Genomic DNA, 72,089 nt, shown 5'->3' with positions numbered 1-72,089 from the left:
GGGGGGGCGGGGTGCAGTGGGGAGGTCGGGCGTACAAAGACAGGCAGACGGGCAGACAAAAACACAGTGGCAGTGCAGATGCTGTATAAAGTGAACTCGATAGCACCAGGTAGGCTACAAGAAGAATTCGTCCATGGCATCATCAGACATATCAAGCTGATACAGTTACTATCTCTGAGAGAGAGAGAGAGAGAGAGAGAGAGAGAGAGAGAGAGAGAGAGAGAGAGAGAGAGAGAGAGAGAGAGAGACAGAGAGAGACAGAGAGAGACAGAGAGACAGAGAGAGACAGAGAGAGAGACAGAGACAGAGGGGGGGAGAGAGAAAGACAGAGACAGAGAGTCAGAGAGAGAGAACATCAAAGCATAACAGGTTTCCAATATCACCACATAACCCAGGTCGCTTATCATAAGCGTACAACTCTCAGGTGTTGCCTAGTACACCCCGAAAGACCACCCCACCCGTAAAAACGGTCAACCTCTTCCACCCGTCAAAGCCCCCCCCCCCCCCCCCCCCCCCACCTTAAACTTTATCACGAAACTGATAACACGGGTAGCAGGGGCCTACCCGAATTCGCGTTTCAGAAGTGACAGAATGGGACTGTTAGGTCTGAGGTCAGGCTAATATATTGCCCTATTCACACCCCCTATCTACCCGGCCACCCCGCCAAGCCTTCTGACGCCACCCTGTGTACTGATAGAGCATGCTCCTAGAATCCTGGGTACCCCCCCCCCCCCCCGCCCCCCGGTAACCGTTAGAAGGTAAACGATGTGGGATTAACGTGTGCAAATCTGACAGACAACGTGTTGGAACTATTTGTCTCCTAAACACCCCTTCTTGTTCTCTCTGATAGATAAAAGAGTTTTGTTTGCTTGCCGAAAATTTGAATCCTGGAAACTTGGCCTTGAAAGTGTCGAGACAAAACTTTCTTGAGAAATAGATGTATGTGGAGTTTGAAATAGGACTCAGGACAAAACATAATTATCTTGCTGATATTGTTTTGTTTTTTTGTATTTCAACCAGGACCTGGTTAAAAAGTAGAATTATGATGAGATGTCAATTAACTAATCAGGTGACGTCAATGAACTGATCATGTTTTTTTTTCAACCTGAAGCAAACAACCCTTGTGAGCATTTAAAGAGTTCCAATTAACTTGGAACATTTCTGTTTCCCTTCTGAGCTTGCAGTTTGAGACGTTTCCAATGCATGTAGTCTAAAACATTATCAGATATATGTTTAATGTGCTATGTTGTGTAGAAAGTAAGACTAAAGTCTCAAGACGTTACTCTTGCTCAATTAGAAATTAGTGTACCGTCTTTTGTTTCAGCCAATGTTTAACATTAGCCTCATAGCTTAAAATTTGACACCTTTTCTTCAGTTGATAGTGCATAATTTCTGATTTGGGTCCTACGATATTATATTTATGGTGGGCATTTTTAATTCCCAATTATATGATCCATATGTGCCTCAAATGATGAATACAATTTTGAATTCTGAGTTGACGCATCAGCACAGTACCCATAAACCGCAATATCTTTAGTTTTGGATTCTCCAGTCTGGGGTTGAACTCGCGAAGGTGTGAAAATCCTGGTGGATTAGCGAGACGTGCTTGTTGAAGGGTGCATGATAATCTCGTCTTCTCACCTGTGTGACGTATCGATACGAACAAGCTCACCTGTCCCTTGCGCCAAACAGATAGACTCGACTGTCACCTGTATTGCGGTAGTCGTTTTTAACTTTTTGATTTTTTGTTGTTGGTTGGCTCAGTGTTCTAATGAACCTGTTCTTCTCTAGATACCAGTGTCAATGATCCATTTCTTGCTTTACTTTCGACATAGCCGCCCATTTCCCCCCTCTCCCCATCTCTCCCCCTCCTTCCCTCCCCCTCTCTTACTCTCTCCCTCTTCCCCCCCCCCCCCCCCCTCTCTCTCTCTCTCCCTGCCCGGCCCCGCTCTCCGGCTGTCTCTGTCTCTCTCTTTGAGGCTCTCAGGCTCCGAGATTGCACCTTTGGGCAAAAAAAAAAAAAATAGTCTGTTTACGGTAACCCGACCGACCCTATTTTTTTTGCGCGACCCTAGACTTTTTTTTTGGCATTTGGGAGAAGAAAAAAATAAGAAAAAAAAACCCGTAAAAATATGGTTTTTTGGAGAAAAAAAAATAAAAATCCCGACCTACCGACCCCATTTTTTGGGCCTATGTTACCGTAAACAGACCTTTTTTTGTGGCTTTATCACTTTATCAGGAGGCAATGCGGCTTACACTGTGTTTCTTCTTTGTCTCTTTCCTTATTATGGGGGCGTCCTTTATGGGGGCGAGGACGCCCCCATTCTATACGGATAGTTTCGAGGTTGACCATGGGCAGCGCCATTTTGTTGTGAAATACGTCATCAGTTTGTGTACACAGGAAGTTGTGACATCCGTCACCCTATGGGAGGGGTGACGTCAAAATTGTTCATCTGTAGAAAGTTGTGAAATCCGTCACCCTATGGGAGGGGTGACGTCAAAATTGGTCATCACAGAGTTTGTGTAACACAGGAAGTTGTGAAATACGTCACCCTATGGGAGGGGTGACGTCAAAATTGTTCAACAAAAACATGATATGACGCTTTGTGCAGGGTCAACTGCAACAAACTCAAACCGAGCCATTCATACCTAGCTGTATTTGAGTGACTTATATACCCGACATTTTTATTTCTTATTTTTAGCACAGGTGTAGGAAAAATCATGAACCAAAATGTTATTTATTTTCTAATTTAACATTTTTTTTACAAATATGACCATGGTCTTTTAAACATACAGTGACATTAAACATTGTTATGTTAAAAAAAAGAAAAAAGAAAAAAAGCTTTTGTGCACAAATCAGAAAATACATTGTACATTTTACCTACAGGCCAAACCGTGAGTGTCTGTGGCAAAGCCCGACCCAGGAAATTGCACTGATCTAAATTGTCAAGAACAGGCGCTTGCATTTGGATGTGTCCAATGATAGTAGGTTTGGTTGTGATCAATCAGAATAATGTAGGAATAAAAATGTATGACAGTTTAGTATGATGACATGTAATTCACATATGCTGAAATATGATATTATACATCATGTAATATTATTATGGCTGTTGCCATGACCATGAAACCCAACAAAGGTTTAATGTAATGTAATTCAAAATACCAAAACCGAGCACCTATTAATCTCGTCTTTGCGCGTGAAGATTGAGGCCGTCTGCCAGTAGCGGTTAGGTCATACAGTGGAACCCCTCTCTAGCGACCTTTAAAATGTTGACAAAAATCGGTCCTTGTGGAGGGGGGTCCTTACAGAGGGAGGGGGGCGGAGTCAGGGGGCCACAAAGAAAGTCAGATTTAAAAAAAAAAGAAAACAGAGAAGTTTGAGTTGCTGACGACCGTTCCCTCTGAAAGCAAACTGCTTCGATTTCATGTTTGTCCTTGGTGTCCACCAGTTCTGGTGCATGTACTACCCTGGCCAAGTTTCCTCTCAAGACATCAAAGAGACCGCCCCAGTATACTCTACAGCCTCTGGGCGAACCACCTCTCATAGCTAAAACTGGGTCAATGACCCCTGGGAAGAAGGTCAGTGTCTATAAAATTTTACTCCTAGGCCTGCGGCCAGGGGGGTGGGGGGGAGTATACCGGTACCATTTGAGAATCAGACCAAATGAGAATTGAACCATTTGAGAACATCCTTTTTTTTCAATCACTACATCGAAGGCCTGCGGCCCGGGGTTCACATGGGTTGGTTTGTTTGTTTGTTTCAAACCCACACCCATATACACACATTTCCCATTTAAACCATTTGTCGGCCCCCTGTCGATATTTATCGACTAAGTTCCTTGTACACATACTGAATGCGTAAGTGCGCGCACGCGTGTACATGTATGTCTGTGTACGTGTGCGGCGTGCGTGCGCGTGTGCCAACTGTACGTGTTTGATCTTGTGAGTTTGTGTGTTTGAGTTATGAAATCCTTTTTTTTTTCTTCATCGGAATGAGCTTATATACGTATAATTATGTTGAAACATATTGCATTTCTTTCTTTTCCTTGTATTTTTGTTTCGATTTTTTCATAGACCCCCATGGGGTTTCTTGAATAAATCCTTTGCCTTGCCTTGCCTCTTTGTAACGTGCCCCTTCTCAATTGACGGCTTCTGCAAACTTGGTGGACCTAACAAATAATGGTAAAAGGGACACAACTGCGAAAACGATCAATGGTTCACATTTATCTTGTGAAGCCGATACTCTCCCTTGTTCACCTCAAGTGCTCTCTCTCTCTCTCTCTCTCTCTCTCTCTCTCTCTCTCTCTCTCTCTTATGTGTCATGTGTGTGTGTGTGTCAGTGTGTGTGTTTCATGTGTGTATGTGCGTTCGTGGTGTGTGTGTGTGTGTGTGTGTAGGGGGGGGTGCGTACATCAGTGCATGCGTGCGTGCGTGTGCCGCATATGGTTTTGTGTGTGTGTGTGTGTGTGTGTGTGTGTGTGTGTGTGTGTGTGTGGTGTGTGTGTGTGTGTGTGTGTGTGTCTGTAGTGGGTGTGTGTATGTGTGTGTGTGTGTCTGTGGGTGGGTGTGCGTACGTCAGTGCCGTGCGTGCGTGCGTGTGTTTGTGCGTGTGTGTGTGTCAGTGTGCGTGCGTGTGTGTGTGTGTGTGTGGGTGTGTGTGTGTGTGTGCAGTCTGTGTCACGTGTGCATCTGTGTCAGTGTGTCAGTGCACAGCCGACCCAATATCAACCACAATGATGTTTTTACGTAGTTAGTTTCATTACCCAATATTGACGGACTGTGTGATGATATCTTCTACTGTAAAGAAAAATTTACAAAAGTATTTGTCTCAGTTTTGGCTGTTCCATATCCCTCCCTCTGATTATTATTTCTTTTTGTTCACTCTTTTCTTGTACTTTTCAGTATTTCAAAATGTCTTTTCTTTCAAATAGTCTTTAGTCACTTGCTCAACTAAATTCTGGGATAATTACATTTTCATATATATTTGTTTGTTTTTAAATGTAGGTGTTTTTGATTTTGAAGAGGTCGTCGATATCAAAACTGATATCGACGGAAATGTCGTCGATATCACTTTTGCACTGAGCTCAGTTTTGCCCAATTGACCAATGGAAATCCACGTAACATATGAAATAGCATATATATACATATAGGTTACAACACAAGTGGTTTTTTGGCTCACGTAAGTGTAGCCTATACGATGCTAACTTTTGTCTGTCTGTGCGTGCGTGCGTGCGTATGTATGTAAGTATGTATGTCAACAAGGGTTACCATGCTGCATAGGTAAAGTGGCTTGTATAACCTGACTATTCTGTTTCAAAACACTGTTTATATTTGTGTAGGTTGTAGTCATCATAACTAATCGCATTTTGCCTTTTGTTTCAGAAAGGAGGTTAACCTACTGTACAACAAGATCGACGCTATGTCAGATATGCCTCAGCCACATGAAGACTTCTGAATTTAGATCAACTCGGCATGGTGACAAGTCTTGATGAAAAGTATAGGACTGAGGAGTGGAAAAGCAGTGGAAAAAGTGGCCACATGGCAGGTACCTATTGCTTAGTGTCTGCAGTGCAAAAGACAGATAAGCAAAATTTGGTAGATTTGCAAATGAACACAGTACCCTCAGATCTACTGCTGATTTACGACGGGCAAGCAACAATTATGCTGATGCAGTTTAAATGTGTGTCTGTGTGTACGTGCGTGCTTGTGCGGTTTTGTCACGGTATGTGTGTGTGTGTGTGTGTGTGTGTGTATGTGTGTGTGTGTGTGTGTGTGAGGATTGCACAAGATCTTCAAGGACAACTGCACCAACAACAAATACACAGTCATTTTATCTCTTTGCCTTCTTTTGAAAATTATACATGGAGTTGATAATTATGATGCGTTAGTTTTAACTCTGTGTGTGTGTGACAGAGTGAGTGAGTTTGTGTTACTGTTTGTTGATTTCTTACAGGAGCCTTGAAGGCTTCGCCTCTTGTTTTATATGGCTTGTATTTCAGTCAAGACCCAGCGGATGAATATCAAGGGACACACGAGCCTCGGGCAAGTTAAGTAATGATGGAACTTACCAGAGAATCGGACTAGGAGGTAGAGTCTTTCGACACAAAGCTGAACGCTGTGAAAAAGCTGACTAAATATGTTTCCAGTCCAAATTTGATGTTATAAGTCACATGCTAGATGTGTATTTCCATAGCTGAACAGTTTTTGTCAACATTGTCCCTGGCATTGTCGGTATCCACATCCTTGTTTTCGTGACCCCAATCAAAATGAATATATGATGTAATAATTGTGAATGTGAGCCTAGTAAATTTGTAAAAGTACTGATACTGTTTGTTGGAGTCATTGTGTGTATGCATTTGTTTGTGTGTGTGTGGGGTGGTGGTGGCGGTGGTTCATGCATGTGTTTATGCAAAATTGTGTGTGTGTGTGTGTGTGTGTGTGTGTGTGTGTGTGTGTGTGTGTTATTCAGCAGGCCTAATCTGTCACCTTGTCTTCAATAACATTTTTACTCAATGGTAAAATGTAATTTGTTTTCATACAACATGCAAATACACACACCTTTTTCTCCCTCTCTATGCCTCTATATTGTCTTATTCTGTCTCTCTATTTTTCCCCTTTGTTTTTTTTCACATCAGTCTCTCTCTCTCTCTCTTTCTATCTGTCTCCCCCCCTCTCCCTCTCTCACTGGTTATGCAATCAAACCATCCATTCATCTCTCTTTCTCTTTCTCTATCTCAGTTTCTTTACCTGTCTGTCTCTCGTACTCTCTCTCACAGTCTAATATGATCAACAATACAAGACAGACATTGAAAGCTGAGCTTTATCAAATACCAGGTAAAAACATACACGTCCTTATCAAAAAAGAGAAGTAAAACGACACATTTACAAACATACATACATTGCATAAATTAGTATTGATGCTACGGACTTGAAATATCAAATACAAAACTTTGTAAACTTGTGACGAAAGAAATCGTACGTACATACATATAATTCAATAGCACCATCGCGGCTTATACGCTGGTATGAAGACACACATATTGAATTGTTGCAAAACAAATACAAAACTAAACCTAAAGCAACCTTACTGCATGTTTCTGTTTGTTTCCTGCAGTAGAGTTCGTGTGTGTTTGATTAAATAAAACATTATGCAACCTCACTTAAGCAGATCATAATTCAAAACCTCGGACAAAGGAACCAAGAAACACTTAAATGTGACCTTAAGAAGAAGAACAATGGAGAGAAGAACAAAGACATCTCTTCATTACCTTTGTGTTAAAAGGTTTTTGCAGGTAAAATGTTAAGTACAGCTTTGCATTCAAAGTAAAAGATCACGGTAAAAAATAAAAAAATTTAATTTTAAATGCAAGGGTAAAAGACACAAATGTCAGCAGTTTCAAGGTAAATTGAAAATATATAAACTGTACAAATACAAACACTATTTTTCTTGCTCACTTTTCCAAATGTAAAATGCTACACACACACATGTAGGTGTAAATGTTACACCTGTCAGAACATATTCCAAACTTTCTGCTTTGCTTTGGTATATGATCAAATAAACAAGGAAACTGTTCCAAAAAGGAGTCCAGTTCATCTTGAACTACAATTGATGTGATGTGTACCTTTTCAAAAAAGTTTTTGAAAATAAAAAGATAAATCCCAGACCTCCCATCATATTTTTGGAATCAATTATTTAGTTTTGCCCCCTTTTATGCAATTGAAACGGTGAACCAGACCCTAAACGTTCATACTGCAATTTTTGTCTCCATTTTGTTATCCATGTACTTGTATTTTTTCAGTAAAAGTACACTCAAAAACTTAAAAGTTAAATACATGTACACTCCAAGTACAAATCTACAAGAATGTACCGATCTCATAGAGATCGTGTGCCAAAGAAATATTCTACAGGAATATATTCGCACCTCACTGAAAAAAAACCCCATAATTACAATTGTTCTTTCATAAATTGAGATTCGCAAAATGACAAGACTAAATAGGGTGAACACAGCTGATCAGATTATCTTCCATCACTCACACTTACACTTAAGACACACTGGTTCCTGTGTAGACTGTTTTGAACATCACCATAGATCTGTCTATCGATGTACTTTCACATGGGATTAGACAATCCTTTCAACTTGAACACATACCAAAAATCACCAGCGTGGCTGCTTCCTGTGCAGTACGTCTGACAATATCTTGTCCCAAACTAATTTCATAACTGACATCTTTATCCAGCAGGAACATTAATTCAGCAAAAAATTGAACTATGCACAGAACGCAGTCTGACTGTTGATTCTTGGTTAGCAAATTATGTCCAAGAGTAAGGCCCCCGTCACACAGCTCTACATCCTTACGAAGACCATGCTGATCACACCGACCTGAAAAAGTTATCAAATCGGGGAATATTGCCGTCAAAATCCAGCACATTGCAAATGTAAAAATAACTACATTACGTCTGTACTGCACCACGACCCGGCTACGCTTGTTTTGTGCAGTTCAAAATAAGCGTAGGGAGAGCGTGCAGCTTCCCCACCTAGCAGATCCCACCCCGACCACACCACGCTCATGGAGATCCTCCCACGTTTGGCCCACGCTCTCGGACACTTTTCCATCGTAGAAGAAGCGGCGTCTATGTGTGACTGAGGTTTAAGGATGCTATTATCCCACGTAAAAGCCCTGTACACTTCTGTGATGGTCTTTCTTTCTTTATTTGGTGTTTAACGTCGTTTTCAACCGTTCAAGGTTATATCGCGACCGGGAAAGGGGGGAGATGGGATAGAGCCACTTGTTAATTGTTTCTTGTTCACTAAAGCACTAATCAAAAAATTGCTCCAGGGGCTTGCAACGTAGTACAATATATGACCTTACTGGGAGAATGCAAGTTTCCAGTACAAAGGACTTGACATTTCTCACATACTGCTTGACTAAAATCTTTACAAACATTGACTATATTCTATACAAAAAACACTTAACAAGGGTAAAAGGAGAAACAGAATCCGTTAGTCGCCTCTTACGACATGCTGGGGAGCATCGGGTAAATTCTTCCCCCTAACCCGCGGGGGGATTCTGTGATGGTGTATGCTATCAGGAAGGAAGAAAGGTAGTCGAATCTGCCCTCGCGAACACATCTCAATAACGACCATCTACCTACAACGACCACCCCAAAGGATCCCAGACAAATGTTTTTTGTTACTTCACCTTTCCATAGCAACCACCTGCCTGTAAGGGATTGTAGGTTCCTTGCGTGGTCGTTGTAGACAGGCTTGACTGTTTGTTTAAACACAGACACACCAACATTTTATTTATTTCATCCGAGAGAAGAAGCTGCAAGCACTCAACTGATATTCAAAAGAACAACAGTCATGGTTACACGTTTCATATTATTCAATACATATACAGTTGTGCAAAGCAGTTATGTTAGAGACGACGTCCAGAAATAACTTTTTCTGGATTTTTAGAGGCTGTGGAAGAGTTGTCTTCCTTGAATGTGAGGTAAGGGGAGCTATATATATAAATATAGCTCATGGGGAATAACCACTTGAGGCAAGCAGTTGGTGTCACAGTGAATATACTGGCTTCCATCTGCCTGTATTAATGAGAAAAGACACCACCTAAAGAAACCAAAACGTTTCTTCTTGATCATCTCTTTCAAAGTGAAATCACTTACGTCAAAAGCAAACTAAAGTACGAGAATACGTCATGTGCACATAATGGTTAGAAGTTTGTTTGTTTGCTTAACGCCCAGCCGACCATGAAGGGCCATATCAGGGCGGTGCTGCTTTGACATATAACGTGCGCCACACACAAGACAGAAGTCGCAGCACAGGCTTCATGTCTCACCCAGTCACATTATTCTGACACCGGACCAACCAGTCCTAGCACTAACCCCATAATGCCAGATGCCAGGCGGAGCAGCCACTAGATTGCCAATTTTAAAGTCTTAGGTATGACCCGGCCGGGGTTCAAACCCACGACCTCCCGATCACGGGGCGGACGCCTTACCACTAAGCCAACCGTGCCGGTTTATGGTTAGAAGTAACAATTCGGTCACTACTTCAGAATGTCTCCCAAGGAACTAAAAAGACATTTCGGGAACAAATATTGTCTCAGTGACTGCGCCATAGCAGCTGTAGAAAATCACTTGTAAGGTCACCGCCATGTGTATATATTTCTGTGTCGTATATAATTAAGTGAGAGAAAAAGGCATAATATCGAGCCGACATTTCATGAACGGCTTTTTCCTTGGACTCGATCATTATTTTCACTGTGACTGGTGCCAACAGTGTGTCTCCACTGGTTGTTACAACTAAACTATATACAGCTCAGCTTGCCTCAGCCTCAAAAAGGAATACAACTCTTCTACAGTCTATAAAAATCCAAACACAGTTATCTTCAGAGTTTGTCTATGGTGCGACAGCAAAATAATATGTACACAGCAGCGAAGGATATACACAGAACAGCTGGACAAGCATACCGTGCATAGCACACAAACATCTTTTCAAGCACAAATAAATATAGTGTCAAATAGTTTTCTGTTTGTACAACCACTCACAAAGAGCAGTCTCACAAAGCTGTACAAGAACATCAACTGTTTCGGTTTGTGGTGGCAGCACAAAGAACTAATTAACAATCTTTGGAGGGATTATAATTGAACATCAACTCATACAATAGTATCAACCCCAATGACAGTCATTGCAAATGTATCAACCACAATGACAGTCATTGCAAATGTATCAACCACAATGACAGTCATTGCAAATGTATCAACCACAATGACAGTCATTGCAAATGTATCAACCACAATGACAGTCATTGCAAATGTATCAACCACAATGACAGTCATTGCAAATGTATCAACCACAATGACAGTCATTGCAAATGTATCAACCACAATGACAGTCATTGCAAATGTATCAACCACAATGACAGTCATTGCAAATGTATCAACCACAATGACAGTCATTGCAAATGTATCAACCACAATGACAGTCATTGCAAATGTATCAACCACAATGACAGTCATTGCAAATGTATCAACCACAATGACAGTCATTGCAAATGTATCAACCACAATGACAGTCATTGCAAATGTATCAACCACAATGACAGTCATTGCAAATGCGTAAACCAAAGAGTCACACCATGAACAAAGGAATCATAAACAAATTGATCAATTATCAACATGTTTTATAAAAAAAATAGCTTCATTAAGTAGTCATGGTTTCAAAAAATAAAAACATTTTGTGCTTTCATTTAAAATCCAAAACTGAAGCTCCAGTTGTGTTTTATTTTCTCAAACTCAGGATAAAATTTCACTAAAAACCAAAGCTCACAGGCTAGATCAAGCTTCTATGAAACAAGTTATGAATTTCTTAAAAACAGGCACCTGTAACCAGTGTATCAAAACGTATCCATTTCCTATGCCTTAGAATCTAGGAGACTAGACTGCAGTTTCTTCCTCCGCTGTTAGATATTTTATAATCTACACATCAAAAATAAGTTGAATCATGAAAGATAAACTTCAACCACATGTTGTATAATGCAATCTACTTTGGCAGCAACTTTGGACTTGGAAAATCTTTGTAAAAAAAAGCCACTGGTTTTTAAAATGCACTCCCGGGCTGTGGCAAAGACTAGCTAAATGTCCACAAATACATACATTGTATCTCTGTTTTGTGACAAATGGTGTACATGTAGTTCTAATGATAATACTGAATCAGCTGGCATAAGAGATCTGGCAGTTTAAAACGTCTCATTAGAAATTTAAAAAAAGTGAAAAGGACACAATATGACTCTTCCCAAAAATGTAGGGTAAAAATGCAACATGAAATGTTACTACCATGTACTGACATTTTTTTTATCCAAAGCAAGCAAGCCTTTCAAACACTTCTCCCAATATATTCCAGTTAAAAATAAACCAAAGTGTTCCTTCTGAATCGCTCATTATTTCTCAAGTTCACTGCATGCTCAATTTCCATACAACACACCAAGCAAATGAATAAAGCTGCAGCATACAATTCAAAAACAAACAGATTAATAATATTCTCAGCAGAATACCATAAGGCCAACCAAAAAAATAGTCTGTTTACGGTAACCCGACCGACCCTATTTTTTTCGCGCGACCCTAGACTTTTTTTTGGCATTTGGGGAAGAAGAAAAAAAAATCTTTTTTTTTTGTGTGCAAAATAACGTAAAAATATGGTTTTTTGGAGAAAAAAAAATAAAAAAAAAAAATCCCGACCTACCGACCCTATTTTTTTGGCCTATGTTACCGTAAACAGACCTATTTTTTTTTGGCCTAAATGAATATATACCTTTCATTACAATCGTAAGATTCTGCTCCAGACCTTGCAAATTAACACAACTGAATAAGATCCTGTTTGTCTTTTCTTTGAATCTTTCATTGGAGTCATCATATCTCTGCACCCAGTATCATTTTCTTGCAAAGACTGAAAAATCTATTAAGCAGGACATTCAAACTGCACTCATCTTAAAGATTATGAACGCATCAAGGCTTCCAAAATCATTTCATTTCCATAACATAGGCTTCCTTTCATGTTATAAAATAAGATTCCCTCCACTTCATTTGAATATGAGGAAATTGCTTTTATTTCAAATTCATTATGCATGATGTGGGTTTTCTTTTTATTTGATTTTCACAATATGTGACCCTCCACCACGAAATTAGTCGCATGTCACCTCGCGCAGTTCTGCGCTAGGCTTAATATAAGTCCGGGGAGTGTCTGGTAACAGTGTGAAGGTCACCTTAGCCACAGGCTTATAACTCAAACAGTTTTTGCTCTTTTATAAAACGGTTTTCACCACTGGATAGAGCATCAAAAACTCTTTAGGAAAATGTAAAAATATGAAAATCATGCAAAGGTGACATGCGACTCATTCCGTGGTGGAGGGTCACATATAGGCTTACCTCCCCGTTTATTTGGATTCTGCAGGCTTCCTTTCATTTCATTTGTATTTTACGATTTATAGACTTTCTTTGACTCTATCTGTACGATATAGGCTTCCTTTTATTTCATTTGTATCCTTTCATTTAATGCGCATGATATAGGCTTCCCCTTATTTCATTTGCATGATTTAGGCTTCTTTTCGTTTCATTCTCAACTAAATCTCACAGGGTGACTAGGTATTGATGCAGTCTGGTGCACCGCACACACCAAATCAGTGTCACTTTAACAAAAATCTCAAAATGGATTAGGTGGATGCAATCTACACTGATGAGACTGTTAATGAGAAGAATTGCACATGAAGTCACAGCACGAAGGATGATTTGAGAGTGTAAATTGTGTAGTCTCCATTTCCACAAAGGGTGCTTTGAGACTGTAAATTGCGTAGTCTCCGTTTCCACGAATGGTGATTTGAGAGTGTAAATTGTGTAGTCTCCGTTTCCAAGAAGGGTGATTTGAGACTGTAAATTGTGTAGTCTCCGTTTCCACGAAGGGTGATTTGAGACTGTAAATTGTGTAGTCTCCGTTTCCAAGAAGGGTGATTTGAGACTGTAAATTGTGTAGTCTCCGTTTCCACGAAGGGTGATTTGAGACTGTAAATTGTGTAGTCTCTGTTTCCAAGAAGGGTGATTTGAGACTGTAAATTGTGTAGTCTCCGTTTCAAGTGCTGCACAGGATCAGAGACTGTAATTGTCCGTCTCAATTTGGAGCACTGGGCAGGTTTGGCAGGATTTGAAGCACACTGTGTGTAGTTCTCTTTCACATTTCATATCAGTCTTCAACACACAATACACTCCCGGTTCCGATACACACATCAACATTCCAGGTTGAGATACACAGGCGTCCTCGACACATTCCCAAATTAACCCCATAGAAGTGACATCAAGTACTGAAAGAAGAGCAACCGTTTGAGATTCACGCAGTTGGGCCACAGGGCTTAATCAGGTAATTACCGCGTCCTCTCCTTTGGTGCAGTTTGCACATATTCAGTGCAACGAATAATGTAGATTTCAGACACGCAGCTTATATATGAAGAGTCGACTTTCAAGGCATTAATCTCATGGAGAAGTCTTTCTGTGCCAGTACTTCCATCTTTCAGTTCTTCTTCTTCTTCTTGTCGATCACTTTCAGTTCAATCAGACACTAAACTCAAAACTCAGACTACACAAAAATCATAATAGCAATGGTCTGTATTTCACCAAGGACCAGAAAATGACAGCTTTATCCAGTTCAGACCAGAACTGTTACTTTGCCGTTGTGAAGTTGTCCAAAGAAACACACCATGTGCATGTCACCATTGCTGACACTGTCAGACATCTTACCGCACGCACACACACACACACACACACACACACACACACACATACACACACACACACAGAAACACTATTTCAGTGGCAGTGTCTTGACAAACTATCGTTACCAGCACACAAAACACTGCTCATTGCACCATGATTCGTTATTTGAAAGCTTCTTACAATGGGACTGTTCATGACACCATTATTCATCAACTGGAAACTTTTCAAACAGAGACCTTCCATTACACGTCACATGAAAAATCTCTTGAAAAATGACTGTTTGTTACACCAACATTCCTCAGTTGAAAGCTTCATGTAATGGGACTGTCAAATAGCTTGGAGTCTTTTACTCTGTCTCAACCGATGACTTCCAAGTATTCTGCAGAGCCGCCGACTTCTACAGGATTGTTGAGAAGAGCTGTAGAATCACTGGCGCCATTGTCGGTGACGGTGAAACTTTTGAGTTGGTCGTTGAGCTGAGCAAAGTCTGGACGCTGGGCTGGCGCCTCGTTCCAGCAGCTCATCATTATGTTGTATCTGCAGAGAAGAAATTAAAGAGATATGACATCAATTAAAAATTAAAATAATAAAAACTGGACCCTCTCTTTCGAAGTGAAATCTTTGACGTCAAAAGCGAAACAAAGTTTGAACAGATATCATAGCGTGTGTAATGGTGTCACTTAACAATCTCACACTTCCTTTGCATTTCTCCTGAGGAAGTGACAAAGAACGTTAAGATTTAAGTCGTCTCAGTGACCTTAACATATGAGCAGTAGAAAAATTAATCGTAAGGTCACCGCCAGGCTGTGCCTATATCGGCATCGTTTATCATTAACTGCTGTGAAAACAATCAGTTATGGACCATTTGCAGGATTCAACACAGCTGCATGAGACAGTTGCTTTCCTCAGAAAATTGCGGATCCAAGGAGAGTTCTCCAGCCTGGTTCAAACAACAGCGGTAATGTTCTTGTTCATGCCCTGGGGATTTTGAAGAATGAGCGCTTCTGGGGTAATAACGCGAGACAACTCCTGTGATCTTGCCGCGAGGTTCCGCCTGTTACCATTGTCTTTTTACCGTATAAAATGCACGACTTACACACGAACTGTTACCAAAGCGACATGCTATTTGGGACCAATGCGTGTTTTTTTCCTTTCTCGTGTGATCTTGCCGCGAGGTTCCGCCTGTTACCAGCCGAAAAAGAAAGAAGGGGCATAACCTCACCAGAACCCCCATTAGACTGACATATTTTCCGGCGAATTACACAACATAGAAATCTTCATGAGGAAAAACATGAACACACATGCATTATAAGACGGTTTTTCAATTTTGAGGCAAAAACGTGTCTTTGAACTTCAAAAAAATTCAGAGCTTCACACAGTGCTCCGATTGTACTGAAATTCGGGTTAATGTCTTCTTCAAAATGTCCTTCGCCAACTGGTCAAGAGTTTTGCGTTATTTGTGTGTTTACCTTATACCTTTTAAGGTCAAATAGTAAGCGAGGGTGTAAAAAAATGGGTGTCTTTTGGTTAGAAGGCAAAATTTCAAATGTCTGTAGATCGTCAGAAAAAAATCGTACATGAATGAAAAAATATTCAAAAAAGTGGTTTTTAGAACACTAACCGATCTGTGAGCAGCTTTTTTAATGTCCTTTTATACTTTATTTATGAAACGAAAATAAAAGAGCAAAACATGCTGTCTTCACTTTTTATGTCCGTCGTGTCACGTTTACTGAACGCGACTGAAAAACAATGACGGGTCCCTTTTTTCGTAATTTTAAATGTAACCAAGATCGCGTCCCTTTTGTCGCCTCCTTTCAGGAAAAACCTATCGCCGCGTGGCCTTTACGTCTTATTTTATTGGTGTCCTGAAGTTGTCAAAGTGAGTATTAAAAATATTTTATGTCCATCGTGTCACGGGGTGTGTGATAGTGATTAAAACTTGAAATGTGCTCAAATCACATTCAATACATGGGACTTTGGGACACTTAACTATCTAGATTTGAAATTGCAATCAAATTTGGAACAGGGAGCATTCATAATTTTTGTTGTTGAAATTTGTCCATCGTGTCACGGTCCATCGTGTCACGATCACAGTCGTGACACGATGGACACAATTGTGACACAACGGACATATTCGTGTGTCTTGTTCGATGTAATTCAGTTATTTATGTATGGGCGATGAAATGGGCTAGCTATACACCTGACAATGTAAGCATGTAGATCTAGTGATACATACACTCTTCAAAAAAAGTTAAGGATCGGTTGAAAAAACGGATTTAATTATAAACAATTGCCAAAAAATTAAACATCGACATAATAATTAAAATATTAATGTGTTTGAATTAACAAATGAACAATGAGTCTTGACCTAGAATTTTGTTTGGCAGGCAGAGTTATTTCCCTTTGTGTGACTTCTCAAAAGTTTCTGCATTTTGGTAGAAAAAGGGTGGTTTTTTATAGCCCCATGAAGTTTGCGGAACGCATGCCAGGGCAAAAGGTTGTGATGCACGTGCTACAACAGGGTCCTGGCTATTAACATCGCTCACCACCTTGTATTTAAAGGTTGACACGCTGACACAATTATGCACAGTAGCAACATGCCCCCACGAAGAAAACTGAGCAATTTGGATAGAGCAAGGGCAATAGGATGGCTACAAGACACTGTTGCTGCCAGGCAAGTGGCCCCAAGGCTTGCAGTGGCTCCCTCTGTCATCATTAGACTAAAACAGAGATTCCACGCAGCTGGAAGAGTGCAGGAGCGACAACGTTCTCGTCGGCCCAGAGTCACCACACAAAGAGAGGATCGCTTCATTCAGAGGCAGGCCATGCAACAAAGATTGGCTACGGCAAACAACATTAGGCAACGCCTACAAGCTACCACGGCAACACTGTTGTTAGTGGTCAGACGATCCGAAACCGCTTACACAACTTTGGCTTGCGTGCAAGGCGTCCAGTCCGAGGAACAACCCTGACTGCTAATCACCGAGCAGCTCGCCGAGCCTGGTGCACTCAACATGTGAGGTGGCAACGTCAGCAGTGGGCTCAGGTGTTGTTTACAGATGAGTCCCGCTTTTGCTTGGAACCTGCTGATGATCGCATCCAAGTGTGAAGGCGTTGCGGAGAGCGCTTCGCAGAAGGCGCTGTTCTGGAACGACAGCGTTTTGGCGGAGGCTCTGTGATGGTCTGGGGAGGGATCAGCACACGTCAAAGGACACCTCTGTACCATGTAGTGGGCAACTTGACCGTTGTCCGCTACCAGAATGAGATCCTGCAACCCCTGGTCATTCCAGCCCTCCAAGCGATCGGCCCTCGTGCGATTCTTCAGGATGACAACGCACCTCCCCATCGCTCTGCAGCTGTAAACACCTTCATCCAGCAGGCCAGGGTCAACAGGATGATGTGGCCAGCCAACAGCTCGGACCTGAACCCCATAGAGCACATGTGGGACGAGCTTTGTTGTCGGGTACAGCAACATCACCCTCCTCCCAATCTGGGTCAACTGCTGCAATGGCTCCAGCAGGAGTGGAATGGAGTTCCCAGAGCATACATATGCAACCTGATCCACTCCATGCGCCAACGATGTGTTGAATGCCTGGCACACAACGGAGGGCACACGCGTTATTGACACTGATTCACATTGTTGTGAATTCCATTTTCGAGGGTTGTCACGTTTGACACACTCTAGCTAAATTGTCGCTGCCGCGTTCGATCTTTGCTTTGTTTGTCATTACGCCTTGGTTGTTCAATTATATAATTTAAAAAAAAAAGAAAAAATTCGGTCTTGTCTGTTATGTGTGGCGTGCTTGTAAAAAAGTTATCCTTAACTTTTTTTGAAGAGTGTAGAAGGAATTCGACCGGAAGATTATCTTGGGCGTTGGGTGTTTGTCGCTTACGACAAGATGGCATATCCCGGTCTAGTGGTAGACGTTGACAATGGAGAATACCTGGTGGACTGCTTGCACCAACTTGGAAAGGACAATTGTTTCTTTTCACCAAGAATGAAGGACACACTATGGTACCCCCATGAAGATATTCTGGCTGTCATCTCTGAGCCAGTTAAAAAAGATGGCTTCTCTGATCATTACACTGTAGATCTATTTGTATGGAATCATGTGCAAGAGAAGCTTTTCCGGAGACACACCCCGTTGCAGTCTAATGTGTTCACTCAACCTAGAGCTCGCTATCATAACAGACATTAAGTTCAAAGACGGTTACCTTTACACTTTTTCAGTCGTTCCTCTTGACTCGTTCAGTTTTATAAAAATGCCATGTGGAAAGGCATTCCAATTCTGCTTTTTGTTTGCTTAGTTTAATACCCAATTTTAAAAAAATGTAATTTTCAAACTTGCTTCCTTTTGTATGTGCAAATGTCTATCGTGTCACGAGCGTGTCCATCGTGTCACGAGCGTGTCCATCGTGTCACACTGCACACTAAGGCTTAATTTGCAAACCAAAGATGTTGTTTCATAATCAAGGGTTTTGGGTGCTTGTTGCCATCGTTTAGAGTTACTAGTAAAAAAAGGTTTCACATAAATGTGTGCATTTGTTTCAGTTTTATGTGTGTTGACGTGTGCTGTGATTTATTACTTTTTCTTTCTACTCTATTATTTTCTGTAATCAATGCACTTTCTTTAAAACAAAACCCACATATTTTGATTTATTCCATTGAAGGCTGATCTGTGTGTTGTGTAACTGAAAAGAAATGGACTGAGTGATTAAATTTATCATAAAAAAAATAAAAAACTTGTCCGTGACACGACGGACATTTTCACATGTGTACATTTTTTCACATTTTTATATTTCTTCACATAGTTTTGTAAAAGTGGCAAGAAGCGACCTATGGAATACCCAATGTGTATAGTTCAACATAAAATTATTGCTGATTCCTTTGGTGAAGATTATTCCCCCCCGATTTTTTTTTTCATTTTTGCCCCAAAATTGAAAACCCCTCATATGTGAAAGGGAACAAAAATAAACCAAAACTTACACAGGCTCAGGGCTTTGTCTTGGCTTCTTCATACGTCGGCCTTCCTTCAGGTAAGGGAGAAGACTGCTGATCTCCACATCAGGGTAAGGAGTTATGCCCCTTGTCAGCAGTTCCCACAAGACCACTCCAAACGCCCACTGCACAGACAAAACGAATATTTAAATCAAAACAGAAATGACCCCTAATTGCTTTGCTTTTGAGATGCACATGTTCTCTTTACCAAACTAGAAGATGACGAGAGTGAGTACAACAAATTCCAATGTTATTCAGACTGAACAGCCATGCCCTGAATAAATAACTCTCATCAAGACCAAAATCACAGACACCACAACTCTCTGTAGGACAATCCTCACAAAAAAATACGACTTTACATGTTACAAAGTGTGCTTCTAGTAGTTCTAGCATTGACATTGGTATTGCTTTGGTGTAAACGACTTGTGCGTATCGCAGGTAACAAAATCAAAGAAATGGTCACTCAGATTTTGAACCTGAAAACAAACTGACATTTGAAATACTCAACATTCAGCCAATCTTTGCCAAACTCTCACAACTTTTTTTGCTTCGTCCATTTTGGAAGGGATAACAATTCAAGGATGAGTCACAGTACTAGTCTAGCAGTGGAACCCCCCTTTTAAGACCCCCTAATTTAAGACTTCCTCCTATTTAAGAACCTCCTTTCTCAGATGGACTGGGTGGCCGAGTGGTAACGCACTTGCGCTCGGAAGCGAGAGGTTGCGAGTTCGACCCTGGGTCAGGGCGTTAGCAATTTTCTCCCCCCTTTCCTAACCTAGGTGGTGGGTTCAAGTGCTAGTCTTTCGGATGAGACGAAAAACTGAGGTCCCTTCGTGTACACTACATCCCACGATTGACAAAAGGGTCTTTCCTGGCAAAATTGTATAGGCATAGATAAAAATGTCCACCAAAATACCCGTGTGACTTGGAATAATAGGCCGTGAAAAGTAGGATATGCGCCGAAATGGCTGCGATCTGCTGGCCGATGTGAATGCGTGATGTATTGTGTAAAACAAAATTCCATCTCACACGGCATAAATAAATCCCTGCGCCTTGAATATGTGCACAATATAAATTGCATAAAATAAAAATAAAAAAAAATAAATCCCTGCGCTTAGACCTGTACCAACGGAATACGCGCGATATAAGCCTCATATTGATTGATTGATTGAGATGTTCTATTCATAGCCTTTGTAGATCTCCATTTTAAGATCAGATTTTTCAGACGTTTTAAGGTCGTAAAACAGGGGTTCCACTGACTACCACCAAATTTGTGTCAGTTTTGTAGTTTGTTTGTCCACTATAAAGGCCAACATTCTTGAGAATGATTTGTTTTGTCAATAGTTACACAATCAAAAAACAAGATTTGTAGATTATTGGAACATTTAATTATTGACAAAACAAAACGTTACATTTACAGTACGTCGACCCAGTGGTCGACCTAAAATTCTTGTTTTTTGATTGTGAGTTTTGGAACATTAGCAGTCTATCTGTTTTTTGGATTTTAATAATGAAACGTTCCATAAATTAAAGGCACAGTAAGCCTCCCGTAAACCATCACAGACACTGTCAGGCTTTTACACACAGTACAAACACCCTTTCATTTAAACACTCACCGCTTGAGAACATCCCAGGTGCCCTCCGTAAAGAGCGAGCAATTTTCAAAGAATCTATTTTTGCGTGGTTTATCTTACCCCTGAGCCATTGTGAACCCGTGTGATCCAGTTTCCCTTTTTCACAATGTAGTGGTCAGTTAGTAATTTGAATGCGACTCGATGTGAGCTTATCTGCAATAGCACGTTATTATGTACCTCTGACTATGCACAAAACAAATGGCTGTGGTTCACAAGAACTCTAGCGATGGCTTTTGACTGTTCCGAGGAACTGGCAATAGGCATAAACCGTCATCTGCTACGAGAACCACAACCTTGCGTGACCCTGCTTCCGGGCGTTTCTTTTTTCAATCTTTCAAAACTTCGAATTGTACTGATCTTGTCTTGATGAAAAAAGAATTCTTTTATGATTTAAGAATGTGTGTGTAACAAGCTGTCAATTTATTATTTAGATTTTAAAAGTTAGGTCTAGCGCCAAAACGCACCACGGTCCGATTGTCTCTGAGACAATCAGCAAAATTAATTCTTTAAAAATTGCTCACTCTTTACGTAGGGCACCTAGGATGTTCCCGTTTGGTGAGCGTTCAAATGGAAGGGTGTTTGTAAAAGCCTGACAGTATCTGTGATGGTTTACGGTAGGCTTACTGTGCCTTTAAGTTTGTATAGATGTGATGTTGGTGTTATAATGGCTGGATTGAATGTTTTTTAACCACAATGTCAAGACAAATTCCCAACCTTGGGCAATTAAAGGTTCAGTATTCTGTATTCTAAACCTTTGCCGTTTTGTGACTGTAACGATAAGCTGATGGTCTATGGGAGACAACTCCTTATCTTTGTTAATTACCATGTTTAATTGCTGCCCTTTTCGGAGCTCTTGTCGAATAGAGGATAATAAATACACTTGTACTTCCGCCCAGCATGGAACCGGTGTGGTCTCAATATTATTGTTGTACGAATCCATAGCTTGTTCTTCGCCCACATCCGCATCCAGACATTACGCACATGCAAAGGAACAGACTGACTAACCACATCAGACTTGGAGCTGAAGTCAAAGTTCTCAATGGTTTCTGGCGCCATCCACTTGACCAGGTCCTTGGCGGGACTGTCGTCTCCCTGGTAGTACGACTGAGGGAACAGCGATGACGTCATTCCGTAGTCCGTCAACCTCAGCTGTCCGTCCTCCATCAATCTGAGGGAGGGAAAGAAACATTTACATCACACGTTTTACAACAATGACTTTTTAAAGTTAAAGTGATACAAATGTGGGTATAATATTTCTGAAAACTGGACAATTTGCATCTCTATAACTTCTTTTCTTAGAGCTTAGCCTGTGGAACATAACATCTATCAGGATGTGTAAACCATTTCTGCAAAAGTTCAAATCATTCTGATGTATAGTTTTGACATTAGCTTGACATCTGTGAACTTACATGTTTTGATTCAACACTTTGCTTATTTTTCATTTAATAATTTTTAGTAAGTCAATCTAAAAGCAAAATGTTTGGGTACCATATGCTATTATTGAAGCAAATGCACACCAAAAACGGTGTATTTACATGGTGCATAATGTAGCTCCAAGCCTTAAACGTTACATGAGATCCCACTGGAATAAACCTTGACATGCACTTCTTCCTTGCAATACTCACATGCAGTTTCGTGCAGCCAGGTTTCTGTGAACGACCTTGACCTCCTGTAGGTAGGCCATACCGTCAGCAATCTGCTGGCCGAAGCCTAGCAACTCCACCACGGTCAGCTTCTGTTGCCATGGAAACAAACTTGTGTTAGCAATGAATTAGGAAAAGAAATCAGTGTAGTTGTATTATCTAATAAGAGTTTTATTTCTTAAGAAACCGTAACGAATTTCCTCTGTGCAGGATTCCTTCAATTTCAAGATAAGTAAAAGTTAGTTAACATGAACAGAAAACAGAATCTTAAAAGGGAGGGAGTCTTAAAATTGGGGGGGGGGGGGGGGGGTCTTAAAAGGGGGGTTCCACTGTATCTTCTTCTAAGACTGACCTTGGACGGCTCAGTGGAGGTTAACATGAACAGAAAGTCTGAGAAAACAAGGTCTTCAAATAACAATGAGGATATTTATATTGCGCAAATCCTAAAACAATTCTAAGTGCGTCACGAAGGGGCGGGGACGTAGCTCAGTCGGTAGCGCGCTGGATTTGTATCCAGTTGGCCGCTGTCAGCGTGAGTTCGTCCCCACGTTCGGCGAGAGATTTATTTCTCAGAGTCAACTTTGTGTGCAGACTCTCCTCGGTGTCCGAACACCCCCGTGTGTACACGCAAGCACAAGACCAAGTGCGCACGAAAAAGATCCTGTAATCCATGTCAGAGTTCGGTGGGTTATAGAAACACGAAAATACCCAGCATGCTTCCTCCGAAAACGGCGTATGGCTGCCTAAATGGCGGGGTAAAAAACGGTCATACACGTAAAATTCCACTCGTGCAAAAAACACGAGTGTACGTGGGAGTTTCAGCCCACGAACGAAGAAGAAGAAGTGCGTCACGAACACAAAGGGAGGGGGTATTAAATTGGGGGGGGGGGGGGTGTCCTTAAAGGGGGGATCCACTGTATCAACTTCTAAGACTGACCTTGGACGGCTCAGCGACGTAGCTCTTGAGGTCCTCAGTGGCCATGAAGGGTGTGACGACGATGGGGTCATCGCTGGCGGTTAAACAGACTCCGGCCACGGGCAGCAGATGGGGGTGCTGCAAGCTCTTCAGGATGACCACCTCCTGCAGGAACTTGTGCAGCGCCTCAGTCTCTGTGCTCTTCGCTGTTGGGTTCAAGACATAGAGATTACACAACGTCATCGAGTGAGGGACCGAAAAATATTGAAACTCGAGGATGATTTTTTTGTGGTGTCGAGGTTGATACCACACAAAACAAGAAGGGCAAAGCCCATACGACTCACATGCTTGACCTAATAACTAAACCTAGCAATGACATAATACACTAAGAACTGCTTTACACATTTTTCCTACCAAAATACATGTGACCTTGACCCAAGGTCAAGGTCATCCAAGGTCATGCAACACAAAGCTGTTAATTCAAGACATAGGAAGTACAATGGTGCTTATTGGCTCTTTCTACCATGAGATATGGTCACTTTTAGTGGTTCACTACCTTATTTTGGTCACATTTCATAAGGGTCAAAGTGACCTTGACCTTGATCATATGTGACCAAATGTGTCTCATGATGAAAGCATAACATGTGCCCCACATAAATTTTAAGTTTGAAACAGTTATCTTCCATAGTTCAGGGTCAAGGTCACTTCAAAATATGTATACAATCCAACTTTGAAGAGCTCCTGTGACCTTGACCTTGAAGCAAGGTAAACCAAACTGGTATCAAAAGATGGGGCTTACTTTGCCCTATATATCATATATAGGTGAGGTATTCAATCTCAAAAACTTCAGAGAAAATGGGAAAAATGTGAAAAATAGCTGTTTTTTAGACAACATTTATGGCCCCTGCGACCTTGACCTTGAAGCAAGGTCAAGATGCTCTGTATGTTTTTTGGGGCCTTGTCATCATACACCATCTTGCCAAATTTGGTACTGATAGACTGAATAGTGTCCAAGAAATATCCAACGTTAAAGTTTTCCGGACGGACGGACGGACGACTCGGGTGAGTACATAGACTCACTTTTGCTTCGCATGTGAGTCAAAAATCATCCGAGAGTTTCAATATTTTTTGGTCCCTCACAAGATGACGTTTGTGTAATTTGTGTATACAATGATAAATTGATTGTATACAATGATCAATCTCTATACCTTCCTGTCACTGGAAGCAGCAACACTTGAAAGCATAAGTTCCCTTGACAAACGTCATTTATGATTGGCGTCATCTATGAATGACGTCACTGTCTAGACAAGACAAGTGCCGGTATCGGCAAACCTTGTCGCGGCAAAGGGCTATGACCCGTGCCTTGATACCATTGAGATCATAGGAGATGCACAGCAGTGCCGATACCAGGTTTCTTTAGCTTCACTTTAAAATGATATCAGAACGATAGTTATTCACTTGAAAGTGAACACAGGAGAGTTGTATACAAAAGATTGGAATGCAGGTGAGATTTGAACATTGTGAACAAGGAGTCATGAAAGTGTGTGTACGTGTGTGTATATATATATGTGTGTGTGTGTGTGTGTGTGTGTGTGTGTGTGTGTGTGTGTGTGTGTGTGTGTGTGTGTGCGTGTGTGTGCGTGCGTGCGTGTGTGTGTGTTTGTGTGTTTTTCTGTGTGTGTGTTTTTCTGTATGTGTATCTGGACGTGTGTGCATGTGTGTCTTGTGTATACATAATGTTATAAGCATGTATGTTGTTTTGCTTGGGTGTATGGATCTGTACTTAACACGCCAAACATCTCCAACGAGCACAACACCAGCAGTTTAATAAACACTGACTCTCACCTTGCAATGTTTTAGCAGCCACCTGTGCTGTTTTATCCTCTCCTCTCTGTAGCTGTGCTTTGTACACGGCTCCAAAATAACCTGCAGTACACAATTACAGTAGCAGTCATTACAACTGTCACAGGTGTGGTCAAATGATCAAGTGCCATATAACGAGATGGTTTTCAAAAGTACAAAACAAACGTGTCTGCATGGGGAGGCATGCTGGGTATTTTCGTGTTTCTATAACCCACCGAACTCTGACATGGATTACAGGATCTTTTTCGTGCGCACTTGGTCTTGTGCTTGCGTGTACACATGAAGGGGGTTAAGTCACTAGCAGGTCTGCACATAAGTTGACCTGGGAGATCGGAAAAATCTCCACTCTTAACCCACCAGGCGGCAGTGACCGGGATTGGAACTCACGACCTCCCGATTAGCAGGCTGACGTCTTACCACCGCGCCAATGTGCCCATCTGAAGCTATAGTCTCATTTCTTCAGCTTCATACAGTTGTTGAGACTAATATCACTGATCAAAATTGTATGATCAAAGACATGTCTGTTACTGTGTTAGACAACTTTACAGTGAGTGTAGTGTAATCCAGTGCACAACAATTACCTTTGGAGGCAAAGCCAGTCAAACAGGGTTACAAATTTGAGAGCTAAATTAATAGCCTTATAAAAACTGCCATGGGTACGCTAAAGGTTCTAAGAGCATACAAGGTGACAACAGCAGCCAGACTCCATCACAAACAGCTACACCACATCTCACTGGTGTGCTGTCTTCCAACGTACCAAAATAACACCAAGCTATGATAAATAGCTCACGCTTTGGCAGGGAGACAATTCCATCAATGCAGAGCAACTGCCTGTGACAAAGGGGGACTACTGTGTCACCCTGTCACATGAGGGTGAACTTCGTGCCACTGACCTTTGCCAATGAGCTCCCCTATGTCCAATTTGCTGCGGGGTATCAACATGGCGGAAATGTTTTGACGTAAAGCGGGGTCCTCAAACTGTCCTAACAGCTCCGTGATGTAGGGTCCACAGTCTGAGGAAAGAAGAAAAGATGTACATAATAATGATAATAATAATATTATGAGAATTTATATCGCGCACATATCTCACCACAAGGCGACTCAAGGCTCACAGTACGAAATATGAAAGAGCCCTGAAATGCAGCCGCTCGGCGCAGAAGGGACAGCACTCTATATTTCGGGGGAAGCATGCTGGGTATTTTTGTGTTTCTATAACCCACCGAACTTTGACATGGATTACAGGATCTTTTCCGTGCGAACTTGGTCTTGTGCTTGCATGTACACACGAAGGAGGTTAAGTCACTAGCAGGTCTGCACATAAGTTGACCTGGGAGATCGGAAAAATCTCCACTTTTAACCCACCAGGCGGCAGCGACCGGGATTCGAACACACGACCTTCCGATTAGGAGGCCTAATTACCACCACGCCACCGCGCCCGTACATAATTGCTGTTACATTATTCACAATGAATCATCATTCTAATGGTCTCCCTCCTGTTCTCTGACTCTTGCGCTTTTCCTGAGCAAGAAGAGTTTGAACAATCAGGAAATAAAACTCCCATGGACTGAAGTTATCCCATGTAGACCATTCCTACTAAATGCCAGACAAAGAATTCCTCTCTATCTTTCAATATCAAGTGCACATGAGCTGACTGGCAACAGACACTGACCCCCCCCCCCCCCCCCCAGCCCATCCCTTCCTCAATTGTAAACTAAAGCACTGTCCAAATTGTCTAATGTGTCCAAATAATTCTCTTGTACTCCGTCGACCTCTTTTTGTAGTTCCTGTAAACCGTAGGTTATATAGATGAAAAAAATCTAGCTGAAGGAACAGTGCCATTTTGTTTACTATCAACTTTTCTCCACATTAAAAAACATTAAAAAGGAACAGGATTTAGGGCAGTTTCTTGTTGTCTTATACAAGTACCATTTTTGTCTGAAGTACATGCCTTTGTTCTCACTTTTTACATTAACCCTACCCCTGCCTGTGGGACATAAGCTGATGTCCTGGGTAACTTGCTTGAACCGTGCAATAAAACGTTCAATTAAACAACAGAAAAATAAGAAAAACACAACAAGCAATATGTGTGTGTGTGTGTGTGTGTGTGTGTGTGTGTGTGCGTGCGTGCATGCGTGCGTGCGTGCGTGCGTGCGTGCGTGCGTGCGTGGTGTATTCATTTATACACTGTAAGTTGTCAATTCAGGTAAACACAGGTAATGCTTCGTATGCAAATATTTCCCGGCAGCAAACAGGTTAACATCTACCCACCTTTTTCATCGATAACATGTCCGTTGACATCAGCGATAGCCACGTGGTTCAGCCCTAACTCCTCGTCTTCCTTCTTGCCCTGGTAGTCTTGTAGCACGTCAGGGATGTAGTCTGTCGCAGGCTTGTGCTTGCGGTGACGTCTCAGGACACACACGGTCAGAAGAATGATGATGGCCAGAATGGGAATGACCACGCCCAGAATGACCCCCAGGGCCATGGGCTTGGCGGCGCTCGACACCTCGTAGTATCGCAGGTGGCCCACCAATTTGGCTATGCTGCCGATTCGCACCTGATAAGAATGAAAGTCGCATATTCATTTCAATGCTTGTTATTCTCTCAGATTCAGATTCAGATTCAAAACTTTATTACTAAGGGATGTAGTCTCAGGTGCCAGGAGACAGGTTCCGGATAACTCTCACGTGCTCCATTACACATGTTGTATGCATTTAGAGCGCTTACTTCCCCCTGTTCAGAGGACAAACATGGTCATGGTGAGTGTTTCACTCCTTTTCTCTTTGGCTCAATGTAGCTGAAAATGGGGACCTGACCCTATTCAGGGGGAAGGCAAAGGCGGCGAGGGAGAGCAGTGGGCACCGCCCTCATAAAAGCTGGCCCGAGAGTTGTTGAGATCTCTAACATCTCGTTCCCCTACCACCAAAAATGGTTATAATAATAATAATGAGGATATGGCGCAAATCCTAATACAGTTCTAAGCGCCTCTTATGAGACGATGTTTATCTTTACCTTCTTACCTATGTAGCTTGTACTGATTTAGCAGGCTGTTAAACGTTGGACAGACAGTATTTATTATAAACAAGGGGACCAGTTTTGTTTTCCTTTTACACTGGTATCCCTTTCAAAAGATTTAAGCACAGGTAACCTTGTCCTTACCAGAACGGGTGCTTTTCCCGTGGAGTCCGTTCCATCAGGTGCCGATGCCGGTGGCTCACAGGTGATGGCCGTGTCAGTGGCTTCCACGCGTTCACATTGCTCGTTGCCCACACGCACGGACACTGAGGACATGAGGTTGTTGATGATACGGAAACTTCCCTGCAAATGACAGAATAAAACATTGTCATACATGTTCTCATTGTTGATAGTGGTACAGTGGAACCCCACAAATAAAACCCCTCCCCCCCCCCCCCCCAATGTAAGACTTGCTTCCTTTTAAGATTTTGTTTTTTCTTATTTTCTGTTCATAACCCCTTTAAATTGACCCCCATTTTAAGACTCCCCACTTTTTAAGACCTGATTTTCTCAGATTTTGGGAGATCTCAAAAGGAGGGTTCCACTGTATCTGAGTCAGTTCATTGGATTTTCATTTTTCTTCTGAAGTTTTTCGAATCGTGATTAATGAGCACAGCCTCATGAACAGATACTTAAATAAAGGCGAGCGCAAAATACTGATCCTGTAATACATTTCTTTGTGTGGTTGTCAGCATGCTCGCGACAGTGATGTAAATCATTGTGTACAGCAACTGACACTGAAAATCAAGAGTTTTTCATTCTGCTTGCATGGATAGAAGAGGTTATAATTCTCAGCTTTAAGAAAAAAAGCTCGTCAAAAGACCCTCTAAACTTTGTGGCAAAGAGGAGTAATATCTCAAAATCTCTTTTCTTGAAGGTATTCTCCACCAAAACAGTCTGCGTAAGCAATTCAGAAAAAGTAAGAGAGTCAGCAACATTATGGCAGTGCACACTGTTTTCGTAACTGCAGCCAAGTTTGAGTCTTTCTTTGCAGGTTTGCTATAAAAGCAACCTTGATGTGTGTGTGCCTTACTTAACCAAAGCATGGCAGTCACAGCAATCACCTGTGCCTTTCATCGTTTGAATCATATTATGAATTGCATTATGATATGTAGAATTCTGAGAGAGTGATCTAAAGAACATTGTAAGTGGAAGGATGAATGTTATTTATTAAACGCCCCAAAAACGCTTGGCAATCTAAAATACAAGTTTGAAAAAAAACTCACATAGATGACAAGTCTGTCCTCATCCTCGTTAAACTGTTTAGTCTGGTCGTCACCAGGGAAGTTGTTGATGTGAGGATTGGGGTAGTACAGGAGCGGGCCAAAGTCAGACTCATGCGAGATGTTCTTCAAGGTCATGACCCCGTCCAGCGTGAACCCATAATGCACCTCCAGCGGGCTGGTCTCGGTGATGTTCATGCCGGTGGACCTGGCTTTGGACTCCAGGCTTGGTACTGTGCACTTCATGGAGTACGCGTAGTCAACCTCACACGGCTGTCAACAGAAAAATGTTAACATGTATGCAGAACATTTTTGGGAAAATTGTAAAAGCTGAGGTTCATTTCTCTAAAATCTTAAAGCATACAGTATCACGTAGAACCTCCAAATCTGATGTAGTTTTATACTCAAATTTGTTTTATGAGCCGAAAAACCTTAAATTGAATAATAGTCAAACCAGACCTTTAACTCATTGTCTCCCAGCTACGGATATATCCGTACCCACTCATTTGGCTCTATCTGACCAGGTACGGATATATTCGCTCAGACTGTTAGCTTCAGTCGCTTCCTGTAACGTCCGTCCAACGCCTGCATTCCAGCGTGTTGATACACAGTTACTACACAGTTACTACAATTCTGAGTGACCTGCTGCAGCACAGCTGATCTCGGCTAAAAAAACAACTGGGTCAACATTGGTGGGGTAGAAAGTGTTAATAGACAATTTTCTAAAATTAGGGATACTGCACAACATACACATCAGAGTCATTTATTCACTGCAATTCACTGCTGCTTTTAACTGGCCAACAACGTGTTATTGTTTGGGTCAGTAAAGCGGGCTGTAACTCTTCCACAATGCTTGAAAATCCTGAGTTAATCTGAAAACGTCTATTTCAATAGCTGTCTTGACAGTGCTTCAGACTGCATTTTCAACACAATTGCACTGAAAATTAATTCAGGGTAATAAATTGGGTATGAATGTAATGTTTCTTCCTTCGTCTCTCATACCAACAAAGACAAATTAACAGCTAGTGGTGGCGGTTGCCTTTTACTCTCGCGCCATTGGAACAGAAGAGGAAGTACGAACAGCGTTAGTTACCTTTACTTGGTAAGACAGTGCACAGACCATTGCGCAAAATGTAACAATGAACAACAACAAAAATGCTATGTTTTATATTCAGATTAAAAATGAGACTGCAAATAATTCCTGATACTGACGGCTTTGACTGTATTTTCCATACATGTACTGAACATTAATTCTGAACAACAACGCAAATGCTATCTACTTATGTTTTATATTCAGACTAAAAATGAAACCACAAATAATTATGGATACTGACCGCTGTGAAGAACTTTCCGCCATATGTGACAAAGAATTGTGGTCTCTGGATGAGATCAAGTCCGGTGCCTGTGACACTGATGATAGTGCCACCACTGGAAGGAAATTAAAGTATGATTTAAACATCTTTCGAATTACTTATCATTCTCATCTAAACATAATTCCCTACTAGTTATGATGTTTTACAAATTGCCAAATTGTGAAATAACGTATGTAAAAGGGGGACTGCAGTAGTTCTCCTTTTACAGTGGAACCCCCGGATTAAGACCCCCTCCCTTTTAAGACCTTGTTTTCTCAGACTTTCTGTTCATAACCTCTGTAAAATTACCCCCATTTTAAGACTCCCTCCTTTTCAAGACCTGATTTTCTCAGACTTTCTGTTCATAACCTCTGTAAAATTACCCGCATTTTAAGACCCCCTCTTTTGTAATGTGACAGGGGAGGCTACCGCTCCTTTCACGGTGGACTCTGCACCCGAGTTGTTGGCCTTTCAGTCAACACCGGTGGATTGTGAAGTTCTGTTTGTGATGTGGTCTGGTGGTTTCCGTTTGTCTGTATGTTCATGGAAACCTTCGGGTTTGCATAACAGTTTTTATAGGGCTAAGAAATTAGCCCTAACATTTTCAATCCTGTTTGATTGCACTTCGCCTCCCGAGGTGATCGTAGTGTTACGGCACTCGGTTACAGTAAGACCTGATTTTCTCAGATTTTTGGAGGTCTTAAAAAGGTGGTTCCACGTACTGTACACACGTTCGCAAGCAGACATTCAGTACCAATGTTAGTGTACTTTTTAAAATGTCTCTACATAATCTCATACTTTACAGTGCACTGCAGAATACGTTTTAGTTTAATTCTTACTTAAAAGCAGTATATCCTCCCTCTGAAATTTTTTTGTTTAAATGCACAAGCACAACAAACAGAAAATTGGTAGCCCTATATAGAAAGCATCAATAAAAAGAATGAGAAAACAAAACAGGCCAATGCAGGCAGATTTCTTTTCCGTGTGGACCCATTCTTCTTCTCCTTCTGTGGTCCTGGACTGAAACTCCCATGTTCTTTCTTTCTTTATTTGGTGTTTAACGTCGTTTTCAACCACGAAGGTTATATCGCGACGAGGGGAAGGGGGGAGATGGGATAGGGGAAAGGGGGGGGGGGGGGGGGGAGATGGGATAGAGCCACTTGTTAAGTGTTTCTTGTTCACAAAAGCACTAATTAAAAAATTGCTCCAGGGGCTTGCAACGTAATACAATATATGACCTTACTGGGAGAATGCAAGTTTCCAGTACAAAGGACTAAACATTTCTTACATACTGCTTGACTAAAATCTTTACAAACATTGACTATATTCTATACAAGAACCACTTAACAAGGGTAAAAGGAGAAACAGAATCCGTTAGTCGCCTCATACGACATGCGGGGTGCAGAGAAATAAGGATGTGGAAAAGAAGACTTTTGGTAAGTGAAATAAAGGTGATGGATCCAGTCAGGTAGAAATAAGACAACAAGAAAAGAATTGGAAAACTGCAGGGAATAGTAGGGAGAGTTTTCTTGGAAGGAAATATAGGTGAAAGGACTGGTAAGGCAGAAATAAGACAAAAGAAGAGAAGAAACAGAACCGTTAGTCGCCTCTTACGACATGCTGGGTAGCATCGGGTAAATTCTTTCTAGTCCCAACCAATATGGGACTCCCCCTAACCCGCGGGGGGTAACTCCCATGTACACTGGTGTTTTATCGCATGGGTGGGTTTTAACGTGAATGACTGTTCCTACTACGCCATTTAGTCAGCTACACACCACTTTTGGGGGAATGTGTGGACCCATGTCATCTATGAAAGAGGGGCGGGGATGTAGCTCAGTCGGTGGCGCGCTGGATTTGTATCCAGTTGGCCGCTGTCAGCGTGAGTTCGTCCCCACGTTCGGCGACCGTGTGTACACTCAAGCACAAGACCAAGTGCGCATGAAAAAGATCCTGTAATCCATGTCCGAGTTCGGTGGGTTATAGAAACACGAAAATACCCAGCATGCTTCCTCCGAAAGCGGCGTATGGCTGCCTAAATGGCGGGGTAAAAAGCGGTCATACACGTAAAAGCCGTGGGAGTTTCAGCCCATGAACGAAAAAAAAAAATTAAAAAAATCTATGAAAGAGGAAATCATCAAAACATCTTATAAAAACGAGCAGAAGAGTCAAACCTGATAATGCTTTTCTTGGGCTCGATCCTAGTGATGGTGGGGTCATCAACGTAGGTAAAGGACTTGGGACTCATCTTGGTGTGTCCACCAAAGCTGACCTCTACCTCCGCCTCGTCGTCCGGGCCCGACTGCTTGGGGATGACACACTCTATGATCGTGTGGTTCCGCCTGAATGACAGAGAGAGAGAGATGTAAGATAATTAACTTTTATCAGGTGGATAGGTACTTGTGGAAACAGACACAGATACTTGCTTCCACAAACACACCGAAACTCTCACTCTTTCTCCCTCTCTCTCCCTTCAACTTTTGAAAAAGATTAGATACATGTAAAAACAAACAGAAACTCTCTCTCCCTCCCTTTATCATTTGAAAAAGATTAATCTTACGATTCATTTGTATTGTATATAGATCAGCAAAAGGTAGATTTTGTAGATAAAAAATAGGAGAAACCCTGACAATGATGCTAAAATGCTGTGAAAGTAAACTTGACTCATGTCTCAGAAACTGATCTTGGTTTGCAAAAACACAAATACATGTACTATGCATCTCAGAAGCCTGGTGTGGTGCACTATACAACTCTAAAAGCAACACATTTCAATTTGCAATCAATGCTGAAGCTAAAAAAAAAAAAATTAGACAACAACAAAAAGCTGACTAAAACAACATTATCCAACAACAAGTAAATAAGCAGATAGGCCTACTCACTTAAAAACCTCACAGTTGCCCCCATCCACAGTCACAGACACATCGCTGCCAGCGTCCATGTGTGTGCCCTTGATCATCACAGTTGTACCGCCTGACCTGGGGCCCTTCTTGGGCATGATGTCGGTGACCTCAGGGTCCTGGAACAAACCACAATCTTAATTATTTCAAAAGTTAAATAATTTTCACAGATTTGTCCATGTGCTGCGGGTGCACATTTGTTTTTATATTTGTCAGCAGTTTTGTTTCCTTTTTAGTCTACTCTATGGACCATTTCGAAACTGGGTTGGGAGAGGGGAGGAAGAGATAGCAGACTCTCTGTTTCAGCGTACCGCGTGACACCGCTAGACGCGTGAAGATTTTCTAAAGGGTCGCTAGGCTATTTTCAGATGTCTTGAAGTAATGAGCAGTCTTTGAGTACAAAGGGGCGGGGATGTAGCTCAGTCGGTAGCGCGCTGGATTTGTATCCAGTTGGCCGCTGTCAGCGTGAGTTCGTCCCCACGTTCGGCGAGAGATTTATTTCTCAGAGTCAACTTGTATGCAGACTCTCCTCGGTGCCCGAACACCCCAGTGTGTACAGTGAAACCTGTCAAATACGGTCACTGGACTTAGCGGACACTCGCAGAATACGGACAGTCAGTCTCGGCACGGACTGCTTTACACTGTAAAACACCTGTACGTTACGGCCACCTCGGCATTACGGACGCGGACACGTATTTTGGGTCCATAATAAGTCATATACCTGCCAAATACGGATATCCACAGCAAGCTGGGAAGTTCGATCGACGAAGAAGACGATAAATCGATCAGTTGATATTATTCGGTATCTGAGCAGCTCTCGCGAGACACGCTATTTGTTATGCTTTGAACATCGCGAGAACTTCGAACCTTGGCTTGTGCAGCTCGCACGAGATCGCTGTACAGTATGCTTTGCTATCCTCTGAAGTTTGCGAGAGATTACGAGAGCTTGGAATACCGAGTCTATTCTTGGTGAGTGTTTTAAGTCGACGCATTTGATTCAATCAATCAATGAGGCTTAGAGTTCCAAGGCAGCCAATCCAACGTGTGGAACGTGTTCGGCGGAACGGAAGTGAAAGTGTATGAGTGAATGTATCTTTTGTTCGAAAGAGTGATTCGTGTTTAACAAGATGGCAGCAAGAAATTCAAATTCAAGAAAAGGAAGAAATGCGCTGACTTTAGAACAAAGGATAAATGTTGTCAAACAACTGGAAAGTGGGAAATCATGCCGAACGATTGCACAAGAGCTTGGGTGTGGGAGAACGCAGATTTCGAAAATCAGCGTCGATCGGGAAAAAATAATGAAGTTGTGGGAATCGGGAGACGGACGTGCTGACCAGAAATGGGTTTCGAAGAAGACAACCGAATACGAAGAGCTAAATGACGCCATGTTCGAGTGGTTTTCAACCAAACGTGCGAATCACATTGCCATCAATGGTCCACTCAGACAACGCTGGACAAATTCTTTCAAAGGCTGATGAGTGCAGAATGAAGTGAATGTGAATGTGTTGTATGAATGAGATCCAGTAACTTTTTAACAATTTAAATTTATACAGTTGATATGATAAAAAGCTTTTAAACTTGTTTTACAACAGTCAATATTAAATGTTTCTCTATTTAATCTAAACAGCTTCTGTTTTTCTTATAAATGTACATGTACATGTGCAGTACTCTCTCTCTCTCTGTCAACTTGACTTTGTCGCGTTTACTTGAACCTGTAAAATAAGGACACCTGCAGAATAAGGACACTTTTCTCTGGTCCCAAGGGTGTCCTTATTTGACAGGTTATACTGTACAGGCAAGCAGTCAATACCAAGTGCGCACGGAAAAGATCCTGTAATCCATGTCAGAGTTCGGTGGGTTATAGAAATACGAAAATACCCAGCATGCTTCCTCCGAAAACGTCGTATGGCTGCCTAAATGGCGGGGTAAAAAACGGTCATACACGTAAAATTCCACTCGTGTAAAAAACACGAGTGTACATGGGAGTTTCAGCCCACGAACGCAGAAGAAGAAGAAGAAGAGTACAAAGGAAAGTCTGTGTCAAAATGTAAGAACGTTCATGCAAATGCTCCCCTCTCTGTAAGGCTAAAATGCACACGTCAACAAGTTACCCCTATCGCACCTGGTCATTGTTGTGACGCGCACTTAACGCAGCACAAAATATAGGACTACAAAATTTAGAGCAATCTTCCTGTCACCCACCCCCAACCCCCAGCCCAAATCAAAAATCCGCATCCCCAAAGGAAATAAGAAAAGAGGAGATGTATTTCAAGACGTGAAACGTTGTATTTACTTACCACAAAGCTGAAGGCCGAGTCGGACTCGGCGGTGTACTGCTTGTTCACCTGTACCACTATGGCACCGCTCTTCACTGCATCGGTCATCTCTGTCTCACACACAAACCTGCAAACAACAATGTTTAGAAAAGAAACTGTAGGTTTCAAAAATCATCGTTCGTTGCTTCTGAAGTTAAAAAACAAACAAAAAAACTACATCAATATATTAAGACCTTTGTCCTCCAAAACTGAATGAGACTATCTGGCCACAGACCTTGCCACAACAACACGCACAACACAATGATCAGGAAGAAACTGTAGGTTTCAAAAATCAATGATTATTATGCTTCTTCCTCGTTTGCTTCTGACATCAAAATATATCAATCGAGCAACTTTTCTAATCCACCTTCGGTATCTCATGCTGCACTTTTGGAGGGCTGTTTTGGCTGAACTGGGATAACATGTACATGTAGTTGAGGTTTTCTTGATCTGAGACTTGGGGTTTACAATTACAAAGTCGGGGGTGGGAGAGGGAAGGGGGATGCTATCCTTTTGATGGGTGTATGATCTCAGATATCAGCAAAAATTGTGCCCGGCAATAACCGAATTAGCCCCGTGTGAAGTTCACTGTCCTGCTGAGTAAATCTCAAAGGGTCTCTCTTCCTTTAGTATGTGACGTCTCTTCCACAGGGTTAATTCTGGACCATGCCGTTTACCCTGTATTTATCCCAGGCTTACAGTGGTCAAATCTGACCTTGCAGATCTATGTATTCAACCTTCTTCTTTGTTCATGGGCTTAGACTCCCACGTTCACTCGTGTTTTTAGCACGAGTGGATTTTTACGTGTATGACTGTTTTTACCCCGCCATTCAGGCAGCATATGCCGATTTCGGAGGAGGCATGCTCGGTATTTTCGTGTTACTATAACCCACCGAATTCTGACATGGATTACAGGATCTTTTTCGTGCGCACTTGGTCTTGTGCTTGCGTGTACACACGAAGGGGGTTAAGTCACTAGCAGGCCTGCACATAAGTTGACCTGGGAGATCGCAAAAATCTCCACTCTTAACCCACCAGGCGACAGCGACCGGGATTCGAACTCACGACCTCCCGCTTAGGAGGCCGACGTCTTACCACCACGCCACTGTGCCCGTCACAGGTTTCTGCAAAGTTTAATACCATGCACAGACCTGGGAACCCCTATTTTGCACTTGGAGTAAATCTCAAACAAACTTTGCGTATTTTCAGAAAAATGAGCGTACTCCATGCAGCATTTGAACATCCATGATTCAAACTTGCTCCGTCGCACCGTTAATTAAGATAACCAATATATTTATTTACAAAAGCTTCTTTCAATGTTTACTGACAAAAACTGTGCTCACGTGTCAAAATATTGGATCAGCTTCGGCATGCGGTTGTGAAAAAAAGTAGTCTAGGAATTGTTCTCGTCGTATTTTTATCCACTGAGCGTACTGATCGTATTCTAGACAATCATACATACAAAATACAGCGAAATCGTATGAGTTCCCAGGTCTGCATGCAGTATGCCCCATCCACCATCCACACTGTACATACCCTGAAGACGGTTCGTAGTGCTCTGGTTTGACCTCACAGTTGATTCCTGCCACAGTGATACCGCCGAAGATGTCGGTGTAGGTTTTGCCAAGATTCAAACCAGTCACTGACATGCTTGTCTTTCCCTTGATAGGGCCGGTGGCAGGGCTAAACTGTAAACGAAAAAATATAACTGTTGATTTGTATCTGTGGATGAACAAAAAGAAGGTAAAACAGTAAAAGTGTGTATCTGTGGAACGTTCTTCTTCTTTGTCTGTTTTTCTCAGATGACTTACACACAAAGAATAAATCGTTGCAATAAAAAACTAACATTTATTTTACAAGTCTTGAAGTGCTAATTTTAACACAACCATTGAACATCTTGATAGATGTTCAGAAACACACGGTATAATTCTGATGATGACTTAAAGCCACTTTTTCTAAAATGAGCTTCATCAACAACAACAACAACAACAACAACAACAACAACAACAACAACAACAACACCAACAACAACAACAACAACAACAACAACAACAACAACAACAACAACAACATGAAAAAAGAAAAAAAGAAATAAAAAGGATTAAATAAACAAATTGCAGAAGTAAGCCGAGTAAAACAAGCAAGCAAATGTAAGAATGATTTAGCCCATCACCAAGGGAAGCAACCTACTCTCAAAATCTGGGGCCCGGGGCAGGTGGCAGTGCGCTCAAGCCAGCTCCCAGGGGTGCAGTGTTTTTCCAAGGTGCACCGGTCACCACACCACCCACACCAATACTCTGCGTCCATACTCAGGCACTTGCCGCAGTTGGTCACAAGTAGGGGGCACTTGTAGATACGCACTGTTAGACAATCATAAAAGAACATTTAAATAAAAAGAAAACACACCAGTAACCAGGTCAGGTACTGTTATATCAATATTTCGGCATGTACATGTAACTCATAACTGCCTTCTTCACGATGGTATGGAAAGAATGGAATGACGGCATGTGATATACATGTACAGTGAAATGAATTGTCATGATGATACAAAAACATAAAAGAAATAAGACACAGTTACCATCAGAAGTAGGATCATACTATACATACAGAACAAATTAATTACAGTAGAACCCCCCTCTTAAACACGTCACGGCCAATCCGGCCTCTCCCATAATGCAACAGAAAAAGGGGCGGGGCTTAGCAAAAATAGCACAACGCGTGGCACGCGATGTAAACACGAACAGGCCAAAGTGCACTGGGCACGCGGGGGCATCAGGGCGCTCTAATAAATCAGCTTCAATGTTTTTGTCAATAAAAAAAAGCACAAGATAGTGTCCACAAGCTCTTTGTTTGGATTTCCTTCTCCCAAAAATGTTTTAACCTTTTGAACTTGGGCGTAAATAAGATCAATTTCCTCTCTCTCACCGCTAAACTGAATTTTACCATCTGGCTTTCTGTCTGTGCGAGCAGCATTTCTTCTTTTAACAGCTTCTTCAGAGTTTTTCACATATTTTCGTTTCTGAACATTTGTGATATCTTGCATATTGATTGCGTATTTTGTTTATATTTACAATACAATTGAACTTTCACACAGAGAACCTTTGTGTCAAAGAAATCAGTCACACAGAGAGAAACAGAATAACAATGTCAAGGCTGTAGATGTCAGGCTAGTCAAACGGACAAAATGAAACTTAGTCTTGGTTGCTGTAACTCAGTCACCGCTATGATGGTACTTTCGCTGATATTGCAGAAAAACAACACAGAATCAGCCAAAACCGCGAACAATAAACAAGTTTAGTACGTCACAACGTCAATGAACAGAATTCTCGAGTCAATTTTTGCATCAGACTCTGACTAAGTGAGTGGGGCAAGCGTCAAACACCACTGAAATGAGGAGGGAAATCTTGGCGCATTTTTTTGGCGGAATACTTGAACAAACCAATCATTTTCAAACTGACCAAGGACAAAAACAGGCTTGTGAACCGAATGGTGAGGGGGGAGGTTACCTCGAAATGTGTGGGTGATGATTTCACATCACCAGTCCATTGCTGCAGTCTTAGTATAGTAGCTCCACCGACCACTGCCCCCTCCGCCCTCCCCCCTCCCGTTCGTTCCCCCTTTCAACCCCCTACCACCTTGGAATAAACTGCAGAAGACCATTTGCATATCCTGGATTCTTCCATTTGTGTTGCCAGGGGCGACCCAAGATCCGAGTCCCTTTGTTTCCCATGTCCACTTAGAACAAACCGAGTTTAGATTACCCCTTTCTGTTTTGAAAGTAAACTTGCCCATCCTGTGAGGCACTTTCAGGGACAGTAATTATAGTTAGCGGGACCATGTAGACGAAGTCAACGGTGATAATCAGTCAACGGTGATAATCTGCGTAGTGTCGCATACTTTGGAACACGGTCTGTTATTCCACCCAGCGAGAGCCTCTAACACAATCAGTGTTGTTGACAGATGAAGGCGGGAAAACCTGAGTGTTTCACATTCCAACATCCGATGGTGATAGTAACTTAGTTAGGGCCAGGCTGCGGTCTGTAAGCTGTATTGCACTGACATCTCTTTCTGTCTGTGGAAATAAATGGCGAAATTTGATTTAACACTTCTCAACATTAACAGTGACCAGGAGAACGCAATAAGGAGACTATTTACTGAGAATCAGTGGCCATTTGAAACTCGAAGGTGTGTAATAAAAGATTCGACTTGTGTACCAAGAGGTGCTGGGCCATCATCGTGTGACCTCGATACAGAGGCTGTCTCTCGTGTGTGTAGTACCGTTAGGGTGCAGACGTGGTTATCTGATCCTGGAGGCGATGGTGAAAGCGGAGACACGGGTCCTAGTACAGGGCTCTCCTCTGGTAGGCCAGTGTGCCTTTTGTTTTTGCAGCCCTTGTGTGACAAATCATCGCCAGAGGTGGCTAGGTACAGGCCAATTGCCACACCGCAGGAATTCCGGCGTTAGAAAAGTACTCTACAAGAAGTATTGGTCCATGCTAGACCGACGCGGTGCTTGGAATTGTGCATTGTACTTGGCGAAAAAGACGTCTTCCTTACATCAAGACAATCCAACACGGGTAAACATTAACCGAGAAATGATGCCCGACTGTGTGCTCAAATTAGTGAGAGAGCTTTATCCCAACCCCACAGGAATACCCTATCAAGGCCACAACTGGTGGTAAAGGTTAGTTGCATTTCTTTCTTCATATCCGATGTAACAAATACACATGCACCTGAGACAGTTCTGGGACCAAATTGCCGCATGCCACGTGTTTTGCTATTTTTGGAACGCATGGTGTAAATCTGTGACGTCGGAGAGTGTTGACTCCGCCCTTTTCTTTGAACAAGATCCCCATTGAAATGTTTGTTTACAAATATCTTCTTTATTATGGAGAATTAACCTTATCTAAGCGCATAGGGCGGTAAATGTGTGAAAACCAGCTGTGTGAACAAAAGATCTGACACCGTAACTCATGCTTAACCGAGATATTAAAGAAAATGTAGGAGCAGTATTTGTCCGTTGCCTGCAAGAGGTTTGAAATGATTTGCCAACGCAGAAGGTCAGGCTCCTTATATACTCCTGCCGGGCCTTTAAAGGTAGTCGTCTACATTTTTGCTTTTTTTCAATTCTTCTTCTTCTTCTTCTGCGTTCGTGGGCTGAAACTCCCACGTACACTCGTGTTTTTGCATGAGTGGAATTTTACGTGTATGACCGTTTTCACCCCGCCATTTTGGCAGCCATACGCTGCTTTCGGAGGAAGCATGCTGGGTATTTTCGTGTAACTATAACCCACCGAACTCCGACATGGATTACAGGATCTTTTCCGTGCGCACTTGGTCTTGTGCTTGCGTGTACACACGAAGGGGGATAAGCCACTAGCAGGTCTGCACATAAGTTGACCTGGGAGATCGGAAAAATCTCCACACTTAACCCACCAGGCAGCCGCGGCCGGGATTCGAACCCTCGACCTTCCGATTAAGAGGCCGACGTCTTACCACCCCGCCACAGCGCCCGTCTGCTTTTTTTCAATAATCTTATGGTTAGATTTCGCTAAAAAGTTATGTCAGATGATGAATGAACCATGGGGAAAAAAGTTAAAGAAAAAAAAATATATGTAAAAAAAGATTTTATTTTTGGGTAGCGTGACTCACGCTTCCAATATTTTGTTTTCTGTTTGCTGAGAACATGTGCTTTGCCTAAAAATACTGACCAATCAAATTCATGTCACTATGCTTATAGCCACGCCCAAACAAGTGCAGCAACAGTTTGACACTGGAGCGCTGTCCACGCTTTTTTTTTAAACGCACGAAATGCAAGGGATTTGAGAGGAGTTTTGCGCTTGGCATTTTCCAAATAAGGATATCCTACTATGAGTACTACGCTGGAATACTACAATGAATTTTCAAATGGCTACACTGGCTTCGTCTTTCCTGGTCGAAAGGGGGTGTATTGTTGATATTTGTAGATAATAGACTCTGCATTTTAATGGTCAAATGGCGATTTCGGTATAAAAATGTAGACAAGGACCTTTAAGACCTCAAAAAATCTGAAAAAATCTGGTCTTATAAAGGAGGAAGTCTTAAAATGGGGGTAAATGGCGATTTCGGTATAAAAATGTAGACAAGGACCTTTAAGACCTCAAAAAATCTGAAAAAATCTGGTCTTATAAAGGAGGAAGTCTTAAAATGGGGGTACATTTACAGAGGTAATGAACAGAAAGTCTGAGAAAACAGGGTCTTCAAAAGGAGGGAGTCTTAAATTGGGGGGTCTTTTAAAAGGGGTTTCCACTTTAAACATACAGAGCAATTTATTTGTGGACAAATGCTCTTGCTGCAAACATTGATTTGAGTGACCGTCAAACTCTGTAAAGGTCACCTTTGCACGTTTTGCAGTTTGTGGATTTTTAAGTGATTGATTTTAGAGAGACTTCCATAAGATGAGTAATGCTGGTATGCACACATATTATAAGTATAAAATGCTTGAACCCATCACAGTTTCTCCTCCAATTGCTAAAACAATGTTAAACACACACACACACAGAGACACAGACACAGAAGTACTGGGCGCAATAACATAACATGGATGGACAAAGCAGTTGTATGTATAGTGCTACAGAAGGTCTACACATCATGTGGCAAAACAACAGACGCGTGTTTCTTTCAGGCGAGATATTCTTTCGGGTTGCCGCTCGCGAAGCTAGGAGGCGAAATTGTCTATGAAACGGTTTAATGGCTTGCTACGCAAGAATTCCGGTGGATTGGCCACACACTCCGCAAGACGACAACCAGCATCACGCGACAGGCCCTCACATGGAACTCGCAGGGCAAGAGGAGACGAGGCCGACCGAGAAACACCTGGCGTCGTGACTTGGAGGCAGAGGTGAAACACATCGGCTACACCTGGAGACAACTGGAGAGATTGGCCCAGGATCGGAGTGCCTGGCGAGCTCTTGTTGGCGGCCTATGCCCCGGACGAGGTCAAAGGCATAAATGAAATGAAATGACGCAAGAATTAAACACCATTGGTTGATTCCAAAAAGGTCGTCTGCATTGGTCAGTAAAAAACCATGGACAGCCAATCGGATGGGCAGCTGCGTGGCCGCCATGTTTTCTGGCCAAGCGAGCAAGCCCAAAGGTACCTAGCGTTCGAGGCGAGAATTCTAGGGTCACTGACTCGCAGCGAGATGTGCCCAAGAAACGGTACTTCCTCGCCCCACTCGCCAATCTCGCCTGTAAGAAACAGGGGACTGACCTTGAATGCCTTGTGAGTTATCCAGTGGCAGTGACTTGGGACCCCATGTCACCTTGAACTTTGCCGTCACGAAGGGAACGTATTCCTCATCTGGGTAGTCAAACTGCAACAACATAAGGATAGAAATATTTTATTTTGGGATGTGACCTGCTGATCTGTTAAACCTGGAGAGAGAAATATATCATGCCGCAATGTTGAAGTACGGTGCAACACATTACGGCCATGCACAACATCTATGGAAATCAGGTCTGAAAAGGAAAGGACATTTTTAAAAATAATGGGGGACAGTTTTTGTTATGAGTTAGTGAACAGAAAATATGTGAAAAAAAAGTCTTGAAAGGGGGGGGGGGGGGTTGTCCACTACAGACAGACAGACAGACAGACAGACAAACAGAACGACACAAACATATAGACGGACATAAACAGAGAACCACAACCTTATTCAACACTGGACAGACAGAGAAGATACAACAGACAACAGAACATCCAGAAACAATCAACAGCTAACAACCACACCTCCTATCCACTCCATCCCTCCTTTTACCCCTTCACAACTCAGCATTCTACCCCTGATAAACAATCCCACATCTCTCTGTATGTCAAACAGCCAGCCACCCCACACAGTGCTCTCCGTTCCTCTGTCAGTACAGAGGAACCCCATTTTAAGACGGCCGTTTCAAGACCACTCCTCCTAGGCCCTAGTTTTCCACTTCTTTTTTTTAAATATATGAATAACACCTGTATATTTACCCCCATTTTAAGACTCCCTCCCTTTCAAAACCTGATATTGCCAGATTTACCTCCATTTTAAGACTCCCTCCCTTTCAAAACCTGATATTGCCAGATTTACCTCCATTTTAAGACTCCCTCTCTTTCAAAACCTGATATTGCCAGATTTACCTCCATTTTAAGACTCCCTCCCTATCAAAACCTGACTTTTGCCAGATTTACCCCCATTTTAAAGGTGGTCGTCTACATTTTTGCTTTTTTTTCAATAATCTTATGGTTAGAATTCGCTAAAAAGTTATGTCAGATAATGAATGAACCATGGGGAAAAAAGTTATAGAAAAAAAAATATATGTAAAAAAAGATTATATTTTTGGGTAGCGTGACTCACGCTTCCAATATTTTGTTTTCTGTTTGCTGAGAACATGTGCTTTGCCTAAAAATACTGACCAATCAAATTCATATTATTATGCTTATTGCCACGCCCAAACAAGTGCAGCAACAGTTTGACACTGGAGCGCTGTCCACGCTTTTTTTTTAAACGCACGAAATGCATGGGATTTGAGAGGAGTTTTGCGCTTGGCATTTTCCAAATAAGGATATCCTACTATGAGTACTACGCTGGAATACTACAATGAATTTTCAAACGGCTACACTGTCTTCGTCTTTCCTGATCGAAAGGGGGTGTATTCTTGATATTTGTAGATAATAGACTCTGCATTTTAATGGTCAAATGGCGATTTCGGTATAAAAATGTAGACAAGGACCTTTAAGACTCCCTCCCTATCAAAACCTGACTTTTGCCAGATTTGTGGAGGTCTAAAAAGAGAGGTTCTACTGTACCCTATCACACAGATGCCGCCTTTTTCTCTCAGGGTCAGGGTGGTAGTCTCTGACATTTATGCTTCAATGAGGGACCCATCACCCATTTCAGGGGATTTGCCAACAGAACAGTCTGAGATAGGTTGCACCGATGTGTCATTCATGTTTGTTTTAAAAATTAAGTGGCCGTGGAAAAGCCCCATTGAAAAGGTGTTGAATGAGCTGAATTCCCCTGAAATCGGTGTATGCTGTCTTTATGGCGGGGTAAAAACGGTCATACACGTAAAAATCCACTCCTGCAAATACATGAGTGAACGTGGGAGTTTCAACCCATGAGCAAAGAAGAAGGGAAGAAGAATGAGCTGAAAATTCTCAGTGGATCTCAGTGTACCCATGTTTTCATGCTATAATGAGCGCTTCTTGCCGCAAGGTGGCGCCAGTTACCAGCCGAAAGAAAAAAGGGGCATAACCTCACCAGAACCGACCATTGTCTGCTTACTGTATTAAATGCATGACTTACACACGAACTGTTATCAAACCGATATGCTATTTGGGACCAATGCAAGTTTTTTTTTCCTTTCTCGTGTGATCTTGCCGCGAGGTGGCGCCAGTTACCAGCCGAAAGAAAGAGGGGGCATAACCCCACCAGAACCGCCCGTTCATGGATGATGGTGCACCTGTCTTTGTAATACATGACATTGTTTTGTCGACAATGTGGTTTTTGGCTCTGAGGTGAGTTCTAATGAGACCTAATTACACTGTCCGAACAGCTGTGCACATCTCTGGCCTGAGGTGACTTTTGGCGAGTAGAAACATGTAAATGGCGAGTAGAAATGTTAATGTTAATACACTCGCCAAATGCGAGCAAAGTTGCTGAAACAAATGGTTGATTTGGCGAGTAAAAATACTAAAATTTGCTCTCTGATACATTGTATTTTCGTCCACTGCAGGAACAACTTTTAAAGCATGTGAAAAGAATTCAACAAATAAGAAAGCAAAAGGATGGTAGGGCAGCAAAACGAGTATACCATGTCCTCTCCCTATCACTCACACACCCTCCCACAACCCTAGCCATTAAAGTTAATTCAACCAAATCCACTTCTTATCCTATTTTATCTTCCAAACAGAACTGAAAAGAATAAGAGGCAACAAAAAAACAAAGAAATACACATGGAGTAAAAAAAAAAAAAAAGGGAAACAAAAAAGGTTAAACATTTTAAAGAGGGGGGGGGGGGGGGGGCAGGGGGCAAGGTTGAAGATTAAGAAGCACATGCAACATGTTAACACTTCTCAAGACTGGAGAAGTTATCTCTATGCCTCTCCTCAGACAGGAGGAAAGGGAACTGGAAAATGGGTCTAAGATCTGACAGGGGCTGGAGTAGGGTGGGGGGGGGGGGGGGGGGGGGGGAGGGAGAGGAAAAGACAGAAAGCAGGATAAAAGCTGGAAAAACAAAACAAAACAAAACAAAACAACACAAATCAGGAGAGTGCAGCTGTCTGCATGTCAAATCTTGTCTGCTATTTTCTTCGCCTGTGTGTATTTCCTGTTCTGCCTCAGCATATGGAGAAGATTTTGAATGGATGCAACATTTGACGGAATGAGCCAACACCATGTATCTCCATACCCCGATAAATTTCTAACAGACCAAGTACATGTAGATTTGCCAAAATTGATCGCGCCACGTAAAATGAATTCAACACACATATATATATATAACTTGTCATAGTTAAAACAATGAATGACCTAGCTAATCCAACCCAGCTACATGTACTGGCAGAAAAAAATTAGGGGGCTGGGGGTCCAACACATAAAAAAAGGATAAATGGTTATCTCCGGAATTAGCCCTGTAGAAGTGACAATACATACTGAAATAAAGGTGAAGATTTTGAGATTCATTCAGTGTGATAATGCATGCTAAATCAGAAGTTTGCAGATAAACACACACATACAGCTAACAATGAAGTACAAACATGTATCACAAACATCGTTCCAAACATACCTTCACAGAATCACAAGTGAGGGACTGCGAAGAAATAGCCCCATCCACGCTTTTCTGCTTTCCCAGGTAAGCAAAGTGACACTTGATCTTAGAGTTCTGTCCCCCTTGAAGGTTCCGCACTTGCACAGCGATTTGCCGTTCCTCCCCAGCGTGCACCAGGATGTCTTTGTCGCTAGACGCAGTCCAGACCAGCGGGCATTCACCAGGGGAGGCCATGCCGGTGTAATTACGACTGTTTACGACAGGGCAGGTGTCGGATTGCTGAGTGCAGGAACCACTAGCGTGACACCACTGACACTGGTAGGAGCTGTTGGTGCAACTGCTACAGCTGTGGACAGGGTGGATGGTAACATGATGTAAGGATGCGAATATATAGATATGTTTGTTGAGAAGAATTAATGACAAGAGAACAGATTAATACACTTAGCAAACCACACAGACACATATACACTCTTGATTTCTCTTCCTACTTACATAGACAGACAGACCCACCCCCCTCCCCCTCAAGCCACCCATAATAATAATAAGAAAAAACACACATCTAATCAACTTGATCTTCAAAATTCATCCTACAAGTTCCTGTAAGTAATCAGAACAGTTGCTAGGCAGATATCAGATTGACACTAACTCAGCCAGATGTAAGAACTGAAATCTATCAGAAACACCCGAATCCCAACTGGTTAGCTGCTTTGCTAAATTATTCAACATTAATCAGGGTCAGTGCATAAATAATTTGATTGTTGGTTGGGGGTGGGGGGTGGGGTATGACAACTCATGCTTACTCAGAGTTACTCCTGCAGTCGTAGACGGCTACACTGCGTGTGACGATGGACTTGCCCTGAACGTGGAAGTGAAGCACCATGTCTTCATGGTCTGCAAGAAACATAGACATAGACATTGACATCGACATATATAGACATAGACATATATAGACATATATGTGGGTCGTTCTACAAAGCTGTGTACCACGATAGGGTCATGACTTTAGAGTTAGATTTCGGAATGTTTCTCTTGCTTCTTGAATGATATAATCAATATGGGGCTTATATCACGCGTATTCCGTGGGTACAGTTCTAAGCGCAGGGATTTAAAAAAATTATATCGCGCACATATTCAAGGCGCAGGGATTTATTTATGCCGTGTGAGATGGATTTTTTTTTACACAATACATCACGCATTCACATCAGCCAGCAGATCGCAGCCATTTCGGCGCATATCCTACTTTTCACGGCCTATTATTCCAATTCACACGGGTATTTTGGTGGACATTTTTATCTATGACTATACAATTTTGCCAGGAAAGACCCTTTTGTCAATCGTGGGATCTTTAACGTGCACACCCCAATGTAGTGTACACGAAGGGACCTCGGTTTTTCGTCTCATCCGAAAGACTAGCACTTGAACCCACCACCAAGGTTAGGAAAAGGGGGAGAAAATTGCTAACGCCCTGACCCAGGGTCGAACTCGCAACCTCTCGCTTCCGAGCGCAAGTGCGTTACCACTTGGCCACCCAGTCAACAGACTGCAAATTGACCAAAGAGATAACGATAATAAAATCAAGAAGATCGTTAGGTAGGTTAGTGTTTTGTATGAAAGCAAACACAGAAAATGACGTCAAAATGGCGTTTTTATTGTGACACTGCTTACATCTTGTTTTTAAGTACAGCAGTACCTGGGATGTGTGGACCCTCCCATGAGAGGACACCTCCCTTAAAAGGACACCTTCTCTTGTCCCTTTTTATATTATCTCTACCAAAGTATACCTGTCATGACAGGCCACCTGCAATGTAGGGACACTTTGGGCTGGTCCCAAGGGTGTCCTTTCATCACAGGTACCCCTGGAGGACCTACAGAGGACAGCTGCTTTCGTGCGGGCGATTGGCATCTCCATCTAGTGAACGACGACGAAGAAGAAGATCACAGGTACCACTGTATACGTGTGGCTGCCAATGAAATGCGACCATGAAACCCCCAACATACATCTTCGTTGTGTTTTGTGCTAGTGTTACATATGCACTTACCTGTTTGCCCTTATGCATGTTTACAGTGTGCATTTGGATCGTTCAAAAATAACGGTTGCCTATGTAACATTTGGTTTATAAAACCAACCACGAACGTGTCTATAACTTCTGTACGCACGAATATGCGACTTTGTGTATTATCAGGCATTACTGATGTGTAGTGAACGTGTTAGAATGTGCGCAGTGACAATTTGATCCGATTTGAATGTGATTTTGCCTTTTGCGTGTCGCCACTAAGCTTCGTTTATATTTGTTCTGGTTACGCTGGATCGTTAAAAATGATAGTTGTCACTTAGCAACGCATCAAACTTGGTGTTTCTTTTGCATGCAATGTTCTTCAACATTGCTGAAAGGTTTTTCCTTAAAAAAAATCCCATTAAGTTTTTGAACGAAGCAGGCGTGGAGCGTTTTATGAGTCGTTACCAACTAGGGACGAATGTTACGTAGGCAACCTTTCGCGACTCTTCGCTCTTAAAGTTAATATTTTTAAAAAGTTCGACATTTTAATGTTTTATTTTGTGATATACGTGCTCGGTGTCACTTTGTTCAGTCTTATGCCATATTTAGAGTTGTTTGCACAGTAAATACATCCGCGAAAAATAGCTCGCTTGATACTGTCTAAAATAAAAATTCCTCTGAAATTTAAAAATTACAAAACACCATGAAAAATCATTATCGACGATCGCGAATCTGCTTACATCCGTAACACATTACAAAAAGCTCTAAATATGTAATAAAAATCGGTTTCATTGCCAGACAAGGAAACTCGAGGCATCCTGTCAGGGAGAGAATGAGCCGAACTCATTTTGACCCGAGGTCAGGATGGGGCGAACCAAGCAGGCAAATTTGGCATCGAATTTCACTAGCTTACAGCATTTACCCTCCCCAACTTCTTAAAGTTAGAAATAATTGTGCGATTTTTCTCGCCCATGACACTTAGATTTATGGTAAAGGAAGATATAAATGTTTCTAACAGGACCACTAAGAAAAGATTGAATTGTCAATCAAATATAACAAGAAGGCGCAAGTGGTCAACTAGATCTAAAAAGTTGCCCATCATGTTTATAATCTGTGCCATGCAGGATTGAAATCAGCAGTACATTGTTTCGGACGCATAAGCTGTGAAAACCCGTAGAGTACATTGACTTTTTCGAAGCATGATCACAAAAATAAGGCGATTTGGTAGAAAAATAAAGTTTTTGAGGTAAAAAGTATCATGTCTATTGTGGACACGTTCACTCATGTTTTTAGCACGAGTGAATTTTTACGTGTATGACCAATTTTACCCCGCCATTCAGGCAGCATACGCCAATTTTGGGGAAGGCATGCTGGGTATTTTCGTGTTTCTATAACCCACCGAACTCTGACATGGATTACAGGATCTTTTCCGTGCGCACTTACTCTGCAAATCATTAATAATCAAAATCGTTAAGGCTCTTGATCTGCCGTGTGTTAAAAACAACGCACCTAAATCTGACCAAATTTCGAGTCTATTCAATGACGACGTCACTTAAACCAAAAGAATTCCATTCACAACACAGTCATTCATAAGCCGGTTGATGACGCCACGTCATGGACCAATCGAGTCGTCACAACATATGCTGACGTCAGCTGCGACGCGGCGCGAAAATGTGCTAACCTAGCCTTACTTGTCTCTGTGATAACTGATTCTGGACTTTCAATGTTCATTTTCTAGCTGCATGTCGACTCGATGTTTTGTTATTGATACTGTTTGTTTGTTGGTTGACGCAACCAAACAAATACGTTTTAGTTACCAAATTAAATATCTATTTCAATTCGTTTCCCCCGACTGCATTTTGTTCAGAATGAGCTCTGAATGGGAAGCAAATAAAGCTTGTTACTATTTATACTATGGCTTTTTGTAATCTGTCTAGTGTGTTTGAACAACATTTTACGCTAAGCATGTGTGATGTTACACACCTTTCCGACCACCCCTCGTATCCAAAAAAGCATAAACTTATCTGTTGTTTAGCATGGCACCGTGGCATATGTCTATATCTGTCACATAAACCATAAAAACAACCTATTCAGACAGTTTCAATTTTCACGATGCATGTCACACTTTTGGTACACAGCTTTATGGAATGACCCATAGACATAAACATATATAGACAAAGACATAGACCACTTTTTTTCTCTTTTTTTTTTTTTTTTATCTCAACAGAGAAATTTCTTTTGTGGTGCATATATACTGTTCAAAAAAAGAAACGCATAGTTGCTACTTGCCAAATTTGTTTTATTTTTCGAAAAAATTAACAGAAAATCCAATATTTAGATTATTTGTTTGAAATTTGGTATGGACACAGTTGAATGCACACACAGTTCATTTGCATCTTCAAATCAATCAGTCAATCAATACGATTGGGTGCCGAGGCTGTCAAGTCAGTAGGGGGTGTGACTGCCTTGAGCAGCAACAACTGCCCGGCACCTTCTGGGCATGGACTGGATCAGATGCCGGATATCTTGCTGTGGGATGGTGTCCCACTCCTCCTGAAGTGCCTGCAATAGATCGCGGTGATTTGCCGGCGCTTCTTCTCGCCTGCGCACACGTCTGTCCAATTCATCCCAGAGGTGTTCTATCGGGTTCATGTCTGGCGACATGGATGGCCAGGGAAGCACCTGGACATGGTGGTCGGTGAGGAACTGGGTGGTGAGTCGTGCTGTGTGCGGGCGAGAGTTGTCCTGCTGGAATATGGCATCCTGGTCAGCCAGAAGAGGAAGGGCGTGTGGGCGCAGAATTTTCTCCACGTATCGCTGGGCAGTTATGCGCCCTTGGACGTGCACCAGGGTGCTCCTTCCAGCGGTATTGATCGCCCCCCACACCATGACGCCTCCACCACCATGAACGGGTGCCTCATCCACACAGTTGGGCGCGTAACGTTCGTTTACTCTCCGGTAGACCCTCTCCGACCATCATGTCGCTGGAGCAGGAAGTAGGACTCGTCGCTGAAACACACGTGTCTCCAGTGATTCCGGACGGTCCAGCGAAGGTGCTGGTTGCCCCACTGCACTCGGTTCGGGCGATGGCGGCGGGTGAGGACAGCTCCTCTGTGAGGTCTGCGAGCTCTAAAACCAGCTTCATGCAGGCGGTTCCGCACGGTCTGGTCCGATAATCGGTGTGGCCCGGGGAGAGCCTGGACAGAAGATGAGGCCGACAGGAAACGATTCCGGAGGTGGCGGAGCCGTATGAAGCGGTCGTGAGCACCAGTTGTCGCCCTTGGTCTTCCCGCTCGTGGCAAGTCAGCAACGGAGCCAGTGGCTTGAAACCTGACCCACAGTCTACTGATGGTGCTCTGGGACACGTGGAAGTGCCTGGCGATTGCACTTTGACTTTGGCCTGCTTGTAAACGACCCAATGCAATTTGGAGGTCTTCTCTGCTCAATCGGGCCATCTTTCGTCGCTGAATTGTCGTCTGATTTCTTTGTGGCGAACAATCCGCTTTTATGGGTTTTGGAAGACATGGTAAGAGCTCAATATTCCCCGAGTTTCACGAGATTACACTGAAGCATGACGAGTGGTCATGCCAAATGAGCAATTTTGACATTGTAGCCACTGATAACGCATGCGTCACGTGCAGAGCTCACTTGTGGCAATGGACGAAAGGTCGACGACCAGATAAACATGTTCTGCAGTTTGGTGGATATCCTTGTAGCCATATAACTAAATTAACCAAATATTACAAGCTATGCGTTTCTTTTTTTGAACAGTATATGACAACAAACATGAAACATGACACATGACATAGCTAGAACAACATTATTAAACATTGCGATACAGTAAAACTATTAAATATGGATAATTCCTTAAACATAACTGCAAACTCTCGGTGAGGAAAGATACTTATCGGTGAATCCCTGCATAAAAAAATGCTTCTACGGCCGTTCCACTCGACAGCAAACGCATGAGCATGCATGTGTTACAAGCCGACAGACAGATATCCTCACTTCCTCCAATTTGATCATGATCAAGGCTTAATATGAAACTCTTTACATGCTCATCTTTTGGGCCAAAATTCTCCTTTGATCTGATGTTTGAAACTTAACACACTCTTACACATACAGATTGCAAAGGTTAAAAAAATATATAAAGATACAGGCTTGTTGTGTGTTCTTACAAAGAGATATTCAGTTAATGTGCACGTTTTTTACTGACAGTATGGGAAAGAAAGGGCACAGACGGGTACAGGATTATAACCTGTGATAGAAAATACAATGCACAAATAAAATATACCAGCTCCCAATAAATGGCCATGTGAGAGGGAAAGAAAACAAGTGCCACCCATTTTGAATAATTACAAACAAGTTACAAAAAGTAATGGAGCATAAAACGAAAACAAAATCAATCAAACAAAATAAAGCATCACATTACAAAAGATGACAATGGAATGGTCGTTAAACTTTTTTTTAGAAGATAACAATTGAATGTGACAAGTTATATGCTAAAACAATTGTTAAAGAACATACTGAACGAACACCCAAAGTAGTAAACAAGTAACATGTTAATGTTAGCAGCTGACAGTTAAGTGATTACACATAATGATAAAAATATACACCATTAGACAAATGAAGTGAAAAGATGCACACAAATTATGGTTATAAAACAACATTAGACAAATGAAGTGAAAAAAATGCACAAAAACTATGGTTATAAAACAACATTAGACAAATGAAGTGAAAAAATGCACACAAATTATGGTTATAAACCAACATTAACATCATTGAAGCAGTTAGAGAAACTGTTAACAAAAAGGTAGTGGCACGACAGTTAATGCAGATTACAACAGCAAAAAAGTAAAAGCCACAAAAAAGCACAAGCGGCCACTACTACTCACCCTTACCCTCTGGAATTATGGGAAGGCGTTCTCGCTCCGGCAGAGGACAACTGATGACCTTGTTCCTCAAGGTCGCTGCTGTGCGATGCTCAGTATTCCCAGCGACAAACAAGCAGCTAAGGTCAAGGCCGTTTGAAGGTTGCAAAGACACCTGCTCCAGCTGGAAACTGATCTGGAAATGCCGAAATAGAAAGAGGGGATTGTTATAAATGCACAGTTCAAAACAGAGAGAGAAGATATAAATCGCATAGAGCACGCAACAGTGAACTTACAATGAAGAAAAGCCTGTACGAGTATGATGGACAACACTTGTCACACAAGTTCAAAATTCGCATACAATTTGGAATACAACGAGGGGACGTTAAAAGGCAGAGAGGCCTACTCTTTGTCCCTATTACCTATACCTATACCCTAGAGCTGTAAGATAAAAGTTTTAAAACTCTCAAGTGAACGACAGAAAAGAAGAAACTCTTCGATTTCCAGCCTGTTAACTCCCCTGATGCCCTCCTCCCAAGATAGGGGTAAAATGATGTCCGTTACCAATAAGTCAAAGCTTAGAAAGTGGAAGGTAATGTCTTCTTATCTGCCACATTGTTTTCCCCTCATGTGAATACAATCTTGTGCAATCTGCGTCTCTCAAGAATAATCTCCAGAGCTTCAAAAAGGCCAGATATCCACGAATTGGAGAAAATGTCTCATTCGGTAGTTACAATAAGTCATGGAAAAATCTCAGTCATAATTGGACAAAGAGGCACAACAAAAAACAAAAATAAAAGTCTCAGCAGAAATGCACCGGCTGTTGCCTGGAGACAAGTTATGCCACTTACCCTGAGGTAATCAAAATGAATTCAACTTCAATTCAATTAATTCAATTTTCAACAACAAAACAAACATAAAATAAGATTCTAGCCATACAAATTAATTCAACTTTAATTCAATTTTCAACAACAAAACATGTGTAAAATAAGATTCTAGCCATGCTCTATTTACCTGTCTGTCAGCTAGCGCAGACTGCAGACTCTCATAGCTGACTACTGCTGGTTTGACGTTCGTTATTTTTGCGCAAGCTGCCGTTGCCGCTGCCAACCAATTAGGTGTCACTGGTGAGGTGTCACAGTTCACTTTGGTTGTGCACCTGTCACAATGAATAAAGAAATAATTAAATAAATGTATAAACAGGTGTGACAGTGGAGTTTGGTTGTGCACCTGTCACAATAGATTATTAAAATAAAGAAATCAAGTCACAAATAAAAAAAAAATCAAGTCACAAACAAATAAATAAATAAATAAATAATCAATCAATCAACAATCTTCTTCTTCTTTGTTCATGGGCTTAGACTCCCACGTTCACTCATGTTTTTAGCACGAGTGAATTTTTACGTGTATGACCGATTTTACCCCGCCATTCACGCAGCATACGCCGATTTTGGGGAAGGCATGCTGGGTATTTTTGTGTTTCTATAACCCACCGAACTCTGACATGGATTACAGGATCTTTTCCGTGCGCACTTGTACTTGCGTGTACACACGAAGGGGGTTAAGTCACTAGCAGGTCTGCACGTAAGTTGACCTGGGAGATCGGAAAATTCTCCACTCTTAACCCATCAGGCGGCAGCGACCGGGATTCGAACTCACGACCTCCCGATTAGGAGGCTGACGTCTTACCACCACGCCACCGCGCCTGTCAATCAATCAATTAGCAGACAAAAGCCACTAGCTCAAAACACCTAAATAGTGCTCATGTTTCACGATGTACTCTTCTTTTTTCATACACAGTCGATCATCACTTTCTTCTTTGTATCTGTCTGTGCATTTTTTCTCTCTCTCTTTCCCTCCTCCTCTCTGCTTGCCGAATGTCTTGCTCTTGATTTTAATTGTTTTTATTTTGACTGTGTCCTATACATATGTAGTATTTATATCAGTACTGATTTGTCAATCTATCCGTGTCATTTTACATTTATCTTGGTCACAGGTAATACCAAAAGCGTTTGCTTGAGTCTGTGTCTATTCTATATTTCCTTTTATTATTGTTTTATGATTTACTTGAATAAAATTGCAAACCAAAAGGACACCTGCAATAACAATGCAGGGACGCCTTTTGGGCTGTACAGTAGAACCCCCCTTTTAAGACCCCCCAATTTAAGACTCCTCGTTCCTTTTTAAGACCTCAGACTTTCTGTTTAACTTCTTTAAAATTACCCCCATTTTAAAACTCCCTCAATTTTAAGGCCTGATTTTCTCAGCTTTTTTAGGTGTTAAAAGCGGGGTCCACTGTATCCCATGGGTGTCCTTTAGTGGCAGGCACCACTGTACTCTGTGTTACCGTGCACACACCTGTTTTGCATGATGCACCACCCACACATTGGATCGGTGTCTGCGACGCATTCATCACACGTCTGTCGCTTCTCACAGTGACGAACCCACACCAGTGATATCTGTCAAAAACAGAAAAATGCACACTTTTAATTCAACATTTTTGCATAAGACATTTTTCAAGGATATTTGGGGCGAGGAAGGGAGTGGATCCATGTACCCAAAATAGCAACATTATAATGTATAACTGTCCCAATCCTGAAGGAGAGGTGAGGTGCGTGACAATAACAAGAACGAAAACTAAAGGGTGGTTTGAAAAGACAATGTTTTTATCACAATGTTTGTGGGCGGGGATGTAGCTCAGTCGGTAGCGCGCTGGATTTGTATCCAGTTGGCCGCTGTCAGCGTGAGTTCGTCCTCACGTTCGGCGAGAGATTTATTTCTCAGAGTCAACTTTGTGTGCAGACTCTCCTCGGTGTCCGAACACCCCCCGTGTGTACACGCAAGCACAAGACCAAGTGCGCACGAAAAAGATCCTGTAATCCATGTCAGAGTTCGGTGGGTTATAGAAACACGAACATACCCAGCATGCTTCCTCCGAAAACGGCGTATGGCTGCCTAAATGGCGGGGTAAAAAAACGGTCATACACGTAAAATTCAACTCGTGCAAAAAACACGAGTGTACGTGGGAGTTTCAGCCCACGAACGCAGAAGAAGAAGATCACAATTTTTGTGACACTCAGGTGATTCTAGAAGTTGAACACTGTCAAGTCCTCATTATCTCGCTGTTTTGAGTTTGATATTAGCAGATCTCTAGCTCTATGCAAACATGCAGTTTCTATCTTTCCACTTTTTTCCCTGTACCCTTTCATTGTTTAAAGGTACTGAACTTGTCAAATCCAGGTGCACGGAGCCCCTGGGGCTTTTAGTCATACCTCAGGCAGCTATCCGTTAGAAGAACTACCAAGTTTCATTGACTTGCACCCAAAGAGTCAAGAACTGCGATTTTTTTACGAATTAATTTCGTACTCGGACCCGGCTGGTCTTGGCCTATTTTTGGATCTAAATTTAGATCAGGTAGATCACCACATCATGCACAAAAAGACAGGTCACTAGCAAACTATGTCAGACGTCATCATGAGTTTGTGTAAAACAAAATGGAGGCCGGAATCACTCAGTTGAATCGAACTCCGACCAAACACCACGTAATAACTAGGTTAATTTATGCACTCGCGTGAACAAGAAACTGTCGAGCTTCACAGATGTCGTCGTTGGGTAGTTTTGGGTTTGTTTTACTACCATAGGAGGATTTTTGAACTGTAAATGCACTCAGCTGCAACAAAAACGCAAAACGAAGGCTGTGAGCTGCACTGTGCCTTTAAAAAAAAGAAGAAATGTTAGACCCTATAAATATGTTGAGGATTATCAAGTTTTTGTGTGCATGCCTGCATGTTACTTTAAGAAACAAGAAGGCAATTGGTTGTTGTATTGCACGTGGTTGCAACATTTGTTTGTTTGTTTATTTGTTGCTTAACGTCCAGCCGACTACGCAGAGCCATATCAGGACGAGGAAGGGGGGGATGAAGGGGGCCACTTGTCAAGCGATTCCTGTTTACAAATGCACTAACCCATTACTTGTGTCCCAGCAGGCTTTAGTAAAACTAAATTAATACCTACTGGAAGATTACCAGTTTCCAGTATGTTAAAATAGGCTTAACCTATCTACTGCTGGACTTACATCAGAACACTAACAGATTAAACTATACATGAATCGCGAGACAAGCGGCAAGAGAAGAGATTTTTGGAAAAAATACAGGTGAATGAGCAAGAAGGCAGAAAAAAGAAAAGAATTCATGAAGAAAAAGAGAGCATGACAGGAAAGAGGAACCAAAAATCTACCTAACAGCAAACTAGAAAGATCCTGCGGTTCCAAAAACAGGAGGGGCCTTTAATTTCATAACCGCAGTGCCCCACTGCGGGATGGTTGCAACATTCCTGTGAATTTCATGTGGTTGCAATAAAATCTTATGTCTTATGTCTTATGCTTAGAGTTATAACAGTTTCAAGGCTAGTGTGATTCTAAAAAAACTGGATGCCAACTTTAAGCTTAAAATGGAACAAGATGAAAAAGGAGGAAATGTTGGCGTGTGGACAATCAAGGCCTGCCCCTCCCCCCCCCCCCCTTCCCCCTTGAACATTTTTAAAAACTAGAACCAAATCTGGTAAATTTTGAGCATAACTTTGGTAAAAAAAAAAGAAAGAGGAGAGGAGAAAAACAAGCTTTGATTAAGGAGGTGAAAAACAGGCTTCCATTGGAGGAAACCTTCCAAAAGGAGGAAGATTTCAAGCCCTGTTAAACTTATGGTACATTATCAAAAAACAAGAAAGGTAGGTTGTTGGAATGGTTTTTTTTTTCTTCCCCCCCCCCCCCCCCCCCCCTGTCCTTTACACCTGTTCCTTACCCCGTTGTGCTCTCACACCGCCCCGTCCCTGCACTCACTGCTCCAACCACCTCTGAATTTCGTTCCGCTGCCAGACTTGTCGATTTTACAGACGCTCCAGGGGGGGATGTCGGGTCGCTGCGGTAGGCTACCCTCTGAAGATGACACTGCACTTCTGCCGAGTCACTTCGACGGTGTTCAGTAGTGGGGCTGTCCCGAGCTAACAGATGCAGCCCACTACCTACTATGCCCCCTACTAACAACATTGACTTTTAAGTCGCGGAGCCAGACTGAGTGAGCGTCCCCTCCAGAGAGCAGACCGCCACCACGTCCCTCCGTCGACCCCCCAGAACGTCACACGTTGAAGACTGACAGCAGAAATACTATTCAGGAAAGGATCGAACAGGAACACTGAGACCAAGGTCACCATGAGAGCCCCGGGCATGAAGGGCCACAAGAGCAAGGACAATTTATATTTTGCATGATTAATGAGATGAGGATGATTATAATGATGATGCTTTGGATTTCCAATTTGGTTTGAGACTACGTGACAGGGCAGCACTCTACGCTTACTGTCATAATATATCCTGGCATCAACCAGGCCCGAGAACTGCCGCACCTGTGGTGTTGGTCAGGGGTGGGTTGCATGAGAGAACTCAAATTCCAAGCTCAAACGGTTCGACTTTACTCTAAAGCTTGCTTTGTTAAGAATCCACAAAGCAAGAAACGAAGTCGGGGTGCATGAACCGTCTTTAGGGCCGACTCAACAGAGAAAGAGGGCAAGTGGACGTTGTCGACCTACTTAGAGCGTTAGTGGGAGATTCCATGACGTCACGGGAAATGTGGTCAGCAACAGCCAATGCAAACTGCAGTCTAGAAGGTTCGCGGGAAAAGGGCGCATCAGAGACCGTCTGTTACACAATAATGTACTCTGCGGCATCTGGGCGCACTCAAGCATGCACAGGAAGCGCGCGCTCATACCAACACGGGAGATGCCGTGTGTAGTACAAAGTAGAGCGTACGGCGTTATAGTACTATTTTGTGCATTGTGCATGTTGGATCGAGTAGAAGAAAAATAAAGATTGTCTTCTTGATCTTGAATCGCTCTCTACTGAAAAGGTAAACATCGACCAAAAATTAAAAAAAGTAAATACAAAAAGAAGATAAAAATACAGTAATTACAAAAAAACACGAATTGTATCAAAATAAAAAAAAATGAAGTAAAAACAAAATAGAAGGAAAAGAAACCTAAGTCAGATAATGTGAGATTAACAAATAAATAATAAATACATAAGATTAAATACATAAAATTTTAAAAATCAAATAATAAAACACTTATAACTATTAGAGACAGCATCAGGTAACAACAGATGATTTCTAACAAATAAAACAAGTCGCGAAAGGCGAAAATACAATATTTAGTCAAGTAGCTGTCGAACTCACAGAATGAAACTGAACGCAATGCCATTTTTCAGCAAGACCGTATGAAAGTGTTTTTAAATTGATTTGGACAATTTAATTTTGATAATAATTTTTATATATTTAATTTTCAGAGCTTGTTTTTAATCCGAATATAACATATTTATATGTTTTTGGAATCAGCAAATGATGGAGAATAAGATAAACGTAAATTTGGATCGTTTTATAATTTTTTTTATTTTTTTTTTACAATTTTCAGATTTTTAATGACCAAAGTCATTAATTAATTTTTAAGCCACCAAGCTGAAATGCAATACCTAACCCCGGCCTTCGTCAAAGATTACTTGACCAAAATTTCAACCAATTTGGTTGAAAAATGAGGGCGTGACAGTGCCGCCTCAACTTTCACGAAAAGCCGGATATGACGTCATCAAAGACATTTATCAAAAAAATGAAAAAAAACGTATGGGGATTTCATACCCAGGAACTCTCATGTCAAATTTCATAAAGATCGGTCCAGTAGTTTAGTCTGAATCGCTCTACACACACACACACACACACAGACACACACACAGACACACACACAGACACACGCACATACACCACGACCCTCGTTTCGATTCCCCCTCGATGTTAAAATATTTAGTCAAAACTTGACTAAATATAAAAAGACAACAAAATATAAATATATTAATGATTGAATAAATAAATACATAAATACATATTTCAACAAATAAAAAAAATAAAAAATGATTTCACCCTAAAGAAAACAAAAACAAAAACCTTTTGGTTGCCGGGCACAGATGAAGTAAACAAGAAAGTTGTCTAACTCCGTCGCGTTGGTGCGACCTATTATAGCACCAAATGATAAAAGGTTTTAAAAAATCATCTTGCAAGCGGCAACTGCCTGGTTAAGCCTGTTATCTCTGCCAAGCTCAGCGTTAAGCCTGGGGGGGAGCAAGCTCAAAGTTAAGCAAAAAATGCTGTGCTCAACCGGTTTTCGCGCTTTCGGCGTAAAGTCAACCGTCTCAACTTTGAGCACATTTCCGCCCAGCTTAAGTCGTCTCATGCAACCCACCCCAGGTATACAGAACCTGAGCACCCTCAAAATCGCATTCGTTAAACACGTCACGGCCAATCCGGCCTCTCCCATAATGCAACAGAAAAAGGGGCGGGGCTTAGCAAAAATAGCACAACGCGTGGCACGCGATGTAAACACGAACAGGCCAAAGTGCACTGGGGACGCGGGGGCATCAGGGCGCTCTAATAAATCAGCTTCAATGTTTTTGTCAATAAAAAAAGCACAAGATAGTGTCCACAAGCTCTTTGTTTGGATTTCCTTCTCCTAAAAATGTTTTAACCTTTTGAACTTGGGCGTAAATAAGATCAATTTCCTCTCTCTCACCGCTAAACTGAATTTTACCATCTGGCTTTCTGTCTGTGCGAGAAGCATTTCTTCTTTTAACAGCTTCTTCAGAGTTTTTCACATATTTTCGTTTCTGAACGTGACATTTGTGATATCTTGCATATTGATTGCGTATTTTGTTTATATTTACAATACAATTGAACTTTCACACAGAGAACCTTTGTGTCAAAGAAATCAGTCACACACAGAGAAACAGAATAACAATGTCAAGGCTGTAGATGTCAGGCTAGTCAAACGGACAAAATGAAACTTAGTCTTGGTTGCTGTAACTCAGTCACCGCTATGATGGTACTTTCGCTGATATTGCAGAAAAACAACACAGAATCAGCCAAAACCGCGAACAATAAACAAGTTTAGTACGTCACAAGGTCAATGAACAGAATTCTCGAGTCAATTTTTGCATCAGACTCTGACTAAGTGAGTGGGGCAAGCGTCAAACACCACTAAAATGAGGAGGGAAATCTTGGCGCATTTTTTTGGCGGAATACTTGAACAAACCAATCATTTTCAAACTGACCAAGGACAAAAACAGGCTTGTGAACCGAATGGTGAGGGGGGAGGGTACCTGGAAATGTGTGGGTGATGATTTCACATCACCATTGCTGCAGTCTTAGTATAGTAGCTCCACCGAACACTGTCCCCTCCCCCCTCCCGTTCGTTCCCCCTTTCAACCCCCTACCACCTTGGAATAAACTGCAGAAGATCATTTGCATATCCTGGATTCTTCCATTTGTGTTGCCAGGGGCGACCCAAGATCCGAGACCCTTTGTTTCCCATGTCCACTTAGAACAAACCGAGTTTAGATTACCCCTTTCTGTTTTGAAAGTAAACTTGCCCATCCTGTGAGGCACTTTCAGGGACAGTAATTATAGTTAGCGGGACCATGTAGACGAAGTCAACGGTGATAATCTGCGTAGTGTATACGCATACTTTGGAACACGGTCTGTTATTCCACCCAGCGAGAGCCTCTAACACAATCAGTGTTGTCGACAGATGAAGGCGGGAATTCGAAGCCCTGAGTGTTTCACATTCCAACATCCGATGGTGATAGTAACTTAGTAAGGGCTAGGCTGCGGTCTGTAAGCTGTATTGCACTGACATCTCTTTCTGTCTGTGGAAATAAATGGCGAAATTTGATTTAACACTTCTCAACATTAACAGTGACCAGGAGAACGCAATAAGGAGACTATTTACTGAGAATCCGTGGCCATTTGAAACTCGAAGGTGTGTAATAAAAGATTCGACTTGTGTACCAAGAGGTGCTGGGCCATCATCGTGTGACCTCGAGAGGCTGTCTCTAGTACCGTTAGTAGTGGGGCCCCCAGTTGAAACGATTGTTCAAATTTGTATACCAACATATAATTTGGTGTGCTGTTAGAAGACATCTAAAGAATGTAAATTCCAGGGGGGGGCAAGCAATTTTTGTCCTCTGGTAAATTTGGTTGCTAGGCAACGGAGTGCCTAGTCGCGAACAATGTCAAACACACAGTTTGGGCGTTTTAACACATATAAACTATAATATAAGACTGAATAAACATAATAAATCCATATTATTGGGTTGTTGTTGTCTTTTTAATGCCTTTAAGTGAAAAAATAAATAAATGGTTGAAAAATGAGCCAAAAATCATATTTTGGAACCTTCGGGTTAGGCTATATTTGTAGGTGACAAAAGAAGGTAAATAATAAGCTTGAATTGACCAGGGAACACACCAAAGCTTTGGTGATATACAGGTGAGCCCAGGGACCTAAATAATGTGTATATCTAACACGTTACTTAACAGTGTGTGTTCAGACTGAAGCAGTGAAGACATTGCAAGCGGCGTAAATAAACACATGGACTGGAGCCTGTGCATCTTTTGCCAGAAGGACACAACAGAAAAGCTGATAAATCCCACCGAAGAAAGCTACAGCACAGCAGAGAGACATTTAAAAGGTTTTAAAGCAGTTGGAGCGTTTCAGTCATCACTGAAAATAGACAAATTCAATGATGGGTCAGGGATTGCGTCTTCGTTAGCCAAACATGGAGCTAGGTGGCACAAGAACTGCCGTGCTAACTACAACCAAAGAATGTTGGACAGAGCTGAAAAGAGACAGAATGATGAATCTGAAAAAGATGAAGGCGAGACAGGAAAGAGATCACGCAGAGAGAGTGGGCAAGTTTCTCCACAAGAAAGAGACCTGTATGTTTAACTGTGGCAAAACTGGAAATCTTTCTGGAGGTTCTACATACCAGCTTGAGTCACATATTCGCGTCTCACGATGTTGGGACTGGCTCACATGGCCAGACGAGGGTTTTGCACTTCACGGGTAAGCCATGATAAGATAATTCGGCCAGATTGAGCCGGTTGAAACTAGCTGAAAGGCTGCTGCAAAGGTCAAAGCCACTGTCAGACCCAATTCACCTTAACAGAGTAGCCCTTTTCAGAAATCAGAACAAGTCTACTCAGATGACCAAGAATCTGAAGCTGAAGACAGCCAAGACCAACTGTGGTTTGTTTGCAAGATTGTATGTTGGATGTCAGGCTAGAGGAGAAGACCTTGATGAATTCTTTCAGCACGAAAACCAGTCATTCCCTCCATCAATCTCAGATTCTGGAGAATTGCGCCACGGCAACAAAAGCGATCTCCTGCACTGTTTTGAGAAAACTCATGACCCAGTACTCACTGAACCACAAGTATCAGCTGTTCTCATTGATGGTGCTGCGCTGGTGCACATTCTGAAGCCACGCCAAGCACAAACATTCCAAGAGTACAGTGATTCTGTCTTTTTAGCATATGTCCTGATGTGCCTGTCTAACGCTGATCGCGTTGACATTGTTTGGGACTGTTACCGTGACAACAGTCTGAAGTCATCAGTGAGGAAGAAACGAGGCTCTGGCATGAGGAGAAGAGTGAAAGGAGACGTTGCTCTGCCACGCAACTGGCCAGAATTCCTACGAAACAGTCAAAACAAAGAAGAGCTCTTTCATCCTGTCTGAAAATCTGAAGCTCGTCAAGGAAGACGGGAAAGTGGTCATTGCAACACAAGGTGTGGACTTTGTTAGTTCTAGTGACATTAGTGAGGACCAAAGAGCCAGGCTGTCCCCTTGTTCACACGTAGAGGCTGACACCAGACTGGTTGTACACTGTTCTGACCTGGCCAGAATGAATCACACTGACGTCATGATCAGGAATTTAGACACTGATGTAGTGGTGCTTGCAACAGCTCACTACCATTCCCTCCAGCTGGAAAACCTGTGGGTTGCATTTGTGCTGGATCCCACTATCGTCTTCTGCCTATTCACGACTACGCCCAGAGAAATCAGCAGCACCTCTGATGTTTCATTCTCTGACTGGCTGCGACACTGTGTCATCTTTCTTTGGTGTCAGTAAGAAGAGATGCTGGAAAGTGTGGATGTCTGATCCAGAATTCACAGCTGTTCCTTTGGGTGCTTGCATCACCGGACAAGTTCAGCCAGATTGAGCGCTTTGTCTCGTTGATGTTCGACAAGACCAGTGTTTCCGACAAGGTGAACCATGCCAGAAAACACCTGTTCACGAAGAAAGGGCGCATGCTGGAAAACACCCCACCCACTCAAGCTGCTCTTCTTGAACACACGCAAAGATCATCTGGAAGGAAGCTCTCATTCCGCAGCCAGAGATTCCAGATCCTGCAAGCTGGGGCTGGGAAGAAGTTGATGGAACTTATTCGCCTGTTTGGACATCACTTCCAGATGCATCTAAGATCTGCTCTGAACTAGTAAAATGCAGCTGCAAGAAAGGTTGTAGAGGTCCGTATAGCTGTGCCACAGCGGGTGTCCCCTGCACTGCTCTTTGCTTCTGTGATGGCAAATGCCAGCGTGACTGAAAGACTGAATTCATGAACCGGTTATGTGAGTAAATCGCTATGGATATAGAAGAAACTATGTTTACAGGTTTCTTTTTCAAACTCTGGCATTATGCATGAAATGCATTTCTTTGTTAACAAATAGTAGAAATACAGCTTCGTGTACATGATTTGTAAATAGGAGGGCCTCTACAACCTTGTTGAGAATTTATCTGCAGACAATTGACCGGACAGTATATTTTACATCAGTATGTAGTGTCGTAGTGTCATCTGTCTTTGCTTTAAAATAAAGCAGAATCATGAACCCATTCCAAAAAGATAGCAACTAGCAAGAATATATTTGTCATTTGCATAATTTTAATAGTCAATGTGCAAGCTTGCGATTGTTACTAGACGGTACCGTTCTTGAAAAGAAAACCGATTCATTTGTATATAATTATAAAACGTCAATAGCCAGTGCAGGGGCGGATCACATCATGGGGGTTTCCAAATTTCTTAAAGGGACAATTCGACGACGCGAAGCGTTTAGTTGTGGGCGCGAAAATGGAGCAATCTTGTGCAATCTGAGCCAAGAAACTTCCCCTAATACACCTTCAAAAAGTAAATTTAAGAAGACAAATTAGATTACCAATAAAAGGAAAATTGCCCGATCTGGTGCAACCTGAGCCAGCAAATTACCCAACTACCTTCCGAAACCGTCATTTAGAAGACAAAGGCCAGCTCCTAGGGGGGCCCGGGGGCATGCCCCCCCGGAAAATGTTGATAAAAATCAAGGAAAATGGAGGAATCTGGTGCAATTTGAGCCTTCAGTTTCTCTTTATTTTTAAATGTATTTTTTTTATACTTTTTATTTTTATTTTTTTAGGCTGCGGGGGGGGGGGGGGGGGGTCCGCAAACCCCGGAAACCCCCCTGGATCCGCCCCTGCAGTGTGTTTATTGTCCTGATGTTGGAAACATGGTACAGGCAAACATAAATGTTAATTCAAAGGTAAACTAAACTCTTAGTTACAAAGAACTGGTGTTTTGAATGTTCACCTTCTGCAAAAGTGCGTTTTGAGGGTATGCTTACTAAACAGGTCATATTTTCGTTCATAGGCCATTTAAAAGTTGCCCCTCCCTGGCATTTGGATCCTGAGAGATGTCTTTTTAACTGTATACAGTATCATGTTGGTATACCAATCCGAACAATTCAGCCCCTATTCTGCAGCTAGTCCTAGCACTATAGGGTGCAGACGTGGTTATCTGATCCTGGTGAAAGCGGAGACACGGGTCCTAGTACAGGGCTCTCCTCTGGGGTAGGCCAGTGTGCCTTTTGTTTTTGCAGCCCTTGTGTGACAAATCATCGCCAGAGGTGGCTAGGTACAGGCCAATTGCCACACCGCAGGAATTCCGGCGTTAGAAAAGTACTCTACAAGAAGTATTGGTCCATGCTAGACCGATGCGGTGCTTGGAATTGTGCATTGTACTTGGCGAAAAAGACGTCTTCCTTACATCAAGACAAGTCCAACACGGGTAAACATTAGCCGAGAAATGATGCCCGACTGTGTGCTCAAATTAGTGAGAGAGCTTTATCCCAACCCCACAGGAATACCCTATCAAGGCCACAACTGGTGGTAAAGGTTAGTTGCATTTCTTTCTTCATATCCAATGTAACAAATACACATGCACCTGAGACAGCATGTTCTGGAACCAAATTGCCGCATGCCACGTGTTTTGCTATTTTTGGAACGCATGGTGTAAATCTGTGACGTCGGAGAGTGTTGACTCCGCCCTTTTCTTTGAACAAGATCCCCATTGAAATGTTTGTTTACAAATATCTTCTTTATTATGGAGAATTAACCTTATCTAAGCGCATAGGGCGGTAAATGTGTGAAAACCAGCTGTGTGAACAAAAAATCTGACACCGTAACTCATGCTTAACCGAGATATTAAAGAAAATGTAGGAGCAGTATTTGTCCGTTGCCTGCAAGAGGTTTGAAATGATTTGCCAACGCAGAAGGTCAGGCTCCTTATATACTCCTGCCGGGCCTTTAAGTGAATGACACTCGGCTGTGAGGCTGTGTGATCCCAGCCTTCCCATAGGAACCATAGCACTTCCACTCTGGGTAGGAGCCGACCGTAGCCCGAAAAACCCACATGACCCTGATGGGATTCGAACCCACGACCTCCCGGCCCGCAGCCCGATGCGCTAACCACTGCGCTACGGGGGCCGGTGGTTGTTGGAACGTTTGTTATTGACAAAACAATACATTCACAGATATTTCGATCCAACGGTCTTTTAAGTGAACAGACAAACAAATATTCACACAAAACTTATCTTGATAGAATCAGTTTTAATTTTGGAACGTTGGTAGTCTCTTTGTTTTTGGATTTGCTCATTTATGGTACATTAGCTAATTTGAACATGTTCTATATTCTTCATGAACTTTGCATCCTGTCTATGGCACACACTCTGTGCATGGCGCATGACATGAAAACATCATCAACACAGCCATAGACAAAAAGCTTTTCTTTCTTTATTTGGTGTTTAACGTCGTTTTCAACCGTTCAAGGTTATATCACGACGGAGGGAAGGGGGGTGATGGAATAGAGCCACTTGTCAATTGTTTCTTGTTCACAAAAGCACTGATCAAAAATTTGCTCCAGGGGCTTGCAACGTAGTACAATATATGACCTTACTGGGAGAATGCAAGTTTCCAGTACAAAGGACTGAACATTTCTTACATACTGCTTGACTAGACAAAAAGCGCCAGCAATCCATTCCCCTTGGCACAAACATGCATCAAATTTACATTTTCTGATGGAGCATGACAGCTAAGGCAGGAAGTTGCTTTCAAAAAGTTATTTTGAAAGTCTGCAGCAAGCAAGGTCACGATTTTAGATGGTGGTGGTGGTGGGGGGGGGGGGGGGGGGGGGGGGGGGGGTTGGGGGTGTTCATAAACCCTGCCAACAAAGACTAAACTGGAATACTGCAATTTAGGATGCTCCTATCCCATGGAAAAGCCTGGATGTATTTACAGTGATTTTACATGATGGTTTACACAGAAAGGAAGGTATTTTTTCACATGAAAATCTGTAAGTTGCATTGAGAATACTTGGATGACTGCCATTGCGCTACCATTAACTAGTACCCTATATATCCATATGCATACAGAAGTCTAGAAGGCTTTGTAATTGATCTGTTCTATGGATCTGTGGTGTTTTACAATGGTTAGAAGGAGACCATAACAGAAAGCCATTAAGCAGACAGACAGACAAACACTTATGATACAGATAATGAATTTATCTCAAAATTGTCAACCAAACTCGCTTGCAAAATGCTGGCGAGCAGTGGTAGCCGTCAATACAACCTACCTTGGAATGTGACAGGACGTAGAGATGGTCCTTGTTGGTTGAAGCCTTGACCTGCAGCACAGGTCCCCTGGTATCCACGGTCAATCTGTCCACCTCCTGGCCCTTGCTCCCCTCAACCAGCACCTGATGATGCACACAAATCATACTTTACTTTAGTTTAACATTGTTGTAAGAGTTACAGTGGAACCTCCCATTTCAAGACCTCCACAAATCTCAGAAAATCGGGATCTTAAAGGCACAGTAAGCCTCCCGTAAACCATCACAGAGCTCCCCGAGCATCTACATGCAGTACAAGCATACTTCCATTTGAATGCTCACCGAACGGGAACATCCTGGCTGCTTTCTGTCGAGTGTGAGAAATTTTAAAAGAATTTATTTTCGTTGACTTGGGCTGCTACAACAATGGCGCCTCGTTTTGGTGCTGGACGGCTGTTATGATACCGGAAATCACGCCCGGACAGTAAGCCTCCCGTAAACCATCACAGATGTTCCCGCTTGGTGAGCGTTCAAATGGAAGGGTGTTTGTACTGTGTGTAAAAGCCTGACAGTATCTGTGATGGTTTACGGGAGGCTTACTGTGCCTTTAAAATCGAGGGAGTCATAAAATAGGGTAAATTTAGATAGGTTATGAGTAAAAATTCGGAGCAAACAGGGCCCTGAAAGAAAGAATCAAAAAACAAGAAAGGTAGGTTGTTGGAACGTTTGTTATTGACAAAACAATACATTCACAAATATATCGACCCAACGGTCTTTTAAGTGCACAGACAAACAATAACGAAAACTTATCTGGCTGGGTTTTTTTTTTACCTTTCTTGTTTTTTGATTCTGAATTTTGGAACGTTGGCAGTCTCTTTGTTTTGGGATTTCCTGATTTCGTCTCAAAAGTAATGGGCAGCTGGTCCTATTCAAGAGGTGGTCTCTGGGGCAAGTTAACCTCCACCTGAGGGACCACATACCCTAGCCCCTAATATAGTTTTGAGACGAACGTTTGGCTTTGCCTTATTCGCTAGGGTCGCTGCAACGTACACCTCTTCGTGTCAGTCTGCCTTGAAGTTGAGGACAGAAGTCCATAACAGCGCGGTGGAGTTTCTTTGAATGAGGGTGCAGTGTTTGGTATAGAACTGAGGCGCATCAGCCGCAACGACGGCACACGACGCTGTTTACGTTTCTCCTCCCTTCAACTCTCGTCACCTCCCCTTGGTCTCATAACTAAATACCCACAGAGTGAAAAAAAACCTCCAACTTACCTTGATGACTTGACCCTGTGCAGTGGCCACGAAGACGATGCTGTGCTGACTGCTGGGCTGCAGGGTGAGTGCCGTGGCTTTGTGTCCAGGCAGTGACCACACCACAGAGGCACTGACCGCTCTGGGACCCTCCATGGAGGGGTAGGCTGCTGCCACGTCCTGGCTGGCACACATGTCTACACTGGCACTCTGAAACAAAGCAGAATTATTTGTCAGATTTAATCTCCAGAACAAGTTTAGGCACAGTCCTTCCTGTGCTCACCATCTAAGATGAAACTCACTCGGACACATACAAATCAAAACTCGACTAAATGTAAAAACACCAACCCGAATGCTTTTGTGCAGGTAGGCATTTTCTGTAAAAGGACGATAAATCCCATTTTCATCACCACAAATACCTCTAGCACTGTCGTCAGGCGTTGAGGTTCAGGTTCACGCCTTGATTTAAAGGCGCCTATTCCACCCTGCCATTACATGACCCTGCCCTCACCTCACTATCACCCCTCTTCAGCTCTTCGGCTGCCATAATCTTTGCCCATTGTCTGTGATAACTCGGACACGACTGTCTGTTTGATTGTCTGTTTGATTTTTACGCTTTGCGTCAAAGGAATCTGTTTCAATTAGACCAGATCACTTTATTGCTCATCCCGGAGCTTATGTGTGTGGCAAAGGATACACTCTTGTTTGTCGGTTGCTTTAAGAGTTTCCATCTGTGTGAAAAAGATGCAAGTGACTGATTGTGCTATTGTGCACTACCAGATTGAGAAAAGGGTTCTGCACGCTGCAGCGAAGTTGCACGAATTAACTGGTAAAGAACTGCGTATCTGCTGCAAGGTGGACTGACATCATGGCCGTTTGCAGCCGACCCTAATTTCCTATTATAGACGATGTTCGGAAATAACTCTGTCGGGTTTGTATGCGTTGCGCAAGATTTAATACTCTTGCTGTTAGTGAGTCAAACTTTCCCATGTGACATTATCGGCCAATCACAAGCAAGGGGTGTGTCTGAAACAGGTGAACAAGGAGCACGTGTAAAAAGTTTGCCTCACTTCTTTTTTTGTTCATGGGCTGAAACTCTCACGGTCTTTTACGTGTATGGCCGTTTTTACCCCGCAATTCAGGCAGACATACGGCCGCTTTTCGGGGACCTTGCCTCACTAAAAGCAAGGGTATTCACTCTTTCACAACACACAACTGAGTTGTTTCCGGAGTTCGTCTATTATGGGATGCATAATTATATAAGAATGTAAAGTTACAACTGCATTTCTTTTCTTTGATCTTTTCTGTCTGAATTAAAGTTCTTCTTTCGTTTATTTAATTAAAAAAAAAGCGGATGGGTGACTGCATGTCCCTGAAGGTTTCCATACTTTTAAATTGTTCAATGTAAACAACGCCTTTCAGTCTTAAAGCCCTACCTTCTTCTACCTGCACCCCCCCCCCTCCCCTCCCCTCTCTCTCTCTCTCCTCTCTCTCTCTCTCTCTCTCTCTCTCTCTCTCTCTCTCTCTCTCTCTCTTTCTCTCTCTCTCTCTGTTTAATATTTGTTTAAGGACAAGTTTTTAGACAAGGCAATGTGCCTGAAATCTTTATCTTTGTAAAAATCAAGTTCGTTCGTTCTCTCTCTTTCTTTCTCTCTCTCTCTCTCTCTCTCTCTCTCTCTCTCTCTCTCTCTCTCTCTCTCTCTCTCTCTCTCTCTTTCTCTCACTCTCTCTCTCTCTCTCTCTCTCTCTCTCCTCTCTCTCTCTCTCTCTCTCTCTCTCTCTCTCTCTCTCTCTCTCTCTCTCTCTCTCCTCTCTCTCTCTCTCTCTCTCTCTCTCTCTCTCTCTCTCTCTCTCTCTCTCTCTCTCTCTCTCTCTCTCTCTCTCTCTCTCTCTCTCTCTCTCTCTCTCTCTCTCTCTCTCTCTCTCTCCTCTCTCTCTCTCTCTCTCTCTCTCTCTCTCTCTCTCTCTCTCTCTCTCTCTCTCTCTCTCTCTCTCTCTCTCTCAAGTGGTTCTACGGAATGGATCGTCTTGAGATTGTGAACTCGTTTAAATATCTCGGTGTAACCCTTTCCACCCAACTGAGCTGGAACATTGCAGTAGAAACAAAGACAACCATGGCGAAAAAGGGAGTGATCGAAATCGTTAGATTACTGAACAGACTTGGCTGCCATTCGGCAAAGGTGTTTTTCAAACTGTTTGACGCACGGATCGCTCCTATGCTCTTGTATGGTTCAGAGCTATGGGGATATGGAAAGTATGACTCTGTGGAAAGGGTCCACCTGTTTGCGTG

General features: G+C 42.3%; 1 protein-coding gene across 1 annotated transcript; it reads right to left on the bottom strand.

Annotated features, from left to right (window-relative positions):
* Window positions 1–12,925: 12,925 nt before the first annotated feature.
* Window positions 12,926–70,009, bottom strand: LOC138965104 (plexin-A2-like; the record flags this gene model as incomplete). The annotated part of the gene is given in 24 exon segments (XM_070337234.1): window positions 12,926–14,803; window positions 19,254–19,390; window positions 21,905–22,067; window positions 22,525–22,634; window positions 23,480–23,664; window positions 25,304–25,384; window positions 26,215–26,334; window positions 27,590–27,878; window positions 28,481–28,639; window positions 29,563–29,832; window positions 30,894–30,987; window positions 33,083–33,250; window positions 33,788–33,924; window positions 36,103–36,208; window positions 37,657–37,808; window positions 38,311–38,480; window positions 43,373–43,475; window positions 46,921–47,248; window positions 47,703–47,793; window positions 53,801–53,966; window positions 54,785–54,929; window positions 56,129–56,229; window positions 68,574–68,696; window positions 69,821–70,009. Coding segments are annotated over 24 exon segments (3,768 nt in total), but the record flags the coding sequence as incomplete, so codon positions are not given.
* Between the last annotated feature and the right edge of the window lie 2,080 nt (window positions 70,010–72,089).

This window comes from Littorina saxatilis, linkage group LG4, assembly GCF_037325665.1.
Source record: "Littorina saxatilis isolate snail1 linkage group LG4, US_GU_Lsax_2.0, whole genome shotgun sequence".
Lineage (NCBI taxonomy): Eukaryota > Metazoa > Mollusca > Gastropoda > Littorinimorpha > Littorinidae > Littorina > Littorina saxatilis.
The sequence above is the reverse complement of the archived record's forward strand: the minus strand, read 5'-3'. Positions and strand labels throughout refer to the sequence as shown.